Source organism: Engraulis encrasicolus, chromosome 4, assembly GCF_034702125.1.
Source record: "Engraulis encrasicolus isolate BLACKSEA-1 chromosome 4, IST_EnEncr_1.0, whole genome shotgun sequence".
In the NCBI taxonomy this organism is placed as follows: domain Eukaryota; kingdom Metazoa; phylum Chordata; class Actinopteri; order Clupeiformes; family Engraulidae; genus Engraulis; species Engraulis encrasicolus.
The window spans coordinates 49190134-49260133 of record NC_085860.1 but is presented as its reverse complement, the minus strand read 5'-3'; the positions used below and the strand labels follow the sequence as shown (position 1 = coordinate 49260133).

Genomic DNA, 70000 nt, shown 5'->3' with positions numbered 1-70000 from the left:
CCTCCTCTCCTCCCCTCCTCCCCTCTCCACTCCTCTCCTCTCCTCTCCCCTCCTCTCCTCGCCTCTCCTCTCCCATCTCTTCCCCTCCTCTCCTCTCCTCTCCCATCCTATCATCTCCTCTCCTCTCCTCCCCTCCCCTCTCCTCTCCTCCCCTCTCCTCTCCCATCACCCCTTCCCCCGTAAGCATTTTATTTTTCTCACTCTCTTACACTTGCCTCCTTTTTCTTTCCCCTCATTCTAGTTTCCTTGCTCTGTTTTTTCCATCTATCTCTCGCATGCATTCCCTCCCTCTTTCTCTCTCTCTCTCTCTCTCTCTCAGTCTCTCTCTCTCTCTCGCTCTCTCTCTCTCTCGCTCAGTCTCTCTGTCTCTCTCTCTTCTCTGTTCCTCCCTCCTCTCCCCTTCTCCCCCCCTCTGTGATAGACGGTTGTAATTTGATTTCTCTGCAGTAATCTCAGTGTGTGTGTGTGTGTGTGTGTGTGTGTGTGTGTGTGTGTGTGTGTGTGTGTGTGTGTGTGTGTTTTTCTGGGCAGAGGGTGTATGTGTGTGTGTGTATACGTGCTCTGTGTGTGTGTGTGTGTGTGTGTGTGTGTGTGTGTGTGTGTGTGTGTGTGTGTGTGTGTGTGTGTGTGTGTGTGTGTGTGTGTGTGTGTGTGTGTGTGTGTGTGCTAGCCTGTCAGGGGAGCATAAACAGTCAGTGGCTGGTGGTGATGAGGCTCCCGTCTCTGCAGTGTGTGTGTGTGTGTGTGTGTGTGTGTGTGTGTGTGTGTGTGTGTGTGTGTGTGTGTGTGTGTGTGTGTGTGTGTGTGTGTGTGTGTGAGTGTGAGTGTGAGCGTGAGTGTGCGAATGTGTTTGTGCTTTTCTGTGTGTGTGCATGTGTGTGTGTGTGTGTGTGTGTGTGTGTGTGTGTGTGTGTGTGTGTGTGTGTGTGTGTGTGTGCGGGTGATTAATGGGAGTCACTGGAGCGTTTCTCTGCACCACTGCTTCTGTGCTGTGCGTTTTAATCTGGCCACTATTACCTCGGCCTGTCGCTACCACGCCTACTCACAGACACACCTTAATGAGGGAGAGAATACAGAGAGAGAGAGAGAGAGAGAGAGAGAGAGAGAGAGAGAGAGAGAGAGAGAGAGAGAGAGAGAGAGAGAGAAAATGAGGAGATGAGCAAGTAAGAGAAAGAGAAAGAGGGAGATTAGGAATAAGGAGCAGAGAAAGAGAGAGAAATAGAGAGAGAGAGAGAGAGAGAGAGAGAGAGAGAGAGAGAGAGAGAGAGAGAGGAAAGGATATAGAAAAGGAGGAAGAGAACCACTACAGGGGGGTTGCGGTGCGGGAGGGGGATGAGCAGAAAGAAACAGAAGGAATATGTGAAGATGGAGAGATAGAGAGGAGGAGGAGGAGGAGGAGGAGGTGGAGGAAGGATGAGCAAAAAGGAAGATTAACCACCAGCAGAGAAATGGAGCACAGAGAGGGAGGTACAGGAGGAACAGAGGGACAGAGAGAAAGACAAAGAAAGCAAGAAACGGAGAGAACAAAATAAGGTGTGTAGAATGAATCAGCCACATATACATATACCTAAAGCAAGAAAGTGTGCCCCTAGAAAGATACAGAGGGAGAAATAAACAATAAAAAGAAAGGCACAAATAAAAACAAACAAACAAAGAAGAGAAATCCAGACATAATATAATGATATCTAGAGAATTTAAGTAATAAGGGAATAATAATGATACAAGTAATTTAATGAAGGAAGAATACAATAAGAGAAGGTTAATACATAAGAGACACCAAGGTTAACTGTCTGCCAATCAGGGCCAGATTAACAATGGAAGTGAGCCGAATCAGAGCCAGAAGTGAACCGTGTCTAGGCTTGATAGGATGCACAGTTACCATCCAGAAAAACATACAGGAAGCCAAAGAGAGCAGTATAGAGGTATGAACGCAGAGAGAGAGAGAGAGAGAGAGAGAGAGAGAGAGAGAGAGAGAGAGAGAGAGAGAGAGAGAGAGAGAGAGAGAGAGAGAGAGAGAATAGGAGGAGTAGGGGAGAAAATGAAAGGAGATGATATGAGGACGTGTGTATTATGACAGAGCAAGCGGAGACAGCTCCACTACCAAGGATTCAATACATCCTCTATCCTAGAGTTAGTCCAGAGATAAACCAGGTTGTTTTGAATACATTATGTACACAACAGGGACTCCAGACAGACATGCTGAGCCTTGTTTAAAGACCTGTGCTTGGGAAACAGTTCCAACACTGCCATCTGCAGGGCAACTATGGTACTTCATCACTAAAGACACAGCATTCAAATGTTATCCACACATCCAAACAAACAAAAAAATTAGAAAGGGGACATGAGAAAAGTAGGTAATGAGTTAGAACCCTGCTAGTCTGTACCATGTTTTCATATCAACCCATTCTCATAGTAGTACTTCTCCCCAATCAGTGTGTAGCAGTTTACAGCATTTTGTTTTCATAGGCTATTTGCGGTTAAGAATTACAAATACTGCTTCAGTTCAGGGTTTTTTCTGTTTTTGTCCAAGTGGATCTCTTCATGTCTTCAGTAGAGACAGTGAGGTTCATGAGTGGCATGCGTGGGGATTGTAGAGGAGAAAATGTGTGTACATAACAGGACTGCAGACACTGAAGACTGAAGGCATACAGACAGGCAGAGAGGGGAGATATCAGACAGACAGACCATGCTGACAGACAAACTAACCCACAGACATACAGGCGGACCGACTGACAGAGAAGCAGTTAGAGATATGGCCATGCAGGAGATCAACATACAGTATGAGTAGGTGTCATGTTTTGTCAGGGTCAACCACACCACACCGCTCTTCTTTGCCACACTTTGCTTGCATAACTCATCTGGGTAGTCGTGACACAGGCAGACAGACAGACAGGCTGGCAGGCAGACAGACAAATCGAAGTGCATAATGGTAGGGACCTACACTGGTAAAATCTTTCTTCGGATATCAGTAAACACACACCGTTTGAGGTGCGTACGGCAGACAATAGACTCAATTTGAAAAAGGATGGTCGTCGCACACTCGGAACTTCATGCAGTTACATTTATTAAGACCAACGTTTCGGCTTACGCGTAAGCCGAAACATTGGTCTTATTAAATGTAACTGCATGAAGTTCTGAGTGTGCGACGACCATCATTTTTCAACTAGGGACCTACACTGGAGCATAAGCAGACAGGCAGTCAGATAAATATTGTACTGGAAGACAAGCAAGCAAGCAGACCGGCAGATAGAGGAGTCTGGACAGAGAAGCAGACCAACAGACAGGGAAGACGTGAGACATGAGGCCATGTGTGTGGTCTCATGTGTGTGGTCAGGGTCAACTCTTCTTTGCTGTGCAGTGCTTGGGCTCCCCTGTATAGGTGTATTGTATAGGTTATCTAATGTATGTGTACTGTCTAGTATGTCTAACTGTCTATGTCCACAACTAAAGTCTATGTCTATGTCTGCATGGGAAAGTAAGACATGTATTTTCAATTCTTTGTCTGGCCAGCGCATGTAAAGAAATGGACAATAAAGCCGACTTGACTTTATTTGACTTGACTTGGGTGTCAGAGACTGACAGACAAGCAGACAGACAGACTGACAGACAAACAGAAGTTCATAGGTAGACAGCCACATAAGCAGGCAGGCAGATAGAGTAGGCTGGACAGAGAAGCAGAGATGCTCTACAGACAGACAGGTGGACCAAGAGACAGAGAAGCAGAAGGACATATGGCCATGCTGGAGAGTGAGGGGGTCATCCCTATGTTCCCCAGGTCCTATGCTCCCAGCTACTGGGGAATTTAGAACCCTTTTTACAAAAAAGGGTTCCAAGTAGACTGCTGCCGCATGGCAACCGTGGGTAGTTGTTAGGGTTACGGTTAGAGTTGGGGTTAGGGTTAGGCTGCCACTGTGTGCAAACTTGACATCAAATATGACAACCGTTCGTGCAAGAAATATGCATGCGCAAGCATCCTCCTGGGCCTTATCCCCTTGTCAGATACAATGCAAGGAACATAGGACCCTTTTTCAGAAAAAGGGTCCTAAGTTCTCCGGTACCATACAAAGACAAGGGATCATAGGTACGCTCGCAGAGTACCATGTGGGCAGGGCATCTCATGTGTGGTCAGGGTGAACCACAACTCTTGTCTTTGCTAGACACACTGCTTGGCCCTCCTCCGTAAGGTGTCCAAGACTGACAGAGAGACAGACAGACGGACAAGCAGACAGAAAGACAGACAGATATACCGACATACAGGCAAGCAGTGCGACATGACACACAGGCATCTTGTGACACGGCACACAGGCATCTTGTGTTGTGTTGTGTACTGTATGGTGACACACAGGCATCTTGTGTTGTGTTGTGTACTGTATGGTGACACACAGGCTTCTTGTGTTGTGTGTGTGCTGTATGTTCAGTTCAGGGTCAACCATCCGCCACTCTCTTCTCCGCCACGCAGCGCTTGCTCTCCTCCCCGCCAGGGTGTGGGGTGTGGGGGGGGTCATTTCAGCACTCTATGAAGCCTAAAGCCTCCATTTCCATGGAAACAGCACTCTCCACCCCAACCCCAAAGCCTCTGCCTCCTCCAGTCAACCAGCTAGCCACACCACACCACACCACCAGAATCCCCACACCACACTACCTCACACTACACCACCACACCATAACAACACTCACACCACACCACACCACCTCACACTACACCACCACAGCAACCCCACCACCTCACCCCACCATAACAACACTCACACCACACCACCAGCATCCCCACACCACACTACACCACAACATCCCCACACCACACCACACCACACCACACCACAACACCACCATCACCACAACACCCCTCACACCACACCAACACCCCTCACAACACCCCCCTCACACACACACACACACCACAACACCACCACATCAAACCAACATGACCATGTCCATCTCTGTTAATCCCTACCCTTTCACCCCTCCACCGAATCCCTACCCCTATCCTTCTATCCCTCCCCCTATCCTTCTTTCTGGCTCAATCGTTCTCTTTATTTAAACGACTGCCTACTGGAAATTGGAGATCAAAGCATTTAGCCTCTGAGGTGGGCCAGTCTCTCTCTCTCTCTCTCTCTCTCTCTCTCTCTCTCTCTCTCTCTCTCTCTCTCTCTCTCTCTCTCTCTCGCGTTCGCTCTCTTGCCTCTCTGTTCCCTTTATTGATCGGCTGCCTGGAAACCTGTTCTCCTGTCTAAACACTATTGATCCCTTCTTTTTCATCTCATCACCAAGGTCCCTCTGTACTGTTCAATTTTCATTTTCCAGCAATTTGTTCCTTTTTATTTTTGTCAATTCCTTTTGAAGGGAAGGACAAAAGCTTGATTCAGAGAGAGTCAACAGCAATCACAAAATAAGTGTCTCTTTGAGTGCTCTCCACGTCTGCCTCTACCATTTTCACATCCGCAATGCGTGTGTGTCACTGTGTGTTTGTGTGTGTGTGAGAGAGAGAGAGAGAGAGAGAGAGAGAGAGAGAGAGAGAGAGAGAGAGAGAGAGAGAGAGAGAGAGAGTGTGTGTGTGTGTGTGTGTGTGTGTGTGTGTGTGTGCGTGTGTGCGTGCGTGCGTGTGTGTGAAAGAGAGAGAAAGAAAGAGAGAGAAAAAAGAAACTGATTGCCCGAATTGCAGATTATTTCCTGCCCATTAACTTAGCTTTCACAAACACACACACACACACCCAGCATGGACACCCCCACATAACCACAAACAAACACACCCACCCACATGCAAACGTCCACACAAACACGTGTGCGTACCACACACACAGGACATTGTTTCCTCTCTCTGTTGATCATCGGACTACATCTCATTTATTTATTTATTTAATTATTTATTTATTTATTTGATTAATTATTTATTCATGTATTCATTCATTTGTGTAGATTCCATTATCCTTTAAAGCATGGCCAAGATGGTGCATTTGCATGTGAGTGTCATTAAGGCCCCAACCAACACGCGCCACCATCATCCCATCATAATGAACACAGCGCAGTCCTATGGACGATTAGCCTGGACACACACACACTCACACACACACACACACATACACACACACACACACACACACACACACACACACACACACATACACACACAAACAAAGGAAGACTGATCACCAGGAATGGACAACACGGCTCAGAGAAAACACTAGATTCTGTGCGAAGTGTTCCTTGTAGAGGGAGAATGTTGTGCGTTCTTGACTACAAACCATATCATGGTAGCCTGTTTGGTTTGCTAATTATTTATTCCAGCATGCTTTCTAGCTACACCGCTCATTATTGGCAATGACATTATAGTTTACTTTATTACTTTATGGTTTATTTTTTTTCTTCCATTATTACTAGGTCATTCTAACATATTCTACCGTTGACTGGGTTTGCATAAGTGTCATTAGGTTCTATCCAACAAGCGCAGCCATCAGCCCATCATTATGAACATGGCGTCATGGGTGATTAGGCACACACACACACACATACAAACACACACACTCACACACACACAGACACACACACACAAAGGAAGACTGATGAGCCGGGATGGACAACACAAAGATGCACTCTCAAAAAGCATCCTGCTCTCCGGTCAATGTACAAATATGATACAAATGTGTTGGATTCAATGGATGGATTTCATTATATCAATAAAAACAGTCAAATACCCCAAACTTAATCTTGTATTTCTTTCTTAAGATAGCCTAATGAAAATATACAGTATGTAGGCTATGGTAACATTAACGGTATGGTAACAAAGTTATGTTTGAATAATATTAATAATAATGATAATAATTATAATAATAATAATAATAATAATAATTCCCTAAAACAATGGCAATTAACATTATGGTAAAGCACCACCATCAATGGAAAGCTTTAGGAGCTTCGTCCTTGAAGGGATGCATGCTGCATGTATCAGGGTTCCCACTCTTTTTCAAAAATCATTTTCCAGGATATTTCCAGGACATTTCCAGGACTATTTTTGGATAATTCAGGACGGATGTTTCATCCGTCGGACCCACAATTTGGACCGATATAAACCGATACCGATGTTTTTCTTTTCTTTCTTTTTTAACAGAGATGACAAACAGAATTTTTGAATGTCCTCTTATTTCCAAAAACTTTTTAACTCCCTGTGACCGGATCCTTTTTCCAACAACAATCTCCCTGGAAAACCATCCATTGGCAGCAGAGGAGATGAAAAACAAATTAATTCGCATGAAGAAGAAGGAAACAAGGCTTCATTTACATGGATACACCTTGAGCGAGTACTGGCGCAACAAGCGCATCCCAGTAGGTTTGCGCATACAAAAAAAGCCAACCATTGGAAAAGGGTCCATTGACTTTGTTAAGAAATGGTGCGAAATCTTAAACAAATGCTCCATGGATTTGATGCTACTGGTTATTGAGGAGGTAACCAACAAAAAAGACATCATATCAAAAGACATAAAAGATCATGAGACACTAATGCAAGAGAAATTGGGAGATAATTTTCTACAAATTGATGATTCAATTAAACAAACCCTGAAAGACTATGAAGATGGATTGATGACTACAAAAATCAGAAAATACAAGAGAGATATAATGGATTATCAACATGGGAATGTCTACAAATTTCTACATGAAAGACCAGCTCCGCAACCCACTGAGAGTGCCCTCCAATCTGACTCTACCACAGCCGACAGTGACCACCGAAGTGACTCTGAATCTTCCACTGGCTACCCCCATCCAGGAGGATATTGGCAATCAAAAAACGGCCGAGGCCAAAGGGGAAAAAACAGAGGAAGACGAGGCGTGGGAAGAAACGCACCTTCCAGCTGGGACAGGCCCAACACCCGTCAGAAGAAGAAAGCCCAGTGATAAACCTCTCTGACAAGGTACTGACTACCCAACAACTCTCTGTATTATCTAAAGGATTAAGTTTCGTCCCCACATATGAAGCTGACACATTTGAAGTCAAAACAGAACTGTACCGCTTCTTCAGAAAGATTAAGTTAAGATATATGTTCAGGGACTCTACAACACAAGAATCAAGTGCACCAGTGTTCAAAAACAAAAGTAAATTCAATCCTCTTTGTCCAAACCCCTCTATTCAAACATTTTGCAGAATGGTTGAGGGTGAAATCTTGGAGAACTATAAACACAATGCCCATTACTCAAACATCAGCCCAGATGAAAAGTCAGCTATCACAGAACTCTCTAAGGACACTAACATAATAATTAAGGCCGCGGACAAGGGTGGAGCAATTGTTGTGCAAAATATGTCTGATTATAAAAAAGAGGCCTATCGCCAACTTGATGATGATGAATTCTACAGAAGACTAAGTGGCAATCCAACTAAAGACTTTCAGAGAAGAATCATAGATATTACAGATAATGCTTTGAGAATGCACTGGATATCTAAAAATGAACATTCCTTTCTGAACTGTAAACACCCTGTGACTCCTGTATTTTATATGTTACCTAAGATCCACAAAAGTTTGGTCAATCCTAAGGGAAGGCCTATCGTGGCTAGCAATGACTCACTTTTAGAGCCATTATCTAATTTTGTGGATCACTTCATCAAGCCTTATGTCTGTCAACTTCCATCATATGTCAAGGATTCTACTGATGTTATTAATAAGATCTCAGAGATCACAGATTTACCTGCTGACATACTGTTGGTTACCTTAGATGTGGAGAGCCTCTATACAAATATATCACATGACCGGGGACTAGATACCTTAGGCTTCTATCTCCAGGATCGTACAGATGTCCCACCTAGTCACTTTATTATTGAGTTGGCCTCCATGGTTCTGAAGCTAAACTACTTCTCATTTATAGGGGAATTCTTCTTACAGCTGAAAGGAACCTCTATGGGCTCCACTTTTGCTCCTGATTACGCTAACTTATATGTGGGGTATTTTGAACATAAGTTTGTCTTTAACCCAGATATGAACCCTTTTAGTCAAAAAATCCTTAAATGGTATCGTTTCCTGGATGATGTTTTCTGTTTGTTTCAAGGAACAAGTGAAGAACTGTTAGCATTTGGTACATATCTAAATGGTTGTAACTCTGACTTAAAATTTACTCTAGAATATGACCAATCACGTGTATCTTTCTTAGATATGTGGATTATACTAGATAAGGGGAGTCTAACTACTACCTTATATAAGAAAGAAACTGATCGCAACACTTTTCTCTTGGCCACCAGCGCACACCCAAGAGCTTTAAAAAATGGACTACCTAAAAGCCAATTTTATAGGTTAAGAAGACTCTGCCACTCTGACAATGACTTCATTGAGAAGGCAGTAGAAATGAAGCAGCGGTTCCTAAAACGGGGCTATACAGCTCAATGTGTGGATACTGCATATCAGAATGCTCTTTCCAAGTCCAGAGTTGACCTTCTGAAAAAAAGTTTAAAAAAAGACAAAAAAATTTCAGTTACCTGTATTACCACCTTCACTCCCCAGGCCCACATTATCAAAAAAACTGTTGAGAAACACTGGCATATTCTAACCACAGATCCGGCCCTGTCTGAACTTTTCCAGGACCCTCCTCTCTTTGTTCACAAAAGAGGACCAAACCTTCTAACTAACATCTAACATCTTACCCCCTCCAAAACAAACACTGTTGACTCCAATCAAGGACGGGAATTATCCCTGTGGAAATTGTGCTCAATGTCATAGTTCAGTGAAAACAAACACTTTTAAGCATCCTAGAACAGGTAAAAGGTTTGGAATTAGGGGAATAATCACATGCAACACAAACAATGTTGTCTACATGTTAACATGCCATGTGACAAAATTGTACATTGGTAAAACCACCCGTCCTCCTGAAACAAAGAATAAGTGAACATAAGAGCTCCATCAGGAGAAAAGATGAAAACTATCCTGTAGCTTGTCATTTTAATGATTTGTCACACCCTCTTTCTTCCCTTAGATTTCAAGGTATAGAGCAAGTAACTCTACACAGAGGAGGTGACATCGACAGGAAATTATGCCAAAGAGAACTTTTTTGGATATATACTTTAAATGCATTGCAACCATCAGGTTTAAACGAGGATTTTGACATGAGTGTGTTTATATAATTAAGAAATATGGATTTAATTTTGAACTGTTTGTGCTCTGCTTTATGATGGTTAATGCCTGATGTCTGCAAAGCATGGACTTGTTCTTGTTTTCTCTGTTTATGTTTCATGTTTGTCTTTCACTACATTTCCCAGAATGCTTCACTGACTCAGAGTGCTGCACCACAGGTGCCAATAATGATGTATATTAACCACAAGCACTGTTTGTATGCACTCTGCCTGATGAAGGTCTAAGGACCGAAAGCTTGCAAGTCAAGTAAAGCTTCTTTGCACAAAAATAGACCTGAAGTGTGCGGATTGTCTTCTTCTTATACTGAAACTCCCTGTGATAAAAACTGGAAGACAAACAATGAAAGTCACCATCAAGACCAATCTATTAGAACCGTAACATATAAAAAACATTGGCGTTAACATCAGCCCAGTTTTACCCATCGGACCGATGTCCGATGTGTTGAGAAATGTCAAATATCGGCCGATACCGATACATCTGGCCGATACATCGTGCATCCCTAGTTGGAATGAGTTGTAATGAATGAGTACAGTGTGTTAGGGAAGAGGGTACGTCCAAAGAGCATAGTATGGCATGGCCGCAAGGGGAGTCACTTTCTTCTTCTGCAGTTAGTACTAAGGAGACTAGTGATCATAGGAGGGATTACATTAAACACTGACAACTGGATCTCCTCTCTTGACCAATTTTGCAAAGTTCAGATTTTATCCATTATGGCGTTGCACCCACTGACCATGAGCACAGTGTCTTTAAGCAATGTCCTCGGACTACACCTAACCCAATGCATTTTCCATTGAGTGATACTTCATATCCAATGTACGTCATTTGCTTAGTACTGGCGGCAAGGTAAAATGCAAAGCCACTACCGCCAGGGCTGGAGTGTGGAACAGGTTACAGGACAATCACCAAGGGCGATGAGACTCACTACAGAGAAGAAGTAGACCTGCTGGCCAGATGGTGCAAAGACAACAACCTCCTGCTGAATGTCAACAAGACCAAGGAGATTGTTGTCAACTTCCAAAGGGTCCAAAAACAACTGCCACCACTGACCATCGACGGCGATGCTGTGGAGAGAGTGAGCAGCACCAAGTTCCTTGGAGTGCACATCAGCGACGACCTCTCTTGGACCACCAACACTACATCACTGGCGAAGAAGGCCCATCAGCGTCTCTACTTCCTGCGCAAACTAAAGAAGGCAAGTGCTACACCCTCCATCATGACAACATTCTACAGAGGAACCATAGAGAGCGTCGTGTCCAACTGCATCACAGTGTGGGGAGGAAGCTGCACGGAGAAAAACAGGAAGACACTCCAGCGTGTTGTGAACACAGCGAAGAAGATCATTGGAGTACCACTCCCCTCCCTGCAGGACATTTACACCACACGCCTCACCCGGAAAGCACTGATGATCATCAAAGACACAAGCCACCCTGCACACAAACTGTTCAGCCTCCTGCCCTCTGGAAAGAGGTACAGGCGCCTCCGTTCCCGTACCACCCGGCTGGCGAGCAGCACAATGCACCAAGCGATCAAGATGCTGAACACTCAACCCACTCTCCCTCCACTGTCAGCCTCTAGCCAGCAAGGCCACTGACAACCCCCCCCCCCCACTGTCAGCCTCTAGCCAGCAAGGCCACTGACAACCCCCCCCCCCCCATCCCCCACCACCATATCTGCGACTGAACATTCCACCTGCACTACTATACTTGTGACTGAACTTTCAACCTGCACTAACTCAAAACATGCACACACACACACACACACACACACACACACACACACACACACACACACACACACACAAGCACACTGCACTTTCTGCACTAAACCCAACATACACACACTGACACACACACACACACACACACACACACACACACACACACACACACACACAGACACACGAACACACACACAAGACGCACACCGCACCTTCTACCTGCACTAAACACATACACACACACACACACACACACACACACACACACACACACACACACACACACACACACACACACACACACACACACACTGCTGCTGGTGTACTTGACAGACCTTTTTATATTTATTTTCTTCAAAATGCTACTATTACCATGTCAGAACGCTATAAAGGACTTTTTTTAGGAAAAGCACAAAAACACAACAAATACCTCTTAATGTATGTCCTCTACAAGTCTTCTGTTGTCCAGTCTTGCACTTTAAATGTCTGTATGAGCACTGTCTATGTCCATACTGTCTTAAGTCCATGTATAAGTACTGTCTATGTCTATACTGTCTATGTCCTTACCTTAATTAGTCTATGTCTGTATGGGAAAGCAAGAAATGTAATTTCAAATTCTTTGTATGACCAGTGCATGTAAAGAAATTGACAATAAAACCTACTTGACTTGACTTGACTTGACTTGATTTGTGTCAGCTGTAATTAAGGCTGAATGACAGCTGTAATTTAACCACAAACTGAACATTGACGACAGGACATCCTATTTTGACCGGGCCGGAACTAGCAGCAGCTCCTCGCACCCACAATGCAATTCAAATTGAGGAGTTTCCAGTGTCACAATTTTCATTGATCATGGCCTTGCATCCACTGCGCATGGTGTCCCCGGGCTACGCCCCCGTACTACACCGTGGCCAATGCAATTTCCTGCGAATAAGCGTTCTTATCCATTCTATGTTCTTTGTCCAAAGGTATTGACCTGGGTTGCGGTTGAAGATCATCAGCTGTCCCGCTAGTAGGAATTTGCTGGAGCTTGGCGACCACACCCCTATGTCAAATTTCGCAAGCCCAGCACGTGCAGCCTCTGTTCAATTGAAATGCTTTCTGATCCACAAAACGTTTATTCGGAATTAAATGAAAGTGCAATGTAAACTCACATTAATGTCACATTATCTCAGAAATGAATACCTTAATAGTCTCTCTCTTATCGCAAAATTGAGTGTACTTGGATTTAAATGCATTCTCCACAAGATTTGACTTTGACTTTTTTGATCACCAACCATTGTGGCCAATGGTTTCTGTCTTTCTGCAAGCCAGTTTTGTTGCCAGTTTCTTATTCTCTGGAATATTCTTGCATACAAACAATTGATGCGACTACTGTGACTTGTCACACCAAAGATCAAACTAGCTTTCAAATTGGCTAGTGAGACTGAAAGCTCTGATCTCCAAAAAAGATAGCAGTACAATTTTTTGTAAGGAAGTGCTAGCACTGCCTATTTGTAGGCCTATTATGACCGTAAGCAGGTTTTCGAGAGATATATAACGCCATGATATCAGCTAGCGACTTTTCAGCAAGCCAACTAGCGACTTCTAGCGACTTCTGGCAACACTGAGTCAAAGAATATGCCTGTGTATAAGTGCAATCAAAGATGGCAACCTGACCAAACTGTGTGTGTGTGTGTGGACAATAATGTATTCAATAGGTGGATATAAATTGAATCGTCATGTCTAGACTCGGAGAAGAGTAAAATTATACCACAAACAAAATCGGGAAAAAGTTGAAGGAAAAAAAATCCAGTACAAATATTTTTTTCCAGGACATTTGGTGAGTTTCCAGGACTTTCAAGGACTTGAAAACACATCTCTAAATTTCCAGGTTTTCCAGGACGTGTGGGAACCCTGATGTATGTACATGTAAGTAATAATGAATCTAAAGTGCAAGGCCAGCCCGAGGCATAAGCGAACTATGCGATGACTTTGGGCCCCCATGCCATCAAGGGCCCCCGTGAGAAGCAAAGTTCCAGTAAGAAATGAACTGTCCACCATTTTCCCTAATAATATATTTCTTTTTCATGTACCACTAACTACCACAATGGAAACAGGACCCGTTATAAGGGGTCACTTCAACGATGGTGGGCTGGGTACAACTTAATTCTTCATGTACAACTTTCAATTGTAAAAACCCTACAATAAATGCAGAATATAATGGAGAGTAATAGTTTTGAAGCAAAACTAAGATATTGTGATAAATTAGTTTCTGTTTGAGAAATGTTGCTCCAAGAAGTGCAAGGCGTAATAGGTACGTGATCTACAGACAACTTATGTCCTTACCAGAGTAGGTGGTGGAATAGGGGGCCCCCAGATTAAATTTTGCTTAGGGCCCCATAAAGGCTTGGGCCAGCCCTGCTAAAGTGAGTCCAGGTGCATAAGGTGTTCAGGTTTATGTAGGTTGGTCTTGATCAGTGGTCTCCAAATGACGACCTACGGGCAAGATCCGGCACGTCAAACATTTGGCCCACCATGAGGTTGGAAGAAATTACAATATGTGCTTTCTGTGGCCATACAATTAGTCGATTTGAAGCTGTGGCCCACAGCTTAATTTGCGCTACATTTGGGGGCAATTAATTGAAGAGCAGTGGCAGGTAGCCAGATAAACCAGCCTAAATAAAGTCAAGTAGGTTTTATTGTCAATTTCTTTACATGCACTGGTCATACAAAGAATTTGAAATTACATGTCTTGCTTTCCCATGCAGATATAGACTAATCTAGGTAAGGACAAAGACAGTATAGACATAGACAGTACTTATACATGGACATAAGACAGTATGGACATAGACAGTGCTCATACAGACATTTAAAGTGCAAGACTGGACAACAGAAGACTTGTAGAGAACATACATTAAGAGGAGGTAATTGTTGTGCTTTTCCTAAAAGTCCTTTATAGCGTTCTGACATAGTAATAGTAGCATTTTGAAGAAAAATAAATATTAATTAAAAGGTCTATCAAGTACACCAGCAGCAGTGTGTGTGTGTGTGTGTGTTTAGTGCAGGTAGAAGGTGCGGTGTGCGTCTGTGTGTTTGTCTGTGTGTTTGTCTGTGTGTGTGTGTGTGTGTGTGTGTGTGTGTGTGTGTGTGTGTGTGTGTGTGTGTGTGTGTGTGTGTGTGTGTGTGTGTGTGTGAGTTGTGTGTCAGTGTGTGTATGTTTGGGTTTAGTGCAGAAAGTGCAGTGTGCTTGTGTGTGTGTGTGTGTGTGTGTGTGTGTGTGTGTGTGTGTGCGCGCGCATGTTTTGAGTTAGTGCAGGTTGAAAGTTCAGTCACAAATATAGTAGTGCAGGTGGAATGTTCAGTCGCAGATATGGTGGTGGGGATGGGGGGGAGGGGGGTTGTCAGTGGCCTTGCTGGCTAGAGGCTGACAGTGGAGGGAGAGTGGGTTGAGTGTTCAGTATCTTGATTGTTTGGTGCAGAGGGCAGGAGGCTGAACAGTTTGTGTGCAGGGTGGCTTGTGTCTTTGATGATCATCAGTGCTTTCCGGGTGAGGCGTGTGGTGTAAATGTCCTGCAGGGAGGGGAGTGGTACTCCAATGATCTTCTTCGCTGTGTTCACAACACGCTGGAGTGTCTTCCTGTTTTTCTCCATGCAGCTTCCTCCCCACACTGTGATGCAGCTGGACACGACACTCTCTATGGTTCCTCTGTAGAATGTTGTCATGATGGAGGGTGTAGCACTTGCCTTCTTTAGTTTGCGCAAGAAGTAGAGACGCTGATGGGCCTTCTTCGCCAGTGATGTAGTGTTGGTGGTCAAAGAGAGGTCGTCGCTGATGTGCACTCCAAGGAACTTGGTGCTGCTCACTCTCTCCACAGCATCGCCGTCGATGGTCAGTGGTGGCAGTTGTTTTTGTACCCTCTGAAAGTTGACAACAATGTGAGACCAGAGTAATTTAGTCTGGCCCCGATGAACGATACCTCCGAAGATTGTTGATGAGAACAACCTGTTGTTTTTTCAAACCGTGCCGGCACTCTGACCAATCGGTGATCTTTGCCGTTGATGTGCTTTCCCAACCGTGTTGCGAGATTCGTCGTCACTCCCTCAAAACCCCGCCCGCTTTGATTCAAAACAAATCGCTGTGTTGTGATTGGTTTTGCCTGACTCAGGGCACAGCGTTCAAACGTTCTCAGATCCGAGGCCAGACCCACTCGCTAGCTGAAAAACTTTGGCATCCAGCGGGTGGCGCTGGTTTACCAGGCTAAGTGGCAGGGGCTAGCAGCCAATTCGCCTTTGGCTAAGCCCCGCCCTCTTTAGTTACAGTTGCTAGGTCGGACAGATAAACTTTCAATGCTGAGATATCAACGTGATTTATGCAGTGACTGCAAATCGCAGCAATTATTCACTCCTAATAAATAAAACACGCATTCATAGTATTGTGAATAGGCTATAAGTGTTTATTTTCTGAACGGTCATGCGATGCATCACAGCTATGGGCTCTTCTATGGGTATCGATAGGCATTGTAACCAGCACTATGGTAAGCTGAGCTCGCATATCTTTTGAGCCCTGACTCAAACTTGCTAGACGAAAACGAAATCACACAACGTGATGGCTGTGGCCATCTTCAAAGCTACCACGGCAATGTGTAACATTGACGTTTGGCGTTTATATCTTCAGTAGCTTAACAAAATAACGTCCATCAGCTGCTAGACAAAACACTCCAGCCGTGACCGATAGTTAACTTTGCTAGCGGTGTTTCTTCATTAATTAGGTCAGAAATCCAAAACCCTACTCTGAAACAGGTTCGTGGTTTGCTTACAACCTTACTGAAAAGTGACACGAATGAGATGGTGGCATGATCGGAGCACACAAAGTATGTTTTTGATCCGTGTGCTTTCAAGTCGAGTGTGAGGCTGCCGAGACCCTTCAAGGCAGACTATCCAGCTGCTAGTAATAGGCTAGTAGGGTTTTAGGTAAAGAGGAAAGGGATTAGTGGTCCTGTTACATCGCGAGGAAACTTGCACCTTTGTCACAAATACCCCAGGCACAATTTCCAATGATATTTTAATAATACGACTGTATCTCACTAACTACTTGAAAACATGCGATTTCAGCATTGAGTTCAATGGAGCGCTGTCAAAACTGTCCGAGGTTTGTCCGAGGTCGTTCTTTTGCTGCGCTGTGATTGGTCAAAAAGCACTTTAGGGCGGGCCTTAGCCAAAGGTGAATTGTGTGCCCTATGTAAAATCTGCTGCAATGGACTCCACCCCCAGCGATATACCGGTATGTAAATAAATCAGAATGTATGTGGGGCCCCTATACACGTGGGGCCCCATGTGTAAAGGGGGCCCACACACCGTCTGATTTATTTAGACTGGTGACTCAGACCCACATTACCCCCCTGAAAGACCCCCCTGACCAATGGTCTAGATCAGTGGTTCCCAACCTTTTTCTTCAAGGACCCACATTTTTATTATTGTAAGCTTTGGTGACCCAACCGCTCGAGCGCCTGCACAAGAGATAGTCACATGATACTCTGTTTCCTGCGAAAGCTCATTTTAGTTATCATTTTTTTCCTCAATTCTTCTTCGGTAAAATATAGAATAAATGTTTAATGTAGCACTTACATATGGTATTAAAATTAAACCCCTTAAAATTAAGAGGGCTTCGTGACCCCCTGTGGATCTTTGGCGACCCATAGGTTGGGTCCCGACCCATAGGCTGGGAACCACTGGTCTAGATCACTGTTTCCCAACCAGGGGTACTTATACCAATAGGGGTACGCGAGCATATCTCAGGGTGTATTTGAAAAAATGTAATGATAACAAATATATGGAGCGAAATCACATTGGGATAGAGGAGCAGATGTAGAGTAGAGTAGTAGGGTACTCATCATAGGACAAACTTGCTAAGGGGTACGCCGGACAAAAAAGGTTGGGAAACACTGGTCTAGATAAAGAAAAAAAATGCAAAGAAAAAAAAAACGAATAATATGTTTGATTTTGTGTTTTGTCACTCACACATTTAGCAACGCGCGCACGCACACACACACACAGGCGAGGGCATGGGCGTAATTTTAGGGGGGGATGGTGGGGACATGTCCATACCACTTTTGAGATAAACCTAGCTTGTCCCCATCACTTTTTCACAAATATAATGCAAAAACAGCATATCCGGACAATTTGCCATTAAAATGTCCCCACCACTTTTCGAGCCAAACCTACACCTTTGGGCGAGGGGGTGGGGGGGGGGGGGGGGTGGCAGACATTTTTTTTTTACATTTTGGATTGGGTACCTACTGTATGTCACGGCCGCACCTCATCTGCCTTCAAGTGGAATGACTTGAATATCTTGTGAGTGTGATCTCTTGTGAGTCTTTCTCGAAAACACCACATGCCAGATGAGTGGTTTAGTTTGCTCACACACACTGTTCGCTCCTGTGGACCTAGCTCGGGTATATGGCCACTATTTTGTTCATAAAATATTTATTTTAAATCTTAATTTGATGCCTTAACCTACAACATCAGATTCCCGGATGCAATCAGGCCTACCCAAAGCGATACAATGGGTGCATCCCAATATGTGACCTTGCCTCCTCCACTTGCCTCCTCCACTTGCTTCTCGTCATAATGACATCACTGACAACAGCATTATATTTCAATATCTTGCAAAAGCTCAATTGTAAAGTCTTTTTCTCATTTGCAATAGGGATGGTGAATGAAAAACAGTCCCTCAAAAGTTGTTGTGGCGAGGCTGACAGCTGGGAAACTTTATTGTTTTCTCCACGGAGGAGGGGCCAGGAGGCGGGACGAGGAGACAAGCACAAGTGGAGGAGGCAAGGACACATATTGGGATGCACACATAGCCTAGTGTAAATTTGCCTGCCAGTAGGAATTCGACTTAACAACTTTCTGTTTTTGTCTAAAAGCACGCGAACTAACAACTACACTATTGAGAGAGAAACTTCACCAGAAAGAGAATTAACAGTGTGGAGGTAGATTATGAGAGGGCCATCTAGTGGCGCGTCTTGGTTCCGCGTGGTCTCTACTGTTACCTAAATTGTAGGCGTGGCTATTGTGTAACCCATGAACAGCTGATTGAGTAACTATTCCTCGTGTTACATACATACTAGCTATCTGTCGTGTCAAACATGCCATGGATAGTGCTTAATGGGTGACTGCATGATTCCGCCATCGTTAAAAGAAAGTGATTATCTTTAGTGCTGAAAACTCAAAGCGAAAGGAAGCAAGATAGCCTACCCTTCATCGTCAACATGCCGAGTGAGAATGATCCAAAGCTCTCTCAAATTCGCCACTTGCTCAGAGAGTTGTTGACGGGCCAGGAGGACCCTGAGGGTTTCTTCTGTCTTTGTATCTCTATTTTGGGGGATTCTGAAACGCGAATGCAGTTTCGGGAGCTCATTTCTCCCGTGTCCTACAATTACCGACAACTTCATAGTCAGCTCATCACTCTGTACGAGGAGTACTTCTCAAAGGTAAAAACAATGACTGTCATTTGGTTGAAAGCAGTGATGTCTGCACTGTTGAGCCTGGTAAAGGAATGTTACATCACGAGAAATTCTGTTGTTCTAAAAGTGCTAAACGTGTGACTTTGCGCGTTTACGCACGGGGCAAATGTGAACATCCGAGATTTGTGTGTAGTTTCCCCTGTGTTCTGCAGCATCTCTGCTTGCTCAGTGAATATCTGCTTGCGTGTTGTACCTATACATTTGCAACAAGTCTATAACGTCAACCAAATGTTTTGGTGGCCCCTGGTTTTGGTATTCGACTGATAGCATAGGCCCCAGACTACTCTACTCTGCATTTGACTGTAATAGGAGAACCTGTTTTTCCAATCTATGCTGTTGTATTCTTATGTTGTCCCATCACTGACATGTCCTGTGATGTTGTTTTGTGTGTGATTGGTTATGGTGTAATTTTTCACTTCCCTCACTTGTGGCTTTTCCTCCCTCCTTTTCCAATGCTTTGTATGATTTATGAATACCTTTAACCCATTAAGACACAGTGTTATACATTTGCTGTTACCAGAATGACAATGACCACGTTGTAGTGCATTACGAAAGGCCCTGTGTTATGTCATAGTATTGTAGTGCTATGGTAGTTACCTTTTCATTGACTATTACAGCGTGCCACTGGAGGTGGGGGCTAACACTAAAACATGTATTGATGTGGTGTTCCCAGGAAGCAGATCAGGATCTGGAGTTGGCTCTGGCACTCTCCCTGGCAGACATCAGTCCCCAGAGGTCGTCCACCATCACCACCCAGCATGTGCCGCTGCCAGCGACAGTGCCAATCAGCTATGCCCAGCTGGCATCAGCCTCATTGTCAAAGAGGAAAATGCAGAGTGGCGTCACCAGTAACACTTTGGGGAAAACCACAAGTCCTCCTGATGCACCAAAGACTTCTAATGGCCTGAGAGAATCAGGCAAAAGCAACCCAGTTGCTGTAAAACACAGAGCTGAGGCATCCTTGCCACTGGCCAATGGCAGTGACAGTCAAGGGAAAGTGGACGACAGCAGCCAACCAGAGCAGTCCAGGAAGTCGAGACGACGTCAGCGGATGCGGCAGCAACAGCAACTCCTGAAAAGTCCCGCCGCCCCTCGCCCCGTCCTCCTGTGGTTCCGCAGAGACTTGCGTCTCCTTGACAACCCTGCCCTGATTGGCTGTCTGGAGATTGGGGCGCCGGTCATCCCCGTCTTCCTGTGGAATGCTCAAGAGGAGGAGGGCCCTGGCGTTACCGTGGCAGCAGGTGGGGCCTGTAAGTACTGGCTACATCAGGCCTTGACGCGTCTCAATCAAGCGCTGGAGCGAATCGGAAGCCACCTGGTTACCGTGAGGGCGGAGCCGTCCTCGTCAGAGTGTCTGCAGCGATTGGTGAAGGAGACCGGAGCGGGGACGGTGGTGGCGACGGCGCTGTATGAACCGTGGCTGAAGGAGAGGGATGAGGCCGTGTTCAAGACGCTAGAACTACAGGGCGTCAGCTGCCAGCTGCACCACTCCTACTGCCTACGAGACCCCTACACTGTCACCACACAGGGGGTGGGACTCAGAGGTAAAGATATGTGGCAGATACACACACACACACACTCACAGGCTACAACTGTGTTATAGTCTTGTAATATGCAGCAACCGTGTGTGGAACGTGTGTGTGTTTATCTTCCTATTAAGTACCACAACTTTGCCATATGTGCTCTGTGTGTGTGTGTGTGTGTGCCTGTGTGTGCCTGTGTGTGTCATCTTCGTATAACCTTTCCATGTGTCCGTTGTAGGAATCGGCTCCGTGACCCACTTCATGAGCTGTTGCCAGCAGAACCCCGTGGGTACGATCGGCACCCCTCTAGACGCACCCCACACCCTGCCCGTGCCCTCCGCCTGGCCCCCGGGGTGCCCCCTCCAACAGCTGGGACTGGCACGCATGCCCCGCCGGAGGGATGGCACCATGGTGAGAAGAGAAGAGTCTACATAAGTGTATCTTCTATCCCTCCAAGTAGAAAGTAGTCGGTAGACTAATTAAACAGCTATGCAACTGGACAGGTAGACACTTAACACATTGATGTTGGAAGGAATTGTTTATTTATTTATTTTTTTAATTTAATTTTTTTATTTATCTAGGTGGACTGGGCCGTGAACATTCGAAGAGACTGGGACTTCACAGAGGAAGGAGCCCACGCACGACTGGAGGCTTTCCTGCAGGATGGTGAGATTTCAACTAGGGAGGAGAGATTTCAGATTTCAGCATATACTGTATATGCTTGCATACCATATGTGCTTGTGTGCTTGCATACCTGAATGCTCGTGTGCTCATGATGTATATATGTATGCATGTTTGTGTGTGCGTGTGTGTGTGTGTGTGTGTGTTTTGTGCGTGTGTGTGTAGGTGTCCAGCGGTACGAGAAGGAGTCCGGGCGGGCGGACGCCCCCAACACCAGCTGCCTGTCCCCCTACCTGCACTGGGGCCAGATGAGCCCCCGCTGGGTGCTGTGGGATGCCCGCGGTGCCCGCTACCGATCGCCCAAGTTCCAGCGCAAACTGGCATGGAGGGACCTGGCGTACTGGCAGCTCACGCTCTTCCCAGACCTGCCGTGGGAGAGCCTGCGCCCACCGTATAAGGTCAGATGTGTGTGTGTGTGTTTGTGTGTGTGTGTGTGTGTGTGTGTGTGTGTGTGTGTGTGTGTGTGTGTGTGTGTGTGTGTGTGTGTGTGTGTGTGTGTGTGTGTGTGTTATGGTAGGACCTAGTATGCCTGCAATACAAGGTCAGATCTGTGTGTGTGCAGAGACCTGGGTTATTGGCAGCTCATTGTGCTCAGCATGGCTAAAGACCTGCCATGGGAAAGCCTATGACTCCCATACAATGAGAAGTACTGTATGTGGGGGGGTCAATATGTGAATATTTTTGTGTTTTGAGTTTGTTTGAGCATGAGTGTGTGTTTTTGTATGTTTGTGTCTATATCTGACACATTGTACCATCTAACTAACCAGCCTGTACGTGTGTCCTGACTCACTAACTAAGAAGTGTTTTTATTGCACGAACGCGTTTCCGCGTGTGCCTTCTTCAGTCTGCACACTGCACACTGCACTCAAAGATTAAATAATTAAGAGTGACCCCTGCTCCAAGTGGAAAATTGACTCTGACTCCTAACTAACCAATCAGTGTGTTCTGACCTCTGTGCAGGCGCTGCGCTGGAGCTCCAACCGTGCCCACCTGCGGGCGTGGCAGCGTGGCAAGACGGGGTACCCGCTGGTGGACGCCGCCATGAGGCAGCTGTGGCAGACGGGCTGGATGAACAACTACATGAGGCACGTGGTGGCCTCCTTCCTCATCGCATACCTGCACCTGCCCTGGCACGAGGGCTACCGCTGGTTCCAGGTCAGACTCCTAATTTAGTTCAAGTCAAATCAGCTTGGGTAGTCATGGGTAAGCGGTTAGGGTGTCAGACTTGTAGCCCAAAGGTTGACAGTTCGACTCCTGACCCACCAGGTTGGTAGGAGGGAGTAATTAACCAGTGCTATAACCCATTCTCCTCCATGACTGAGGTACCTTGAGCATGGTAGCCTACCGTCCCACCGCACTGCTCCCTTTCGGGCGTCATTGGGGGCTGCCCCCTTGCACGGGTGAGGCATGAATGCAATTTCGTTGTGTGCAGTGTTCACTTGTGTGCTGTGTCACAATGACAATGGGATTTGGAGTTTCCCAATTGGGCTTTCTTTCACTTCACTTCACTTTATTGTTGTTCTTCGTTCTGTCTTCGTGTGCACAGGTCGAAATTGAAATGGTGTGTCTCTGTATCCCATGCAAAGACGTAGACATAGTAGACAGCACCGACATTAACAGGATGGGGCCAATAACAGTGTAACAAGTAATAAAGTAATTAATAATTGTATATACATTTTTGTAGGCATGTTTTGTTTTTGTATACTTTTGTCTTTGTATATTGCTGTCCAATTCTGCATGCAACAACTTTTTCTTTTTTACACAGCACTCTAAAAAGGTCTCTTATTACCTATACGATGAATTTCATAATGCCTTATATGATATCTTACTGTAAATGTTGTTGAGGCCTGTTTGACAGAGTGGTATTTTATAATACAGGTATAGAGTCATATCTGGATATGTTAAATACGCAAGTGCAAGAGATGTTTGTTTGTATAGCGATGCCATAAGATTCTTCTGTGGGTTAGTCACTAAAGCAGCTACTGTGAACATTCCCTAGGACGCCAAGTTTGCCATGCCCTGATGAACACACTACTTTAGTTTTTACTTTAGTAAGGAGTGCCTCAAAAGTTCTTTTTTTCTTTTCCACCCCCTAGGACACGTTGGTGGATGCTGACGTTGCCATCGACGCCATGATGTGGCAGAATGGTGGCATGAGTGGTTTGGACCACTGGAACTTTGTCATGCACCCCGTGGACGCGGCCATGACCTGTGACCCCGATGGAACGTTTGTGCGGCGCTGGTGCCCGGAGCTGGCGACACTTCCTGACGAGCTCGTCCACAAGCCCTGGAAGAGCCCCGCCTCCATACTGCGCAGGGCAGGTGAGAGATACAGTGGCTACAGTAGCTATCTTTCTGCTACAGTATGGGTAGTTAGCTTGTTTGTTTGTCCTGCTAACCTGTACGTTATCTCAATAACTTGAGTTAACAGCTGTCCAGTTGCTACTGAATGCTTTTCTGTAGCTGTGGCCAGAAATTAACATAGTACATTGTAAGACGGTGATTGTTGTCGTCAGACTGGTATTATAGGTTTTTTTTAACTGTGGATGAGTTTGCGGAACTCATGCAAATAGAACAACCTCACACCAACTCAACAAAACTGTAAATCCATAGGAAAACCTAACATGGTTTGTTTAACTCTATACACAGTTGTAAAATGAAATGATTTTATACCAAATCATTAACACGCCCATCCCGATACTTCCACACATTGCAGCAACTAGACACAGAGAGTCACAATTAAAAACACACTTTGCCACCTGGTTTCTCTATTCAAAAAGTGTAAAACACTAAGTTTTATTCACAGTTATGCAAAATGTGTGTAGATTTTTTACATTTTGCAAAGTGTGCGTTATGAATTGCAAAGCAGTTTCTCTGCTGTTAGTTTGGCTAATTTGGTTATTGCTTTGTGCATGTGTGTGAGGAGTTCCACAAAAGCAGGCAAAGCTGAAAAAAATGTGGTTAAACAAACAGAATAAAACATGTGTGTAGTTCAAGGTGTGTAGTTGAGTGTGTGGAGTCAACTTACCATGTTAAGTTTTGCACACACATCTCAACTCAATATTTCACTTTTCACTTCAACTCAATTTTTCTCCTCCAACCCTACCCTTCCCTGCCCTAACCTTCTACCCACTGAAGGGCTTGTTTTTGGGCAGACCTACCCTTACCGCGTGGTCACTGATCTGGAGGAGCGTAGGACCCAGTCGCTGCGGGATGTAGCGGAGGTGAGACGGCGCTTCAGTGACTACGTGGACCAACGCTCTGGCTGCGACCTCGTACCCCTGCCCGACAGGTAACACACACACACGCACATTTACATAGTGTACACAATGCACAATCACACTCACCACTTACCACCACTACATCAACATACTGGTATCGGTGCAATTGTAAATGTCTTGATCGCACCCACCGGTATTTTAGAAGCTGAAAAGATGTAAGCTCACTTGTGTGTGTGTGTGTGTGTGTGTGTGTGTGTGTGTGTGTGTGTGTGTGCCTGTGTGTGTGTGTGTGTGTGTGTGTGTGTGTGTGTGTGTGTGTGTGTGTGTGTGTGTGTGTGTGTGTGTCAGGCTGGTGAAGGAGGCTTTGGGCTCGAGTGGCGAGGTCATGCGCAGCGGCTCCCACTTCCTCCTGCCCGTCATCACACGCATGGAGTTCAAGCACCAATCAGCCGACCCCGACGAGGAGCCGGAGGGACAGGGGCAGGGCAACTCGAACCCCAACCCCTACAACGCCGTGCTGAAGGGCTACGTGAGCCGCAAGCGTGACGAGACCATCGCCTTCCTGAACGAGCGGGACTTCACGGCCAGCGTCATGCACGAGAGCACGCAGCGCCGCGAGAGGGCCGAGCGGCACCACAGGCTACTGGAAGGCCTCCCCGCGCCCCCCTCCTCCGACACCCGTGGCCGAGGGCGCCCCCGACGCACCCAAACCAAAGACTCCTACTCCATAGTGCCAGGAGGAGTGGCACTGCCCCAGCGATGATGTGTGTAGCCATGACCAGTGGGTACGATAATCATCGTATTCGTACGATGTATGATCAATACAAGGTGTGGGACAGTACTGCCCAGAGGCACAGATCTCCAAAGTACATACAGTACCGGTATATAGGCACTTGGTGTGATGTATCTCAGCTCTGGTATTTGGTGTTGTAGAGATCAGTGGGGTTGTGCAGCTCAAATGCACTTGCAGTATATAGACAGACATGCAATCATACACACTAATATTGCAGAGTGAACCTATAGGAAAGTAACAATGTTTTATGTGCTTGGGAGTGAAACAATGCAAAAGTATTTTCTTTTTTTTTGCGTTTGGTTGGTGTATGATAATTTCCCTCCAATAACAATACTTTTTAGGTTTTGGTACGCTTCTTTGCAATTTTCCATCAGGGAACATGGGTCATGGCCTAACTGTCAGAGATGTGGTAATGTGAATCCAAAGATTTCACAGCAGGTCCAAATAACACCTTTGCCAGCAAGAAGAATGTCTGCCCCTGCCCCTTTATCCAGTTGAAGTGCCCTTGAGCTACAGACCATGTTGGAACTGACTTGGACAACAGCCTATTGTTAATGTCTTCTTAAAAAACAAAATATCTTGTGAGACACCGTTCTCAGGTGCCCAGGGAGTTCACGATCAAATTGTGGATATGATGAAATAGTGAATAGTGAGTGAAAAGTCATTGGAAATGGTTGTCAACTAATGAATGGAAATGTGGTGCCTACGTTTTCTACCTCGGTACACTTCTGAAATACTTGAATGTTTTTTTCTAGCCTGTGAGATATTCTGTGTTTATTGGAGTCATGTTATTATGGTAATTTCCTGGAAAAGAATAATTATGGGATAAATGTGCTTGTGGCAACAGAAAGGAACGGTCAGAGCACATGTTTGTGCATTTATCCTTAAATGAATTATGTGGTATATTAGTGGTGTGGATCGGCACTGCCCTCACGATTCGGGAGGAAGTAGATTCGATTAGATTCGATTCTATTAGATCCAATCTGATCCGATTCAATTCTGCAATGGATTGCAATGCATTACATTTCTACTGAACGCAAAGCAAATGTTTAATCAGCCATGATGAGGCAATACAAGTAGTCAGATACTGAGCAACAATTTATTGGCTGTTTTCTGTATCAGTTTTTATCAGTCTTGCAATGTTTTGAGGTGCTTTCATTTAATTTAACATTCATTTCCTCCCGAAATATCCATGGAAGTAATTGAAACTTTAAAAAATAGCCCCGCATCGATTCGGATCGCTGAATCGATCATTGTTGACACCACTATTGTATATATACCAACCTGTGTAGCCTTCGTTTTTTAGCAGCTGTAACCCAACAACCAGTGGAATCTTGTCCCCAGCAGCCAGGCGTGGCTGAGGTGTCTTTAACCACTTGTCTAACCCCACATATTGGGCTCGTTAATGATAGAGCAGGAGGCGGCAGTTTGCGCAGTGCACATGCAGCTGCAGTCACGCTGCGCATACTATCGAGTTATCACGAACTCACGTTTACATGTTTTTAATTCTGAATTAATAATTCAGAATGAAATAGTTATTTGATCTTTCCTTTAATTCCAAACATGACGTTTTCAGAGCGGAATTCAGCTTAATTCAGAATTAAATGGAGTTAATTCAGAATTAAATTTGTCTCATGTAAACGTAGCAAGTGTCATCTTACTTAATAATGGAGCTGTATTTTGCAGTTCCTTTTTTGTGTAAGTTCAAATTTAAAATGTAAAGCATACTTACTTACACTCTCCATACTTCACACACACTGTACAGTAGTGTCAGAACAAAATGTAACTTAGTTGGACATTACGTTGTGACCATAAAATGTAACGGAATTCAAAATGAAGCATTTGCAACTTCATATTTTGTATTTCATTAGAGCTACCCATATGCTGCCCATCAAGTGGTCATGTACTGTCAGAGTAAAATGTTTACACCATCCAATCAGTTTGGATGTCTTTGTTGACAACTACAGAATATTTTCTAAAATATAATGTATATTTGCAGCTGCATTGTAAAACATGTTATGCCTTCTTGAGTGTTAATGTTTCTGTGAGAAGTGGATCTTGCTGTGCCCTTCTGTTTGAGACAAATAATATTAAAACTCCATTTTCTACCAATGATGCCCCAAGTCTGAGTGATTTCATCCCAGTACACACGCACAGATGCACACATTCAGTTTATCAGTCTTTAATTCAGTTAGTACCTATCTACAAATACATTACAGCAGTTCAGTCTGAGTGACATCAGATGCCCCTCCCACCACCCATTACACTTGGGAGGGTAACAGGGAAACACCCCTTCTTGGGGTGCGCATCACTTCTCCACTCCTGTCCTTTTCTCTGTCCCTGGACGTAAAACAAGTCGACTATGAGGCCAGTGCACAGAGGAAAGGACACAAGTTTGGAGAGAACATTTGTACCCAGTGTCTACAGTTCAGGCCAGGCCCTCAACAACAGTGAAAAAAGTGTCAAGTTCCCTGACACACAAGGGGAGTTTCTTTGCAAACAATCCCAGTCATGTCTGTATCCAGGGTGGATGATCAAAGGCGAAATAATAAATGTGCGTGCAGTCCGTGAGCAGCTTGGTGTGGGATTGATTGTATGTGCAGAATATCTTTCTTGCCTGAAGGCATGTGGTTTGGAGTTGCAACCTGGAGTGTTTTTGTCACCTGGCAAAGGGAGTTACTGGCACACAGTCAGTCTCCAGTTAGGGTCAAGGGTCAAGAGAGCATGCTCCACATGATAAGAGCAACAACGGAACCTCTGCTACCACTTAGGGTCTCAAGTATGTTAGTCCATCAGGTTGTAGACACACACACAAACAAACAAACCTGAGACATCATTCAACACGCTCCAATATCAATATCTACAAACATTCTAGTCCTCAATTGATTTGATGTATCTCTCATAGGCAGCTTCATCCATGAGGGCCTTCAGCTCGTCAGGCTTAGCAATGGTCATCTTCATCAGCCACCCTGAATCAAAACAGACACAGACAGACATGCACAACATGAACACACATACCGATAAAACTAGCCTGGTTCACACCAGACGGTGTATGTGTAGCTTCGGCGCCCCCTGGCGGAGCAGAGCTTCACACACTACCGTCTGGTACACAGCCATAGAGCACGCTCCGTCTCCAACCAGAAAATAGGCTGAGAATTTATTGCTTCTGCACGGCCTCCTCACCAACAAATTCCTTCAAAAACCTTCCTGTTAATCTTTAAAGAGTCAATATAGTCTCTTATCTGTCTTGAGACTCCTCAATGTGAGTTACCGCTTATATTTAAGCAATAAATGCTCCGTCTATTTTCTGGCTGGAGACGGAGTGTGCTCTATTGCAGTTTACCAGACGGTAGTGTGTGTAGCTCTGCTCCGCCAGGTGGTGCCGAAGCTACACACACACCGTCTGGTGTGAACCAGGCTACGATAAAACAGCCACACATACGAAAGAATGTATGACAAATGCATACACAACAAAAACAGGAGGGTTGTAGTTCTTTAGCACTTTGAATCGTTTTGTAGCTATGGCAGTGCAAATTTTGCCTCCAAGCTAGCAGTTAACATTGAGTCCTATGAGACCAGTTAGCCGCCAGCTGCTCTCATAGGACTCAATGTTAACTGCTAGCATGAAGGTAAAATCTGCACTGCCATACCCAGAGAATGGTTGAAAGTACAGGAGAACGGTAAAACCCTATTATTTAACTCAAGGGGAGGTGTCAAATAAGCTTATTTCCAAAAATGGGACAGTATCACTTTAAGTAACACAAAAGATGGATTTGCACAGGATGAGTAGTAACTGTGGCCCAGCCCTTTCCGAAATATGAGCTATTCTAATGGGGCCAACTTTTGTTTACATTTTTTTAAAATGAGTATAGACCTACTCCAAATATTTTCCCAAAAGGTATCGCTGTTTGCTAGCTGTCTGCTGATGTTGCATAACCTTTTGGATGTTTTTGGGAATTAATACAAATGTTTTTTTGAAATGTAAACAAAAGTTTCCCCCATTAGAATAACTCATATCTCGGAAAGGGCTGAGCCAAAAAATGCCGCGTCACCGGGTACTGACAAGTCAAGGGTAGCATGAGCAATACAACAGCACATTGAAATTGGCTCACTGGTGGTAACAGTGGCTAGTGGTTTTCCAGAGTCAGGATCCACCCAGCCTTCCTACTAGCCACAGTTTTGTTAGCATTTTCATAGAAATATTTTCTTTACTGTGATACATCTAAGCTCAGAAAATGAAGGGATAGTGAATATGATCAGTGCAATGAACATAGTTTGTTAAATCAAAGAGAAAGGGGCGCACTTTGCATCAAACAGTTTCCTTTATTCATGTGTGCAGACGCGTTTCGCAGTGTGCCTCCCTCAGTGTGCAACAGTGTCTGTGCACAAAAATAAAGAACAGTTTGATGCCAGGTGCACCCCTTTCTCTTTGATTCTAAGTATTTTATTTGGTCATAAACCCTCAAAATTTAATCAAGAAACCTCAGTGAAGCCTGCTACCTGCCATACTTGACAAAGTGTGTTAAATTAAACTACCTACAGTATATAGGACCAAAATGGGATCTGAATGAGGGGCAAAAACAGGATATGCAACTCAGACACAGCATACCCAGAATAAGTCACCTACCAAAGTGGCTAGTGACATGAAAATGATTACTTGCCATAACTAAGTTTTACCCATTTTTGGCCGGTTCGTGAGTGCCAACGACCTTTTGTTAGCTGCAGATTCAGGACATTTCAGTATCCTCCTGCTACTTGATTTAACAGCTGCTTTTGACACAGTCTGCCACAACGTCCTTCTCACAAGGCTGGAAACCCTATTGGGCATCACTGGTACTGCACTCTCATGGTTCAGGTCCTACCTAACTGGAAGAGAGCAGTTTGTCTCTATTGGTGATTTCCGGTCTCCAAATTCACTCCTCACACATGGTGTTCCACAAGGCTCAGTTTTAGGCCCCCTACTCTTCATCATTTATATTCTTCCCCTTGGTAACATTCTCCGAAGACATGGCCTAAATTTTCACTGTTATGCAGATGACACCCAAATCTATATACACACTAAACCCTCCCATCCACTCCCCCTCGCTAACTTAACAACCTGCCTCAACGAAATTAGTAACTGGATGACCCAAAATTTTCTTAAACTTAATCAAAACAAAACCGAAGCCATCATCATCGCCACCCCATCTTTACTTAAAAAGATAAACCTTTCTCAGTTCTCTATCCCTGACTATTTTACCTCCACTTCCTCTGAAGTAAAAAATCTGGGCGTCATCATCGACTCTCCTTTGAATCCCATATTAAACACCTCACCAAAACTGTGTTTTTCCACCATAGACCGATCTCCAGACTCCGCCCTTCTCTTACCCCTACCTCTGCTGAGACCCTCATTCACGCTTTCGTAACCTCCAGATTAGATTATTGCAATGCCCTACTCACTGGTCTCCCTACTAAATTGATTAACCGTCTTCAATACATTCAAAACTCAGCAGCTAGATTACTTACTAGGGCCGTCAAAACTAATCGATGCGGCAAAGGATCGCGATCCAGGGCATTGACGATTCAGCATCGATTCGGCCACTAGCCGGATCGATCCTGTGTATTAATACATTTTTAAAAAATCATACCCGCACCTCCCATTTTGCCTCTCCTTCCTCCCTGTCTTTTCTTCCAATTTCGGTTGCGCGTGCATCACTACAGCCAAAGGGTTGGTGCTGCCCACTCTCTCTCTCTCTTTCTCTCTCTCCTAGGGTGACCAGCTGTCCGGACTTCGGCCGGACAACCCCGCCCCTTAACTTTCTAACCTAGCGTCCTTGCGCGCACCCATTGCTTCGACTTGCCGAATCCCCGCCTCCGTGGAGAAAACAGTGAAGTTGGCTTTCTAAACTGTGGCCGGAAATCAGGGAACAGCGCTGCCATCTTACCTCAGACTAACTCAGCTGCCAACAACAGTTTTACTTGTAAAACAATATTTTTGGGGGGAAGGATTTTCGCATTTCATTACCTCACTCCGATAAAGGAGTCATCAGTAGGCCTACCACTAACTTAATATTGTATCAGAGACGGCAGGTTACGATAGACAAATCCTTCCGTTGTTGTCTGTGTAGGCTATTTCATATTTTTTTAAAAAATGTATTTTAGTCATGCATTCGCAGGCCTAATAGCCAACAATTAATTTGATTTACTTTACTCAAAGTTGGTCAGAAGTCTGTTTATCAGCGGTGTTTTAAGGGAGGCAAACCGCTTCTGTCAACCTTTTTTTCAATGACCATATTCATAGACTGTGCCCTACATCGCATGACATGCACCTATGATTGATTATGCAAAAAAAGCTTCTGGAATCTTTGTCTTGGAGCACTTTAGTGTTCCCACCAATGTCAAAATCAAAGTTTCGCCCTTGGTGCCCATTTCAATGATGGGTGACATGCTAAATTTCCCCCGTTGTGAACGAATGGGATAACACGGCTTGGTTTCATTTTTCGAGTCGATCACACATGTAATAATTTGCAGGCGTTTTACTGCCATCTGGTTACTTTTCTTATAGCATCCATCTTAGGTCGAGAAACTGGCACCAAATATTTGCAAATTAAGATACCAACCTCCGAGACACTGATAACACAAAATAGCCTAGACCCATGCGTTTACAAAAAATATATAGGCCTATTGTCCTTGATTTCCCTCGGGATTAATAAATGATAGCCTAAAACAGGTGATGCTGTTCATCACACGGTTCAGTTAAAACTCCCCGCGCTCGTGTTTGCATTAGAACTAGAGCTAAAATGCCACTTACGCCCCTCTGGCTCTAAGCCCTCGAAATGTAACCTCTAGCGCAGCTTTGCCGGTAGGAGGGGGGCGAGACTGGCTGAAGTCAGGTCAGGTGTCTATACTGGTCGCGACGTGAAGGCATGCGGCAGTCAAATATTTGTTTGCATGGATCTACGTTGATTAAATCAAACAAGCTTCGTTGATATAACAGAACTTCTGGTAAGACAATAATGGGTTAAGCGCTAAGGTAGGCTTTGAGGTTTTTTTTGTATTATGCGTTGTTCCCCCATGAATCCTTTTTAACGCATTGGTGCGCAACCAACTTTATCAAATTGCATTGAACTAACAAGCTCGTGAAATGCTTATCTGGTGGTTAGCCCTGCGCAGTGGCTATTCAGCAGATAGGCTACATATTCTGGGCCAGTGTGTATATCGCCTACAGTAGGTTGCCGATTTCAGGAAATAGTCAAGTAGGGCCCAAGTTATTTGACAACTGTTCAGTTCCTCCCTCCTGCCCCGACCCCTAAACATTTTACTGCTCCCGAAAAATTGCCCCTTTCGTGGCATGCAGCATCTAAAGTTTGACAATCCTTCATCACATTAATTGAATAGCCAATATGCACGCAGTGATCCCCGGCCGTTTCCACACGGCAGTTTCACCCTTGCCAAAGCGGAACCATAGCCTATCGACGAGAAGGCTGGCTGTTTAAAAATGAATCTGTTTCGGACAAGGATGGGGCCGCGCGTCTTGGTCGTGACAGTTGTCTTGGATATGGAGGAGGTATAGAATGTGTTAGTAATCTATGGGAGGAGGGCATTGAGGTCGATTTGGATAAGGTGGTTGACAAACGAATTACTGTTGGCTGCGGTTGCGCCCACACAGTCGCCTCTTTCTTTTTCTTTAATTGCACATTACAATAATATTAATGCTTGAGCTCAGCCCTAGTGGGGTGCGAATGTTGTGAACAATAACAGACAATTAGGCTAGACGTTTGTAACATCAAGCATAGCGTATGGGTAGAGGACCTCGACATAACCCCGTCACAAACTTGTGCTCCGTCCCTGCGCATCGCAATGCATCGTTGAATCGGATCGGATCGAATCGAATCGCTCCGGATCGTAATTGGATTGAATCGTGAGATCATTGACGATCCACACCACTATTACTTACACACACCAGACCCTGGCATCACATTACCCCTATCCTCTATCAATTACACTGGCTTCCTATCCATTCACGTATCCATTTCAAAATTCTCCTCCTCGTATACAAGGCCCAGCACAACCTTGCACCCTCCTACATCACAAGTCTCCTCACCCCATACAATCCCACCCGCACACTACGCTCCACTGACTCACTCCTCCTTACAGTTCCCTCCACACACCTGCGCACCATGGGCGACAGGGCATTTAGTGCTGTTGGCCCCAAACTCTGGAATGCTCTCCCACTCTCACTTCGACAGTGTTCTACACGGTCCACTTTCAAAACTCAGCTGAAGACACACCTTTTCACTTCTGCTTTTAAATTTTACTGACAGGCACTTCCACTTCATTTTCAGTTTATTTTCTATTTTACAGATTTAATCTTTTTTTCCCTCATTTTTATTTTATTTTCAATTTTCATTCTACTTCTTTTTGTTATTTTAAAAGATTTATTTTTATTGTATTTTTTTTTTCCTTTATCTTATTTTTGCATTTTAATTACTCTCATTACCCTCCTCTTGTTAATTCACTGTAGCTTTATTATACTTTCCCTACTGTTATGTATGTTTTTTTATTGTAAAGTGTCCTTGGATATTTTGAAAGGCGCTCAAAATAAAATGTATTATTATTATTATTATTATTATTATTATTAATAGTAATAATATCAAGCACTGCTGTGGACTTCTGGTAATGTGTAATAATTCTGGACAAAGCCACAGTTCTTTGTCCTGAGCAAGTGCGCCATGTCCGTAATTTGTCAGGTAATATTTATTTTTATTGAGAGGACAGAAACTTTGTAAACGTAAATAGCTTGCAAGACGCTGACACGACGATATGGTGAAATGAATTAATATAAAACGGAGCCACAGAGGTAATGCGGTAGATTGCAATTACCAGAGGTCCACAGGTAATACTTCTGTATATAATACGGTGTATAATATAATATAATAATACTATAATTCTGTATAATACTATGTGAATAGGGGAAAAGACCACACAACAGACGATATGGGTTTACCATCTTTGTAGCAGGACTTGTTGACAAGGCCGGGGTTGTCAGCCAACGTGTCGTTGACTTCCACCACCTCTCCCGTCAGCGGAGAGTAGAGCTCACTGGCGGCCTTCACACTCTCCAGAGCGCCAAACTCATCTACAGGCACAACACAGGAAAACAGGTCAAGCTCAAGTGTCATTAAAAACTTTGGGCAGTCATGGGTAAGCGGTTAGGGCGTCAGACTTGTAGCCCAAAGGTTGCCGGTCCGACTCCCAAACCATCACGTTGGTGGGGGGAGTAATTAACCAGTGCTCTCCCACATCCTCCTCCATGACTGAGGTACCCTGAGCATGGTACCGTCCCACCACACTGCTCCCTTGGGGCGCCATTGGGGGCTGCCCCCTTGTACGGGTGACGCATAAAATGCTATTTCGTTGTGTGCAGCGAACACTTGTGTGTTGTGGAGTGCTGTGTCACAATGACAATGGCAGTTGGAGTTTCCCAATCGGGCTTTCACTTAGGAACACTGTGGGACAGCACTGATGGCACTGGCACGGATTCCATTCAGATTCACAAACAACAGGAATAGAATACCATTGAAAAGTATTAAAGTAGATAATTAAAGTAAGACAATTAAAGTAAAAATACTTCCTCCATTCACCATGAGCCACTCATTCATAAAGCAGTCTCTCTCGAGGAGATAGTTGCACACTCAACAATGGGCATCAAAGGGAGTCAAGTCAAACAAAACTCGTGTCTCTCTCACACACTCACACTTCAAGACACACAGGGTGCATGTCAAATTATTTCCTCCTGTCCTTTTCTGTGGCCTCAAGATGTTGAAAAGGATAGGAACCCCCCCCCATAAGTTGCTCAGTGTTTGTTGACAGCACGGAAACTTTACCGAGCAACACAGAGGCAAGGGGCCAGAAGTAGCCAAGAGAGGTAGTAGTTTGATTTCCACCCAAGGCTCTAAATTAACTTTTATTCATCACCAGCCAAAATGGCAAGTAGATATTAATCTTACTAGCCAAACACACACTCACTAATGGGTCAAAGTGGCTAGTACGTCGGTCAGCTCTACCACCAGAATTTTCACCAGAATTTGGCCGATTGGCTGGTGTTTATTTAGAGCCCTGCTTGCACCCACACTCACTTTAAAAGCAGTGTTTGTAGGTTACTGTTGCCCAAGGGGTTTACCTGATTGTGACAGCTGTGTTCCGACATCTGGCAGGCCACAGTAAACCACGTCTCCAAGTGCTTCCTGGTTATCAAGAGAAAACATAGTGAGAAGGTTTCCATTCTTTTTACAAACCCATTACTGGACCTGATCAAATGTGGCAAGGACGATAGCCTTGTCCTAAGGATTAGGATTAAGGTAAAGTAACTTTATTGATACCTAAAGGCAGATTTGTTTGCAAGTACAAAAAATCAGAGGCTTACAACACCACCACACAGTACAGTGACAATGACACAAGACAACAACAACAGACAGGAACAGTGCAGGCTATTCAGTATTCTTTATGCCGCATTCCCCAGTGGAAGGAGCTTCCCAATATGCAACCAGAAGGCAGCTACCTCCCACTTGAAAGTGTTCCAACCAGCAAGTCAAATTTAAACTATTTCTATCACTGTACACGGTCATTGCGGTGTTGACGTCACGATTTCTAAGTCGGGGTACTTCGATTTGACCCTAGCTTGCGACTTGAAGATTCCGTTTCAACAGGCGTTCCAATGCTATTCAGCATGCAGAAGGTCAGAAATATCCCATCTCCCACCCTCGGGGAATGCAGCATTAGAGATCCGAAGAACAGGGTTCCTACAGTGATGGGCCATCCACTGACCTGAGCAAAATTGCTGATGCCCACAGTTCCGACATCCCCGTCTACTCGCACCCATTCGTGCTTGTCCGTGTATTTAAGTGCTGGGGAAACAATAACAAACAAACATGCGACAATGGTCAGGTGCATTCAACACTGCAATGTCGCAGTCCCCTGCGGTAGGAGCTTCCCAATGCAACCAGGAGGCAGCTACCTCCCACTTGAAAGCGTTCCAAACAGCAAGTCTTACCCAAAGTTTAAGTAATGTCAGTTCATTATAATTAGGTCAAATTGAACCATATTTAGAGTTGCCAGTTGTACAACCATTCATTTGTCTATCAGCAAATGTTTCTTCTGGTGGTTTGGCTTTCACGGGATGACATTAGTGTGTTGGAACTTGCACTAGAAAACAGAAATAGACAGTGGACAATGTTAAACGCAGCTCACCTTCTGACTTAAATTCAACTTTAAAATAGCGCCTCCATCATACATCACTTTACGTGGGTTAGCTCGTGACATTCAGCTAGACCTAGCTTGCTAACATCATTGTAAAGTTGTTGATGGTTATGCAGCCGTCCCACTGACACTCAATCAAAGTTTATGCACAAATTGTGAACGAGTTTCGCATTTAAAGCACATACGACGGTAGACAGACTGGCCATGGTCACAGAAAACCGCCACAAAGCAAAGGAGAGATTTACACGGCATCCTAGGAAACTTAAACAGCTAACAAGTAACAGTGGAGCATCCGCGTCCTAAATTAGCCGGAGAGGGAGAAGGGCGATGATTTCACCATGCCTAATGAGCCAACCCTTTACCTGCACAAAGTCGCGGGGAAGTAGAAAGGGGTCGTTGCTGATATGCCTGCGATACGATACGAGAATGCGAAAAGACACTTGATTTTGACAGCCCTGGAAGCACAGAAGACAACTGTGCAAAGACACACCGCATCGCCAAGCGTGCCGCCATCTTTCCCGGCTACGTCTTAAAAAGTTGACGATGACGCACTTGTCTTTGATGTCACGTGGTAATCTCGACGTTTTGCATGACGTCAATGCGCGTTTTGCGTGGCGCCATTGCACCATAGAGCACGAGGTGCCGTTTTCAGCAAATGAGCATGTCCCAAAGGAAGCGCCGCCTTATTGTGTCGGTACCTTGATATTTTACATAGATGTTACCGCCGCCTACAGGATAATATGCGCAATGCCTTGCCACCAATTGATGGCAACAATATGCCGACTAAAGATGGCGGCGATTTACCTTTAGCCATTCATTCCAGTACAAAGACGTGATCAACGCGACATCATGTGTTTATTTCTATGGCAATAGCGCCTCTTCCTCCCCGGCTTTTTAGCTGTTCAGAGAGAGCACCACGTTGCTTTCGAAGAGTTGTTTTTTATCAGTCAAAACCGTTATTGATAACGTTACTTGGAGGAATTCAGACGACGGTTCGTGAGGTCCCAGTTCGGACAAAGGACTCTGATCTGTCTTGTACTGAAGGGAGGCAGGCAGAATGTCGGAAAAACCGACTCGAATCGCAATCGTCAACCATGACAAGTGCAAGCCAAAGAAATGTCGACAGGAGTGCAAGAAAAGTTGCCCAGTTGTTCGAATGGGTAAGCTATGCATAGAAGTGACCAGCCAGTCTAAAATTGTGTGGATTTCGGAATCCCTCTGCATTGGATGTGGCATTTGCATCAAGAAATGTCCATTTGGGGCCTTGTCTATCGTTAACCTGCCAAGCAATCTGGAGAAAGAAACCACTCACAGATACTGTGCCAACTCCTTCAAATTGCATCGGTTGCCTATCCCCCGACCAGGCGAAGTCTTGGGGCTGGTAGGCACCAACGGTATCGGGAAGTCAACTGCGCTCAAGATTCTGGCTGGGAAACAGAAGCCTAACCTGGGAAAATTTGACGCACCACCAGATTGGCAAGAAATCCTGACATATTTCAGAGGATCTGAGCTTCAGAATTACTTCACCAAGATCCTGGAGGATGACCTGAAGGCTATCGTGAAACCCCAATACGTGGACCAGATTCCGAAGACCGTCAAGGGGAGCGTTGGCTCTATTCTAAGCAGAAAGGATGACACCAAAACAGAAACCTCAGTCTGTAAGATGCTCGATCTGACCCATCTGAGGGAACGGAACGTGGAGGATCTGTCTGGAGGGGAGCTTCAGCGCTTTGCTTGTGCTGTGGTGTGCATCCAGGCTGCAGATATTTTCATGTTTGACGAGCCTTCCAGTTACCTTGACGTGAAACAGCGTTTGAACGCCGCCATCACCATCCGCTCCCTCATCACTCCCGACAGGTACATCATCGTGGTGGAGCACGACCTGAGTGTGCTGGACTACCTGTCCGACTTCATCTGCTGTCTCTACGGCGTGCCCAGTGCGTACGGAGTGGTGACCATGCCTTTCAGCGTCAGGGAAGGCATCAACATCTTCCTGGATGGCTACGTTCCCACCGAGAACCTTCGCTTCCGAGAGACGTCGCTGGTCTTCAAAGTGGCCGAGACCGCCACTGAGGAGGAGATCAAGAAGATGTGCCGCTACCAGTACCCCAACATGAAGAAGACCATGGGGGACTTCGAGCTGGCCATCGTGGAGGGGGAGTTCACCGACTCTGAGATCATGGTCATGTTGGGAGAGAATGGTGAGTGTGGATTCTCTGTGTACTGTTATCAATCACATTGTATTTTTGGATTATAATAAGGCACAGGTGCACCATCATTGACTCTCAATATCAACATGTATTTTCCTACATAAGACCGACTTACTGCATAGACTATATTCAAGGGTGAATGACGTTTTATGGGATCAGATGTCAGGGGAACAACCACCACAGCTCATGCCTATAAATATAATGATTATGTTCGGTACCGGTAATCCACTAAAATAATCAAAAATCATTTAATCCATAGGCCTATAATAATGGCATCAGCTGTGGTTTCACCACCCTTGCGTGTGCTACTACTAAAACGTTTACCCACTGATACAAAGCCACACTGTACATGACATGCACACAGACTTCAACAATAGACAGTAGAGCCTTGGTCTCCAAACTAAGGCCCGTGGGCCAAATCCGGCCCGTGCATGGCAAACATTTGGCCCGCCATGAGGTCAGAACAAATGAAAACATAAATGTGTGTGATTTTCTATCAGTAAAACCGCATGGTCATATCTCTCCAAAGCATTCACAGAGAGTTAGATCTTATGCCAACAGTCTCATAACAAAAACATTGACAAGAGGGAAAAATGGTAAAGCAAAAATCTGTTCTCCAGGCATCTAACTTGTGTTTCATTGGGTTGGGGCGTTGGTTCGGCCCGCAGCCTCACCTGATCTACATATTTTGGCCCTTGGAGAAAAATAATTGGAGACCACTGCAGTACTTCAGGGGTCAGGAACCTATGGCTCTAGAGCCACATGTGGCTCTTTTAGGAACTGTATATGGCTCTTACTTAACCATACTTTGAAATATGGAATCGTCCAGTATTTATAAATAGAAGTACGGGTTCCATATTGAGTTGAAACAGGACAAGGGGGGTTAAAAGGTGTTAAAATGCAGGAAAATACATCTAAGAAATACACAAACTGTCAAAATGAAGTTGACAGTTGGCAACCCTATACTTACCTGTTATTAAAAATAAAAGCAATAACTTGACAGTACACTCTAAAATTGCTGGGCTTAATTGAAATGTGTTTTTAAAATGGTATGGCTCTCATAAAAATGTATTTTTTAAAAATGCTGTCTATGGCTCTCTCCATGAAAAAGGTTCCTGACCCCTGCAGTAGATAGATAGACATCAGGCATTTAAAATGGTTGACAGGTGTTGTTTGTGAGGCAGTGACTGACTGTTGTGTTGTTGTTGGTTTGTTTGTTTTTTTTCAGGCACTGGCAAGACCACATTTATCCGAATGCTTGCTGGAGGACTGAAACCAGATGGTGGAGGCGAGGTGCCCATCTTGAACGTCAGTTACAAACCCCAGAAGATCAGCCCCAAATTCAAAGGAAGCGTGCGCGCACTCATGCACGACAAGATCAGGGACGCCTACATGCATCCGCAGTTCGTCACAGACGTCATGAAGCCAATGCAGATCGAGTGCATCATCGACCAGGATGTCCAAAACCTGTCCGGAGGAGAGCTGCAGAGAGTGGCGCTGGCTCTGTGCTTGGGCAAGCCTGCAGACGTCTATCTGATCGACGAGCCGTCCGCTTACCTGGACTCCGAGCAGCGTCTCATGGCTGCCAGGGTCATCAAAAGATTCATCCTCCACGCCAAGAAAACAGCTTTCGTCGTGGAGCACGACTTCATCATGGCCACCTACCTCGCCGACCGAGTCATCGTTTTCGATGGAATTCCATCGAGAAACACCGTCGCAAACACACCACAGACCCTCCTGGCTGGCATGAACAAGTTCCTGTCGCTGCTGGAGATCACCTTCCGTCGAGACCCCAACAACTTCCGACCAAGGATCAACAAACTGAATTCCATCAAGGATACAGAGCAGAAGAGGTCTGGAAACTACTTTTTCCTGGATGACTAGCTGCATTACATTCCCTTTCCGTATCAATCTGACCATTAAGGTGCCATTCTACCCATCCCTCTACAGCACCACGAAGCAAACCATAGCCTATACCAGTGGTTCTTAACTGGAGTAGTCTTGGGACTCACAATTTTCCACAGACATTACATTGAGACCCCGTATTTTGTTACGCTGACGGGAAACTGGCCACTTTATTCTAGTTATCAAAAAATATTATATAATTTGCTGGCATACATACAGTATGTTTTGTATCAGCAATTGTATTTTATGCTGAAATACAACATATACAACATATCTGTCAACTAGTGGAAAGTGATATTAGCAATGTGTCACCCTCATGACAGTCTTTTTTTTTTCATTACTGCATCTTGTCTCAATTTGGAGACTGTCCATAAAAGAGGAAATTAATACATCTTTACACCACTTCCACGACCTTCCCAGGACCCCTCTGCGACCCACTTTTGGGTCCCTCCTGACCCACCAGTTGAGAAACACTGTCTTATGCTATGCTGTTCAAAGAAGAGAGGACACCTTCACCTGCTGCTCAGCTGTGTGCCCAAGAAGGGGCCACAGACCATGGACCTGATGCTACTTAAGCCTTTACTTTTCTGTGCTCAGGCAATGCTTTTTTCCCCCCATGTAGAGGTGTACTTTAATGTTTCACAATTGAACAGTAAAAGTTCTGAACGCTAAGAATGCTTCTGATTGTTTGTTTCCTTCACACACACATACACTTGTGGAGATTGTCCACAATATAAGTAATGGTAACAGGAGTGGTGTGTTTATTTATTCAGAACAGTCTGATTGTTGGACTGCATTTTCAATGAGAAAAAACAAATAAAAAAATATATAGGCCTAAATCTGCCTTCTATATTGAGCCAGAGATGCCATCTGATTGAGCTTAATATTACGGTGGAATTTAGCGAGATATGAAGTCTTCAGAGGCTTGGCTGGACAGTTGTATAAAGTAAAAGTACTCTTACAGATATAATTACAACACTAGTGGTATGATATTACATGGTTTCAACTTTGTAATATCATACCTCTATAGTGTTGTAATTACATCTGTAAGAGTAATTCTACCTCTACTTTTTACAACTCTGCTTGGATGTGTGTCTCTTACACGGTGTTGATTAGTGTGACTGGCATAGTAAAACAAAAAACAGTAGCTTCTTGTGTTTAGTCTTGTTATGGCTATGCTTTGTCCATCTTTTGCCTCCATGACATCAGAGGTTCCACATTCTGTGCAAGAGGTGATATCAGGTTCAGCCAATGCCATTTCATGAGGAGCACCAGCAACATGACATTTGTTCTGTTGTCTTTTTCATTTATGGCTGTTGCTTTTTTTAAAGAAGGTAACCCTCATGTGATTTGTTTGTAAAACTTCACTCATGTCTACTGGTGTACTATCAGTTTAGCTCTCCTGTATACCTATTTTTAGCAAACCGTGTGAACTGGCCCGGTGCTCAGGGACATCAAAATCTCTAACCTCCACTGGGTGACCAAGTAATATTAGCACTTCTTTTGTAAAGATGTCTAAAATAGATTGAATCCCTATTACGGGAAGACAAGTTTATATCAGCATTGTTGATCATATAGGTCTATATAACAGAATGCAGGGCTTACTCCTGTAGTCTGAATAGAACAGAACAGAATACAATGGACTACAATGATATTAAAAGCAACTCCTTATAGGTGCAATGAAGAAAAAACAAATATTTAAAAAGCTATGAAACCAGTGCACAGACCGATAGGTAATACAGATAATACAGTGAACATAGGCCTATAGATTCCAGAGTGATGAGCAGCATACACGGTGGGTATGTATCAATTACAGATACTAGGCCTATGTCTGTGTGGTGCAAAACGCAATAGTGTCAAAATCCGCAATTGGAGGCAGTGTTAGTGTTCAAACAGTAGTATGGACATGAAATGCCAGCAAGAGGGCAAGAGGTTAAAAAAAATGGAAACTGGGGTCTTTAATGCCCATGTCCTGCTGACACTTTGGGAGTTGCAGGTGGCTGTCTTGTGTGCTAGTTGTTTCACAGACAGTAGCACTTGATTTCTTCCTCTTTGTGCTCAGAGGCATAATACCCCCCCCCCCCCCCCTCTCTCTCTCTCTCTGCCCATTCTTACCACAGAGCCCGCATATGCAACAGGTTGGCGCCACCCTGTGTCTGCATTTAATATAACTCACAACTAAAGTTTCAGTTTCCACGAAGTGAAATTACATCAGCAAAAACATCATCAGGCATGGTAGGCTACTAGCCTGGTCCTGACCATCCCATAATACTACCATTTCATTTCGTATATGTATTACAGTATTACAGTATTACAGTAGTGGAGCCAATCCTTTGGCGGAAGTACATAGGATGGCTCGCGAGGCTAGTAGGCTACCACACTGCCCACTCTACTCGAAACGTGTGCGCACTTCGTACCTCTCAAACAGGTTCCGCTTGTATTTGTCATGATCCTCTGAGGCAGAGAGAGCGCGCGCCTATTCGAAGCCTGAGGAGCGAGAAGCACGGTAAGCGTTTATGCGTCACGCTTGGAAAATGTTTGGCACTAGCATCAACATACAACAGAATTGTGTAGGCCTACTGTAGTATGAAGAGTTATATAGCCTGTCCTTGGGGTTGTAAATAAAAAAGTTGGCAAGTATTAATTTGTATCCCAATTATAGCACCGGAATGTTTGAATGACATCATCTGTTTAGTTAGACCTATTCAAAAGGTGCACAGGGCCGGACACAGTGACAGCATAAGCTCACTTTCATGGGCATTTTGCTTTTGTATTTAGAATGCCATCAGTGTCCTTTAGAAGCTTTTAATCCCTTGGGGATGTTTACTTTGTCAAGCATTTTTTTTCTAGTTTTAAGTAAGTCAATCTTAATAGGCATACATTCGTGTAGGCCTATGTACAAATCCCCTATGACTAGTAGGCCTACATTTGACTTTACATTTTAGGCTATTTAGAGTTTTGCCAGTGGTGGAGGGCCTTGGGTTTACTTAGTCAAAAGTAGGCCTACTAGTTAATATGTGATTTTTTAAAACTCAAGATTGACTCGATGTTTTTACTTGAAACTAGAAAATTAAGGTTGTTAAGATTTCTTTTCTTTGCAATGAATCCAATTGGGAGGAGGAGGGAAATCCCCCTGCAGGCAGGATTAAAAAAAAACACTTAGGCTATGTGTGCACTACTAATAGCTAGCCTATACAACATGACATGATATATTATTGTGTTGCCATATTTGTTGTTTAACATAAGATTTTCACATGTCCATGTGTGTAGGTGTCATCACAATAGGTGTCATCGCCATAAACCACAACTGACACTAATTGACACGTTTACAATAACCATGGCTAAGTTAGCCAGTTGGGGAACTTTTTGCCTGTACAAATCTGTCTGACCTTGACCATTAAAAATCTCTCAAATTAGTCCAAGAATGGCCAATAATACACAAGCTTGAAAGCACGGAAGGAAAAACTCTTTTTCTTTAGCATCAATGTATAAAACACCTTTAAATGTGGATGGCATACATTCTGTATACATCTTAAATATGCTGACTTTATTGTTGCATTTTATTTGAATGAGGGAGCTGTTTTGGAAAGATTAGTTAAACTCTCTCTCTCTCCTTCTCCGTCTGACACAGGCATGCGTGAGTCCCCAATGTGCTGTCCTCATCTTTTGCCAAGGCTCTTCTTGCCGTCAAAATGAGTCTCTCTGGGCCATCAGGCATCCATGGCGATAAACCCAGCAGGTGAACCTCATGTACAGCAGAGCGAAAATGAGAGCTTGGGTATAGAACAGCACTGCAGAGATGGGAGGAGATCACTTGACAAATGAAGAGACAGTATCTGACCTCTCACTAACTATCCATATTCACTCACTGAGTTCTTGGTTTTCTCTGAGAGCATTTTTAAGAACATGTACTGTACACATATGTCTACACTGGTATCTCATTCTTGGGTATTCTTGGGACATATGTATCCTGTATTTGCACCTTTTGTCATATTTAGGCTTTAGGCTCACAAAAGATCATTCAGATTCTATTTGGCTGATATACATGTAGTTTCATTTAACACACTATGTCCATAGCACTGATGGTCTTGTTTTATCACTTCATTTTCTGAGCTTAGATGTATCATGGTAAAGAAAATACATCTAAAAATACTGACAATCGAACTGTGGCTTGTAGAAAGGCTGAATGGCTAGTGACTCTAGTAAACCACTAGCCACTGTGGCCGGTGAGCAAAAAGTTAATGTAAAGCCCTGATGTGTATATGTGTATGTGGTACAAACATGTTTGTGTTTCTGTGTTTCTGTCGTTAACTGAATTTGTAGGAATTTACAAATTATTATTATTATTATTATTATTATTATTATTATTATTATTTAGACATTTCCAGAAATATGCAGCAAGAAGCCTATTGTTTTGTTTATATTCAACAAATGCACACTCCTTGCAGTAAGTGTCTGTGTTTCTGTCGTTAACTGAATTTGTAGGAATCAGGAGAGATCTGGTTCCCCCGTGCACAGCTGTGTCTCTGATAGTAGTGATCGGTCCATGGATAAACCCGTCAACTTTAAGGAGCATGTTGTGGTACCTCAAGATGATTTGAGCCTGGCTAAACTCACAGCACTGCAGAGGTGAGAAGAGATCACTTACAATAGAGTTGACATATGAGAGGCTCAGTAACAACCCTAGTCTTACTAACTAGCTGTATTCACTGATTCAGTTCTTGCCTTTTTTAAGAGCAGCGCACGTGCACACGCACACACATAGGGAAAGAGAGAGCGAGAGAGTTATACATGTGTCTGTCTTCATGCCTTCAATGCACATTTTCTAAAAACGAAAGCCGTGGCAGTACTTCAGCACCACGGCCAGCGATCTCACCCCATACGCCGCGTAATCCAACTATCTCAGCTTCTTGAGTGCAGTGGTCCGCGCGTGCGGACCCCGTGAAGCACTTGTGATGATCGGTTCACTGCGTGGACAGCCATTCTGCTGCGAGAGCCGCACTATCACAGGAAGTCCGTTCTCCAGTGAGAATGATTAATCCAAATTTCAGATAGTGAAGTGAACTAATGAATCTGTATTTGTAGATATGAGGAGAGATCTTGTTCTCCTGTGCACAGCTGTGTCTGATAAGAGTGCTTGCTCCATGGATAAACCCATCAACTTCAGGACAAATGCTTTTGCACATCAAGATGATCAACAGACATCAATTTGTACACACACTATGTAAGAAAAGAACTAAGCATCGCAGCATTAATTTTTGCATTATCTTGCATTTGACTCAAGAAATTCAAATAGTGTTCCCATATTTAGGCCTTTGTACAAATTTCCAGAAATATGCAGCAAGAAGCCTATTGTTTTGTTTATATTCAACAAATGCACACTCCTTGCAGTAAGTGTCTGTGTTTCGTTAACTGAATTTGTAGGAATCAGGAGAGATCTTGTTCCCCTGTGCACAGCTGTGACTCTGATAGTAGTGATCGCTCCATGGATAAACCAGTCAACTTTAAGGAGCATGTTGTGGTACCTCAAGATGATTTGGGCCTGGCTAAACTCACAGCACCGCAGAGGTGAGAAGAGATCACTTGCGATACAGTTGACATATTAGAGTCTAAATAACAACCCTTTTACTAACTCGCAGTATTTACTGATACAGTTCTTGCTATTCTCAAGAGCACAGACACAGACAGACACGTACACGCACACACACACACACACACACACACACACACACACACACACACACACACACACACACACACACACACACACACACACAGAGTTACAAGTGTGTCTAGAAGTCGATGGCACTCAGGCTACTGTCTTCCTTTCTTAATCTGTATTTGTAGATATGAGGAGAGATCTTGTTCTCCTGTGCACAGCTGTGTCTGATAAGAGTGCTTGCTCCATGGATAAACCCATCAACTTCAGGACAAATGCTTTTGCACATCAAGATGATCAACAGACATCAATGTGCACAAACAAGTACATGTAAGAAAAGAACAAAGCATTTCAGCATTATTTTTTGCATTATCTTGCATTGGACTCAAGAAGTTAAACTCCAGTTTTCCCATATTTAGGCCTACTGACAAATTTGACTATATGTGCGCTTAGTAGAATTTTTTTTGTTATATTCAACAAATGCACACTCCTTGCAGTAAGTTTCTGTGTTTCTGTCGTTAACTGAATTTGTAGGAATCAGGAGAGATCTGGTTCCCCCGTGCACAGCTGTGACTCTGATAGTAGTGATCGCTCCATGGATAAACCAGTCAACTTTAAGGAGCATGTTGTGGTACCTCAAGATGATTTGGGCCTGGCTAAACTCACAGCACCGCAGAGGTGAGAAGAGATCACTTGCGATACAGTTGACATATTAGAGTCTAAATAACAACCCTTTTACTAACTCGCAGTATTTACTGATACAGTTCTTAGTTTTCTCAAGAGCAGCACATGTGCACACACACACACACGCACAGAGAGAGAGAGCCTTATAAATGTCTTCCTGCCTTAACCATTTTCTGCATATGCCAACTGAATACATCAAATTTAAACTTTCAACTTTGTCCCTAAAGGACAATTGATATATTATAATGAATATAAATCTGTTCAACTATTGAATTTGTCTTCTTTTCCTATTTATTGTATTACAGTTGTCCAAAGGCTTCCAAGCTGTTAGAGTTTAGTGAGCATCTAAAGTCCTCCCTGAGGAAGAAGTTTGAGTGTGTGTACGAGGGAAACATTGTTGAGGGAAAGCCCACACTGTTCAGCGACATCTACACAGAGCTCTACATTGCACAGGACACCACCAGCGACATCGTGAACACACACCATGAGATCAGGCACATCGAGATGGCATCAAAGAGGCCTGCGGATGCAGATAGACTGGTGCACTGCAATGACATCTTTAAGCTGGAAGCCGACAAGCCTGTCAGAACGGTGCTGACAAGAGGAGTCGCCGGCATCGGCAAAACCATCACTGTGCAGAAGTTCATCCTGGACTGGGCTGAGGGAAAGGTGAATCAAGACATCCACATGATACTCCCACTGTCCTTCAGAGAGCTTAACCTGCTGATGGATACAACACACAGCTTGCTCAGCCTCCTCCAGCACTTCATCCCACTGACAGAAGTACTTATTTCAGAGCTGCAAGAGTTCCTTCAAACCAACCCATGCAAAATCGTCTTCATTTTTGATGGCTTTGATGAGTGTCGTCTTCCACTGAGCTTCAACACAAAAACTGCAGTGCATGATGTCACTGTAAGATGTCCAGTGGATGTCCTTCTGACCAGCCTCCTGATGGGCACTTTGCTGCCATCTGCTAGCGTCTGGGTGACCTCTCGCCCGAGCGCTGCCCACCAGATCCCCTCGGACTATGTGGACCTGCTTACAGAGATCCACGGGTTCAGCAACAGCCAGAAGGAGCTTTATTTCCAGAAGAAAGTTCCGGAGTCTGACCTGTGTGAGAAGATTGTGAGGCACGTGAAGTCCTCGCGGAGCCTCCACATCATGTGTCACATTCCAGTGTTTTGCTGGATCGCTGCCATTGTATTACGCCAGATACTCTCTTGTGCGGCGGAAGGAGATATTCCCAAGTCACTCACTGAGATGTACACACACTTCCTCATCACTATCACACGGACCAAACGTGAGAAGTACGCAGAGGGACCAGGCTGTAATGACTGTGACGGGACAATTATTGTCAAACTAGCCAAACTGGCTTTTCAACAGCTCGACAAGGGCAACCTCATCTTCTACGAGAAGGACCTGGCGCAATGCGACATTAGTCCAGAGGAGGCGCTGGCGTACTCGGGAGTGTGCACGCAGATCTTCAGAGAGGAGCCCGGACTGAACCATGGGAGGCTCTACAGCTTCGTGCACCTGAGCATACAGGAGTTCCTCGCTGCGTTGTTCCTGCAAGTCTCCTTCATGCAGCAAGACTCCAAGAAAGACATCGCCACTCATCCGTGTGCCAGGTACCTTTGCAACGCCCAGAGTCTGGCTGACATCCACAGGCGTGCGGTGGACGAGGCGCTGCAGAGCAAGAGCGGACACCTGGACCTGTTCCTGCGCTTCCTTCTGGGCCTCTCCCTGGACTCTGCACAGGTACTCCTGCAATGCCTGCTTCCCCAGGTGGTGACCCTGAGCAGTTGCAGCAGGCGAGACGAGACGTCGGAGTACATCAAGCAGAAGATCAGGCAGAGCCCCAGCACGGACAAGGCCATCAACCTCTTCCACTGTCTCAGCGAGCTTAAAGAGCTCTCCCTGATGCGAGAGATACACACCTACCTGGGCTCGGGCTGTGTTACTAGGGTGCGTCTGTCACCAGCGCAATTGTCTGCACTGGCCTTTGTGCTGCTGACCTCAGAGAAGGACGAGGAGGTTGAGGTGTTGGATTTGAAGAAGTACTGCAGGTCTGACCAGGCTTTGCTCTACCTGCTGCCTTGTGTGAAGGCGTGCAGGGAGGCCAGGTGATTGGATCCAACTTTCTTTGTTGTCTTTTAAGTTCGCAATACACATGCTTTTTGTATGCCATAGTGTTCAAACAGGTCAGTTTGATGTAGTCAAGGTTGGAATTTCAAAAAAGAAGAAAAAAATGTCAGACTACACTCATGTAAGTTTGTAAAATTCGTGAAGTTGTAAGTAACCCTTGTGTTGTAATTCTTGCCTTCAGGCTAGATAAATGCAATCTGACTGAGCGGAGCTGCACCGTGCTGGCCTCAGTGCTGTGTTCACCATCCTCTTGCCTCAGGATCCTGGACCTGAGTGCCAACAAACTGTATGATTCAGGAGTGGAGCAGCTCTGTGCCGGCCTTAAGGAGCCTCGTTGTATGCTGCGCACATTAAGGTGAGGTGGGATGCATCAGAAAAATTACTGAGTCCTATAGACCCTGCTGTGTAGGCCTTAATTGAAATATCAGTGGGGAGACATATGGCTGCATATAGAAATGAATGTGTAATGAATGTGAATATAGATATAAATGTGTAATATATGTTGTTCAGCCCTTTTACTGGGTGGAACTATCAAAACCTGGCCCTCTGTGACTTTTAATTGCGCCCCTCATATAGAATGTGTATGTGTGTGTGGAAAATGTATACTCTCTCTACAGTATGTGTCTGTGCGTTAATAATGAAATTTTGTCATGAAATTTCACGGTGCTCCTAAATCTTTAACTGTGTTCCTAATTTGTTTCATCTAGGAGCTCATATGCTCCTAGTGAAAAAGCTTAGCGTAACCATCTCACTTGAGTGCGATTGAGCACACATTTCACTTGATGGAGGAACTGTATACTATAGAATATATAAATTAAATACAATAAGATACATAATGAATGTAAATCTTGCGTGCCCACAAATCTGTTGGTGTGTATGTGTGTGGGTGTGCATGGCAAATTGTGCAGGTTGGCAGACTGTGAGTTGAGGGAGAATGCATTTGGGTCAGTGGCCTCTGCCCTGAAGGCCAACCCATGTCACCTGAGGAGACTGGACCTGGGCAGGAGCATCCCTGGGGATGAGGGAGTTCAGCTGCTCTGCTCTGCCTTAGAGGAGCCCGAGTGTACTCTGGAAGTACTAAAGTAAGCATAGGCAAAAACAAATGAGCTCCACTGCATATCCCTTTGAGAGTAAGCACACTGTCATGCAGAGGAAGAGTTGGAGTCATTTTTTTATTATTAGTTCATTCAATTTGATTAAAAGAACAGGCAAGGTTCAGAGTCCAAGGGAAAGTACTGGAAGTCGTATAATGTAGTATAATACCATGTAAGAAGGCCAGGGGCAGAGCAGGGGAGCAGATAAACTGAGGTAATCACAAGTCACTACAACAAAAATGGCAAACAGAAAGGGAACCTCCGGAGCCTCCACAAAAGGTGAATTGCAGACCTAACCCCCGTCTGTGACTAAAGCCTCTATGCTGAAGCCAGCTACTGTATATTTGCAATAGAGATTGCCAACGTGACGTCATTGCCCCAACAGAATTGACCTTTAGGTCTGTTTTTTCCGACGAGGATTGGCGGATCAAGGCCACTCTCTAACAAGCGCTAGAATTTGATTTGCCAAAGATTGGGGCAAAAGGTGTTTCCGACTCATTTGTCACGTGTCTTGGCAATCTCAATTCCCATCAGCATTCGGTGCCGATACATGTCATGAAGTTTGGTTTGTGTGTGCATGAAGCTAATATTAGCGCTGCTTATTCAATGAACAAAATTGAAGTTCTACAATACCCATGTTAAAGTAGTAAAGAAGTAATATTCAAGCTTACTTTATTACATCTCACATTAATCATTTTACATAAATAGTTGTTATATACAGATATAGTATATAAGCTTAACCACAGTGTAAGATAATATAATAGCTTATTTAATATATACTGTATGTAATGTACATTATAGTGGTATAATATGCTGTTGTCTGCAGACTGTCCAGGTGTGCGATCACAGAAGAGAGCTGTGAGTATTTGGCATCTGTTCTGAAATCCGCCTCCTCCCAGCTGAGGGAGCTTGACCTGAGTGAGAACGAGCCCTCACAGAAGGGGATAGAGATGATCTGTGATGCACTGCCACACAGCAAAGTCCAGTCATTAAAGTGAGCTGCATTTCAGTGTCATTTAAACTTGTATGGTTTTTGCTTTGAATGTGTTGGATGTTTCATAGTCAATAGCAGTTGTGATTCAGTAACAAGTTCCATACACTGCATCATTGTACATATTCTACGTGTTGTGTATTGCAGGCTGAATGATGACTTTTTTAATACCTTAAAGGGACACTCCACCCATTTTGCATTAGGCTTTCCATTGATAGACACCCAGTCATACTTTTGAATGGTCTTTCAAAAATCTCTCAATTCCCCCTGAGATTGGAGAAATCCACATTCATCTCTTAACACTTCCTCTGTCAATGATGTAAAAATGGTCATTTTGCATCATCGACATAGGAAGTGTAAAAGAGGTGGATTTCTGTTGAGACTACAAGCCTTTTTCCCACCTTTTCAACCCCGGCCATAGGGGGTTGGACCTAATGCTCTAACAGACCTATCACAGATCAGTGTCCCAGTGCTTTTGAAATCACTGGCATTGAGGCTCCAGTAAGCAGTGTTGCCAGATTGGGCTGTTTCCCACCCAATTGGGCTGCTTGGGATGGCCGTCTGCGGGTAAAAATGGCATTTTACAGGAAAACTCGCCCAATCTTTCCCATCGATATCAATAGAATTGGGCGGGATTTAGTGCTTCCAGGCGGGTTTTGAGCATTTTTTGGGCTGGAAATTATCAGCCTCATCTGGCAACACTGCCAGTAAGTCACTGGCATAGCTGGAAAGGAGAAGCTGGAGCACACTGCAGCTTAGTTTTCAAGACTTTATTTTGTCGACCAAAACCAACGACCAACGTTTCGGTGTTGCTACACCTTCTTCAGAGTCAAATGATAGCAAGAGAGAGACACACATTTCAGGACTTGACATTCACAGGTGATCCCACTTGGTTTGGCTAAATTGGTCTCATCTCATTGCAGGTAATTGACCCCACCCCCCAACACCAGGACAAGATTGCAGACAATTAGACAGAGAGGCTTTGTGGAAAGGCATTTTGGATTCATACTCTAAATTCAGTGGAGCCTCAGGGCATAAATGAGGAACACAATATGTCTTGCTCTCTGTAACAAATTGTTCCAGCATCGCGGCTGTGGTCTTCTAATAATTGTAGCTGTGGTTTTATTGTCAATGTTCTTTGTGTATTGTTTTTTTCACTTTTTTATTTTGATTTGGGAAGTTGGCAAGCTGTCTAATGACCTGCAAGCTGAGGGAGGGATGATGCATAGAGTCCCAAATAACTGGGTGTGGCCTGTGGAACTTGAGCATTGCAGTGCATTATGGGGATTGTTGTCACAAATCCACAAGCACTAAAAAGTCATTTTCTGCCTTTTCTTGGCCAAGAAGGCACCAAATTAGAAATGTATGTTACTATTCTACTATACATATGACCCACTTTCAGTAACATATTCATGTCTCCACCGGTGGAATGCCCCTTTAAGCATGCCTAATGAATTACTTTTTTAATGAGTGGCTTTTTTGTTTTGTCTTTCAGGCTGAGTAAATGTGATTTGCCAGAAGGAAGCTGTGATGCATTGGCTGGGGTCTTGCGCTCAGAGACGAGTAGTCTCTCAACACTGAACCTCAACTTCAACCCTTTAGAGGATTCAGGCTTAAACACAATCTGCTCTTCACTTCAGTCTCCACAATGCAAACTGCGTGTGCTGAGGTGAGGGACTGTTCATTATTTATTTTCGGGGCCTTCGGAAGATTTTCACCCTCAGTTGTCAAATTTTGCATGACGAGCTTCAAAACTTTGACGACCTATTCAATCACCATTCAAATAGAGTCCAGTAATGCAAATAGGCAGTGACATGCACATTGCTGTTCTTAGATGTTCTGAACCACATTGAAGCACAATTCGGTGCTACTTGAATAGTGACTGTGTGTCCAGTCCCCTAAACTCTTGAGTCTCTGTGCTCTGTAGCCTCTCACATTGTGACATCACCGCGGAGGGTATCTCGGCCCTGGCCGCTGCGCTGAGGTCAAACCCAGCCCACCTGAGAGAGCTCGACCTCAGCGGTAATAACCTTGGAGACGAGGGTGTCCAAGTCCTCTGCACTTCCCTGCAGGAAGAGGACAGCAAGATGGTCAAACTCAAGTAAGTGAGACTGACACAGTGAGGTTCCATGCAAGTGTAACAAATGGCTTTTTTAAGCCATATTCATGAAAGTGTTTTCTAAAGGTATTTGTGTGTGAGTGGGAGTGTTAGGTATTTTAAGTTACTTTATTATACATCTGTGGTTACAACATGGCTTACATTATGTAAAAAAGTACTGCACATATTGCAGGGGGGCAGATGACAATACTAAGGCATGTGAGAGACAGACTGGATGGACAGATGGAGGCAGGGAGGTAGGGAGGAGAGGGATGAAAAGATACATTATTAACTAAATATAGGGACAGGATGGATGGGTGTCTGTGACAATAGACAGATAGACAGACGGATGGACAGACCGACAGACAAGCTGATGACCTCTGCATTAATACTTTGTTCCTCAGCTTGTGCCAATGTGATCTGACAGCGTGGAGCTGCTCATATGTGGAGGTGGTATTCAGTGTGGACTCCTCCTGTCTGAAAGAGCTGGACATGAGTCGTAACCGGCTTGGTGACTCAGGAGCCAAGACTCTCGCTGCTGCTCTGGCCAGTCCCCACTGCACTCTGGAAAGGTTAAGGTGAATATCCTCAGCACAGCAATCAAACTGGGATTATGTTATTGTAATCATATTGTTTATTTTTATACATATGTAGCCTGTATTTGTTGCTGTCACATATATTAACCATTCACTGGTTCAGGTAATCATACTCCACATAGAAATCATACTGTGATAATATTTTTTAAGCAAGCATGTTTTTTACATTTACAGTACATGAGTGATTCTACGATTCGCCTACACTTTTGGCAAAAGCAAAATGTCAATTATCAGTATTTTTTTCAACTAAATGACCTAGATGTTTACATAGTGTATATATTTAAGTTTCCAAACAAACAAATTGCCAAGCTTAATCTTAAATCATTTGATAAATATTCTAATGAAAGCGAACATTTGCTTAATTATTTTGTCAACAGTGTTATGGACAAATACTATGTCATTTCAAACATAAATAAAAATACTACAGAGTTGAAACAATACACGTTTGAAAGTGCTTATGTCCCTTAGCAATAATGTTGTCATTAATCTTTGCAACTGATATAGAAAATGTGATTGTTGAGCTTCATAAGTAGGATTTTATGATTCGCTGTGATACAGACTGACACATTTTTCATTATAAATCCCTGTAACGTCTGATTTGAATTTAGTCACCCTCCTTACACAAGACTTCCTTCTCAAGAGATAATCCCTAGTGTCTGTTCATAGGATTTTTCCAACACATGAGGGATCAATAGCTCAAAAACACTTTCAAAACAGTCAACCGTGTTACTCAACTGTGTTACGGTCAACAGTGCAGGGGAACAAGTCGGCACTTTTTTAGGAGAAAAAACAGAGCAGACAAACCCATCTCCCTAGAACACAAATTATTTTGTTTGTTTGTCTGTCAATATGGAGATAAATTGGCAAAAACATACTCCTCCTCAACTGTCATCAGTGTTGCCAGATTGGGCTGGTTCCCACCCAATTGGGCTGCTTAGGATGGCCGTGTGCGGGTAAAAATGGCATTTATCAGAAAAACCTGCCCACTTTTTGCCATAGAAATCAATAGAATTGGGCGGGATTTTGTGCTTCTAGGCAGATTTTGAACATTTTTTGGGCTGGAAATCATCAGCCTCATCTGGCAACCCTGACTGTCATAGCTAATTGTAACACCATTGACGGTAACACGGTTGACATTTCAGCCATTTTAATGGTGTTGTGCTAACTGAGGACCTCAGAAGTTCCACCACAACACCTTAATCAATTCATGTATCTGTATGCTTTATCTGTGTTTTTCTACATGTGATTTCTAATTCGGATTCTTATGAATATGTTGATAACACAGTTGACAAGCAATTTTCCCGCTATGAGAACATGAAAAAGAATGGATTAAATTATGGAAGGATGGAGCTCAAAACTTACCAAAAAGTCTTCCCATATCCTGCCAAAGAGGTTATGACATCACGTGATGTTATTCGTATGGCCTAAGACCAAACCATTACTGATTTATGGAGGGGTTTTCAGACCGAGACACGGTTAACACAGTTTTCGTGGACACACACAAAATGGCAAATTTCATGTATAATGGAAAGCACAGTGGTCTTTCTGACAGTTTTGTCATGTTGTGATGATTACTGTGAATCAACATTTGCAATCGTCTTGGGCAAAACAAGTTTCTTTACATGCTAATATGAAGACTGAATCTGACATTTGGAAAACAGGACTGCATGAAAACGCCCAAAACCAGTATTAAATATTCATTCTTGCTGAGGGAAATAATGCCATGTCTACACTTTCTGTATCATATGAAAGATAAATGTTTTCTAATGTCCAAATAATCATTGGATGCAGTTAATAGTTAGTGGAATTGCCAAATAAAATCCGTCGAATCGTAGAATCACTCACATGTGTACCATACAGTGTGCATTACAGTTTCAATTGGATTATTCTTTTTAAGTGTTTCAAGGAAGCATATTAAGGGTTTTATGATTTATTAACATTTAGTTGGAGTTGCCATACAGACTAGTGGTATGTTGCAGTATATCAGTAATATGCAATGTTGGATGTTAAACCATGTTTGTGCTGCCCCAGACTGTCTGACTGTGAGATTGGAGAGGAGGGTGGTGTAGCACTGGCCCTGGCTCTGGGGTCTTCCAGCACACGCCTGAAGCACCTGGACCTGAGTAAAAACCGCGAGCTGGGAAACGATGTCTTACAGGCTCTCTGTCCTGTCCTGACAGAACCAAACTGCAAACTGCAGACCCTGATGTGAGCTAACAACAGATCGACGTCCGTTGTGTGTTTTACCACGTAGATGATGTTATAGTTAATTGTAGGTTTTTATTAGCAAATGTATCATTGGTTATTTCTCAGCAGATATTAGTTTACTGAGTTAGTATTAAGTATTGTTGCTGATTGAAATTTTGAGAAGTTTCAAATTCTAATTGAATGAATTAAATATGTCACAGTTTTTAAAAATTAATTTAAAATTGATAGTGAAAATTGAACGAAGAAGTCATTCGATGTTGTGATGATGTGATCCTTTTTCAGGCTTTCCGAATGTGGCATTACAGGAAAGGCATGTGCACAATTGGCAGAAGTGTGGCAGTCTGGAAAGTGCCCCCTGAAGATGTTGGACCTGACAGGGAATAAACTGGGGCACGAGGAATCCTGTCTCCTCACAAACTCTGGCTCAACACTCCACACGCCACACATCAAGTATTTATTAGTCAACGCCGTTTTGTTTATCAAATCAGCCAGTGTATCAAAGTGGTTTTCATTTTTAATCATTTACATTTTAGTTTATTACATCAATAATTTCAGGTACAATTTATTTCACATACAGGTACCAAACTATCATTCTGTTTAATTGTATTTGCGAGCACAACCCAAAATGATTCCCATGTTATCCTGTGGGGTTTTTCCATTGTGTTTCTTCTTCTCCAGGTTGTCTGAGAAAAAAACCCGGTTTAAGCACCTGGAGAGGCTGTCAGTAGCTCTGGGTGAGGGGCAGCTGAGGGAGCTGGATCTGAGTCACTGCGAGCTGGACGATGAAGGCCTCCAACTAATCACTAACGCTATGGGGAAGCCCCAATGCCAGCTGCAGTTCCTGAGGTGAGCGAGATTCTGTCTGGGGCTGTTACCCTGACGTCATATATGGTCTACTGTTATGAAGTCTAGCTAAGTGTCTCTCTCTCTCTCTCTCTCTCTCTCTCTCTCTCTCTCTCTCTCTCTCTCTCTCTCTCTCTCTCTCTCTCTCATATCTGTGTGTGTGTTCAGGTTGTACAATAATAACATCAGAAGTGAGGGCTGTGCTGCTCTGGCCAGTGCCCTGGGAGAGAACCCTGGTCCCCTGAGGGAGTTGGATCTGAGTGGGAATGGTCCACTAGACGAAGGGCTGCTAACACTCACCTCAGCCATCATTGACCAGAACTGCCACATACACACCCTCAAGTGAGTACACACACACACACGGGTGCGCGCGCGCACGCACACACCCACACACCCACACACACACACACACACACACACACACACACACACACACACACACACACACACAGAACATCCCAAAAACACTTGGCATTTGCACTTGTTCTTTGTACATATTTACTGTGTTGTATGCCATGATTTCGTCCTTGATTGTAAGTAGTTCTGGATAAAAACCTCACGTGCCTAATGTAATGTAAAGAACATTTCATGGCCCCCAAACTGTCATGTACAAAGTATACACAGACTAAAATTGAAACTAAAATGGAACCAAACATGTGTGGGTGTTTATCTGTCTTTTTCTCTCCTACGTACGTCATGAGGTTGAGTGAGTGTAACCTGACGGAGAGCTGCTGTGTGGCCCTGGCACGTGTACTGACGAGCCCCCACCTGAAGGAGCTGGACCTCAGCTGCAATGACCTGCGTGACTCTGGATTGAAGAGCCTGTGTATGGAGCTGCAACTTCCCACCTGCATGTTGGAGGTCTTGAGGTGCGTGTGTGTCTGTGTGTGTGTGTGCACCTTTACAGTATATGCACATGATGTTGTGTGTGTGTGTGTGTGTGTGTGTGTGTGTGTGTGTGTGTGTGTGTGTGTGTGTGTGTGTGTGTGTGTGTGTGTGTGTAAGGGTAACTGTGTCCAAATGTGTTCATCGCTAACCAGGGTAGCCTGCTGAACACCAGGCAGACAGATGCTTTAGTAATCCAGTCAAAGCCAGACATCCCAGGTTCATCATATCTGATTATGTGCTCATGTGTGACAATAAAAGTATCCTGGCCCGGGCTGCCTTTCCAAGAACTCTTCGGTAGTATTTAAGCCCAAGGAGTACTGAAGTATGAGGTGTCCCTTTGGCAATATGTTAGAAATATATTAGAAAATAAAAGTTTATACACACACTATTTTACTTCACACGTGCACTTCGCACAAGCATTTTATTTGTATGTGCAAGAAAAAATATTGTATATTGGCCTATACAATTATTGTATTGTATTGTATTATATTGTATTGTAAACTTTTAGTGATATGATATGTTGCCAAGGGGGCACCTCAAGGACTACTTAGGCTTAAGTACTACTGAAATGTTTTGGGGAAACGACGAGTCCTGATGTAATTGATCAAATAAAATGTCTTCTCCAATGCCCCCCTCCACACCCTCCCCAGCTTGGCTGAGTGTAAGATCACAGAGGTGGGCTGCTGTTTCCTGGCCGCTGCCCTGAGCTCCAACCCTGGTCATCTACGGCAGCTGGACCTCACTCGCAATGCTCCCGGCAAGCAGGGGAGGGCGCTGCTGCAGGCTCTGCAAAAGGATCCACTCTGTGCAGTAGACATACTGAGGTGGGTGACACAATGCTGAGTATACTGTATTGGCTGTAGAATCGAAGTGAAGCTACCCAGCATACTTAATTGAACAGAAGATTGGGAGTGTTGTGCAGATGTGGGCAAGGCCGGATTAAGATGCCCTGGGGCCCCTTGGCTACAGGTTGCTGTGGGCAATCTCAGAAGGCAAATTCTGTGACAAATTTACATAGACAGTGTCATAATTACGAGCTAGGAATTGAGTGTAACATGTCTTCCAACTGTACTGAACACCACAGATACAATTTCCAATGTCGCATTTTGTCACAATTCTGTCATCTGCCAACCAGGGCCCCCCTGGCAGGTTGGGGCCCCTAGGCTGCAGTCATATCTAGCCTGTGCATTAATCCGGCCCTGCACTTGGGTTTGGTTAGGGTCGTAAGATTGCTCAGTGTTATTGCCAGATGTATGGCTGTATGGGTGTTTCTGCCTATAGTACTGCACCCCAACTAGCCCTGATGTGAGCCCTGTGAGTGTGTACCCTGACCCTACCCAAAGCATGCAAAACCCCAATAGGCCCATACAGTATACAGTACACTATTGTCTCTATTCCACTGCCGGTTTTCTGGTAGGCCTACAGCCCGACAAAGCGTGACTCAGCCTCCACTTTCTGCTTTTCGAATAGGCACAACACAGCTCAATTGTAAAGCGAAAAGAGGCGGCCGAATCGCACTGTGTCGAGCTGTAGGCCTACCAGAAACAAAAGAGGCATAAGTCTAATGGCACTTGCGTTGTAAATGCAGTGCTAATCAAACAAATGTGTTGTATTGTGTTTTTGTTTCCTGTGGCAGCTTGTAGGAGATGGAGACGAGAAGGGAAAATGAGGATTCTGGACCAAGAAAAACATAGAGCTGTCGCACGAAACACGCCTCATTTCACATTCTTAACATTTAATCTGTTGCTCCTAGACTGTCCAATTTTCTGAAATGTCCTACTCTGTCTTTATTTAAAATGTTACAAATTCTGTGGATTGCATCTTTATCTGTCCGTTCATGCATGGTCCTCCTGACAGACTGTGTATTTTTGTTACCTGTACTTGTGGATCTACTGCAATGTTGATAAATATTCCACTATTAGAATACAAATTATCTATATGTATATATACTGTATATAGTATGTGTCTGTTGGTCATTAGCCTTAAGATGAAATAATATTGGGTTATTTCATTTGAAGGTTTAGCAGGTTTTGAGATGACTCCATTTGAGCAATCAATACATTTGGATGAATAAATTGTAAGGACAAAAGGTAAACCAGGGTCAAAAGAGCTTCACTCATTTAAAGCAAACAAAGACTTCGGCCCTGGACTCTGAATTAAACTCCAAAAAGTATAGTTAAAAATGTCATTTGTCATGCCCTGAAGAAGGCTCAACTGCCGCTACTCGAGGGCAATTTTAAAGTCCTTAATGGACATGTCATAATAATAAAGACATATTTAACTATACTTTTTGGAGTGCCTTGGTGAAGAAAAGTTTTTTCTCTTTTCAAGCAACTTTTTAGCCAAAATCTCGGAAAGGCCTGTTGAAGTGACATGAGGACAGATCATTGAGGGGAGGCCAGGCCAAAATCATCCACAGCCCACCGGGGTAATTCCCAGTATGCCCTGTAGCCAATCCAGCCATGTATGGAGGTAGAACAGAAAGCACATAATTAATAATCTTGCTACACACTGCAACTGCTTGTGTCTAACCACAAACATAAAAATGTCTGATCTCTTACGTACTGAAAGTTTATGTGAGCACATGCAGATACTGAGTATACGAGTTGGCTTCCTCTAATAGCTTCAAATAGATCTTGCTTCGTTTGCTTAGCACACTTACCGGTTTGCTGTGAGATTTACTTGTTATGAACACAAGGCCTATTATAATCATCGATCGATTGTGTGAAAATAGCATGTTTTTTGCCAGTGATGTATAAGTAGCCTACTGGACTGGAGGAGAGGAGTAGAAGAACAAATACTATATCAAAAATCTGACTTGAGCAGAAGTAGAAGTGGTCTTCTAATACCAGTACAAAAGTAATCAAAATGTCATGTACTTAAAGTGATACTGAGTAGCAGTTTCTTAATCACTGTTGCTTTCAGTACTACAGAAGTATTTCTAACACATCTACTTGCACTTCTTAAAGTGATACTGTACCATTTTTGGATATAAGCTTATTTTACACCTCCCCTTGACTTAAATAATATGGTTTGACCGTTGTTCTGTACTTTCAACCGTTCTCTGGTATGGCAGTGCAAGTTTTACCTCCAAGCTAGCAGTTAACATTGAGTCTTGTGAGACCAGTTAGTTGCCAGCTGGAATCAATGTTAACTGCTAGCTTGGAGGTAAAATTAAAAGTACAAGTAGAATCGTTTTAAACATTACTAAGTTATCAAAGTTATCAAACAACAGCCCAGATGCATCATTCTCATAAAGACAAGGGGCTCTCACATAAACAGGTTAACCACGGCCACAGACTTTGCATAAACTATTTCAGTATATAAAAAATGTATTGAAGTAAAATTATTAAATTAATCGTAAATACAGTATATAGTGAAGCAAACATGGAAGTAAGGGGAAAAAAATAATACTCCAATAAAGCACAGGTACTGGATTTTAATACTTAAGTTGAGTACTTTTATTTTAACTTTGTTACTATGCAACTCTGGTTTTGCTCTTACAATAATTGTGTGTGGCTGCAGCTGAGTTAGATGCATGACTGAGTTAGTGTTTTTCTAGTTGTTCACTATTTGTACAAACAGCCTCATGAAGGTATAGCTCAGATGAGTTTCTTTTTTAGATCCATCTGCACACTGATGTGGAGGGAGAGCAGGAAGTAGGCCTACACAATTAGTGTTCTCCTTTTGACTTGTACTTCACCACAAATGCGTTTCGTATGTTAACCAAATACGTTTCTTCAATGCGAAGTGTTTCTTTTTTCAGCAAAGTGTCTGAGAAACAAAGCATCACAAAGAATTACTGGCCTTATTTGGAATGATTATACAGGTATTACCTTGCATAACGTGTGCACCATTTACAAAGTTCATCGTGAAATGTTCACAATGTTACATAATTTAAATAATAAGACACTATAATCTTTGTAGCTGGACTCTGCAGAAACACAAGAATGGGGGTGGGGGGTGTATATGCTGATTTCTCTATAAAATATATTACATATAGGCCTAGATTATATTGCATGCCTAATCTGTTTGAATCTGAGTAAGGCATTACTAATGCTAAAAAATCTAAATCTTTGTATCTCTGTAATTTATTTTGTATTTTAAATTGTAATCATCAATCACTCACACATTCAAAATTACAACACTGAGAGAAGTCGAAGTTTCATGCATATTTCCTCCTTCATGACACGTTTGACATGCAAAATAATGAATGAAGTGATGAAGTGCCCAATTTAGTGGCTTTGACTTCCTCTTGAGAGGTTTGCTGACACGTTCACACTACACCTACGTATATGTATAAAGGACCATCTTACCTACCCACACCAGAGCACCTTCACGCTTCATAGAGACCAAACACACACAGAGACAAACATGTCTGATGACATTTATGAAAACACAGATTTTGAGAACACCACAACACCATCTAGTAGCACAGCTGAAAACATTTGTATGACTAAGGCTCCTGAAGGATGTCAGCAGCGGACTCAGAATGGAAAAACCCAAGATAACTCAGGAGGACACCGTAAGGCAATTGTTTTCAATCTGAGGATTTTTATGTTTACTGTTAACTCCTACTCTATGTCACGCTATTGTTCAAAAACACTCGCACAAATGTTCTCCTCAGGTCGCTGCAAATTTGCTTTGGTGCTGGTCTGTGTTCTTCTTTTTGGTGTTACCATCGGACTTTGCATCACAATTTTGAAAACAAAAGACTTACAGCTCATGATGCAGCTCCAATACAACAGCAGCACAGCAGAGAAAGTGCAGGTATGGACTCAAAACATCAATTCGTCAAGAGGAGACACATTTTATTATGTTTATATGTAACATTCTGTGACATGCAGCTGGTGGAATGCAATTTCCTTGTGGATGCATCTACCACGCATTGCAGAGGTCTATTCTATTAATATAGAATAGGGCAGAATCCTGACATGATGTTTAGTTTAGTTTAGTTTGTGAGTGTGTGTTTGTGTGTGTGTGTACTCGTTATTTCCTCTTTATTTAAAAAAAAAAAAAACCTAACCCCTCTTTGTAATTGCACTTGTTGTTCTGTATATCTCCTGTGCACTTTGTATTTGCTTGTGATGTTGGCTTGATTATGTCCTCTTCTGAAAGTCGCTTTGGTTATAAAGCGTCTGCCAAATGCAATGTAATGTAATGTAATGTAATGATCTATATCTCACACTGTTTTATTCCAATCTACAATTCCAGTTGGAGACCAGGATGGATGAACTACAGAGGCGTCTTTGTGAACTAGGTGAGATCAGATTTCATTAACAGATTTGTTCTGTTGAAAGGTATATATAGGTTATATTCACTTACCATGTGTGGGCAAGTTGGTCTTGCAGAGGTGCAAAGCAACCAACTTTGTCTCAGTAACAGGTATAGTGTACTTACTGTGTACTTGGTTACTGTGTAACTATTAGACCTTTTGAGAATTTGTGGCTTTCACATCACTGCATTTTCTATAAATTAAATGGTGTCCGTTATACTATATGTGGCACTTTTACTCATCAGAGGTCAAGCAGACTCACTGCATGGGGTTGCAGGGGAACTGCATTGCACTAAGACCACATAATGGCGCAGCTGTGGCCTATTGGTTAGGGAGATGGTCTTCAGATCAGAGGGTTGCTGGTTCAAATTCCATCCTTACCTCTCCCTAAATCTCCATCCATGGCTGAAGTGCTCTTGAGCAAGGCACCTAACCTCACATTGCTCCAGGAACTGTAACCCTTACCCTGTGTATAACTGTCAGTCACTTTGGATATGAGACAGCTAGTGGAATGTAATTGTAATGCAATTCTCCTTCAATACATTTTCTATAGCCTACATATTGTACAATTGTGGCAGACTCATCAAATGTCCTGCTGTGCAATTCAGTGGCAGGCTTCAAGCTTCTGCATTAAAATATAGTCTGAGCTTGTTGATGAAAGTGAAAAGTGAAAGCCCATTGGGAAACTCCAACTCCCATTGTCATTGTGACACAGCACTCCACAGCACACAAGTGAACACTGCACACTGCACACAACGAAATTGCATTTATGCCTCACCCGTGCAAGGGGGCAGCCCTCAGTGGCGCCCCATGGGGAGCAGTGCGGTGGGACGGTACCATGCTCAGGGTACCTCAGTCATGGAGGAGGATGGGGGAGAGCACTGGTTGATTACTCCCCCCACCAACCTGGCAGGTCGGGAGTCGAACCGGCAACCTCTGGGATGCAAGTCTGACGCCCTAACCGCTCACCCATGACTGTTGATCACCAACCTGTTACACGACTCCTCAGCTGTCAGGCATTAGGGAAGCATCAGTTCTGACAATCATTCTATTGGATCTTGTACTAGCATACTGCATGCAGTGGTATTTAAAAAAAAACATCATCTTATTCTCTTAGCACATGGAGTCTGCGTTTGTTGTATGGAATGCTGTGTAAAAAAGACATGATTTGTTTGTATAACCTTTCCCACCATTCTCATCCTCAGAACCACATGACATAAAAACCATTACACAACATGCAGGTACATGTGTTAATATCTAAATATATCTTCACCAATATTATATATTTCCCCCCAGTAAAACAGAAAGACGGTGAAATACAGGTTGAATCAGGCTTAAAATAATATGAAGATGCCAATGCAATTCAAACACCAATTTTCATGGAATACTTTTGTGTGTATTACTGTATACCTACATTTTAATTTGATTTGATATGTCTAGGAGCGACGTTGTAAAAGTGTGACTGAAAAAAAGCTTAAATATACTGAATGTGGACCTTCATTTTTACCTTGCGCAATAGTGGATGTGACCCTGGATCCGGACACAGCCCAGCCCTATCTCATCCTGTCTGCTGACGGAAAACAAGTGAAGCGTGGAGACACACAACATAATCTCTCAGACACTCCAAAGAGGTTTAATGAGGTTGTCAGTGTGTTGGGAAGAGAGGGGTTCTCCTCTGGTAAATTCTACTATGAGGTTCAGGTTAAGGGTAAGAGTAGGTGGACTATAGGAGTGGCCAGGGAATCCATTAACAGGAAGGGGAAAATAAACCTGGGCCCTAAATATGGATACTGGACAATATGGCTGAGAGATGGGATTTACGAGGCTCAAAATAATCCCTCTGTCCCCCTCTCCCTAAAAGGGAAGCTCCAAAGGGTGGGGGTGTTTGTGGACTCTTACGCAGGTCTGGTCTCATTTTATGATGCAGATCGCTGGTATAATATCTACTCATTTGCCAATGTCCCCTTTACTGAGAAAATCTATCCATACTTCAGCCCTAGTACGAATGATGGAGGTAAAAATTCAGCCCCTCTCGTAATCTCCCCAGTCCATATCTGCCCAATCAACTAAACAGGGGTGCATTTCTCAAAAGCGTAGTAGCTATCTATGGTAGCTACTTTCTTGGTTGCAGTGCAATTTCCCATTGGCAACTACCCAAGTTGCAAACTGCTAACAACTACGGTTTCGAGAAATGCACCCCAGAACTGTATAACTTTATGGACAATTAAGTAAATGGTCAAGGAAATGTCACACAAGTTTGGATGGGAGTTGTTTTTTGCGTTCTGCTTTGTAGTCATATTGGAATGTGTTGTTTTTGTATAATAGGGTAAAACCGTAAAACTTGGGTGCAGGACAGATTTTATAAGAAGATACTGTTTTTGCCTACATGAGTACGATAGGCCTATGTGATACAGCCTGGTGACCTATAGCCTACCGTAAGGCTATGCTCTATTTCAGGTCTATTCAATTAGAAGTCACTGAGGGCCAGTTTTTCAAATTCCCCCCATTGAAGGGGCCGAACGTAGAATCTGTAAAATTATTTTATGTGTATATGATAACCGTGAGCAGCACGTCGTCTGAGGTTGGGGTGCGAAACAAGCGGATAGCTTTACAGAGAAAATAGATATTAGCTTTTCTATTTCGTAGTACCCTTAGGATGGTCTATTTATGACACTGTTTTAGATAAGATTTCACTCTCATGTGAATGCATAGTAGAGACCACAGACTTATACACGTCAGTGGTAGAGACATACCCCCAACCTGAAGTGTTAGTGATCGCAAATTATACACAGCCACAGATGGCACACATATTTGTTTTCATTTTGTTCTGACCTTATGGGGGGCCAGAACCTTGCCATCCAAGGGTCGCATTTGGCCCCAGGGCCGCCATTTGAATAGCCCTGCTCTATGTGAACGTTACTTTATAGGTAATTGTTACACAAATAATTGTACAGCTCCAGCAACAAGTAGTTGTACCCACTGAGATGTACAGTGGTACTTTCATATTTTACGAGACGAGATAATGTCAAGGAAATGAGACAATCTTGTATACAATTGCAATGAACAGACAGACACCATAAGTAAGATTTTACGCTTTGGCCAAAGGGAGAGCTCTGTTTCTTAGCAAACCGATCTTGACTCACACTGAGTTAAGCAAAAGCAAGAGGTTTTTTTCTCACAATTGACATCATAAGTGACAGTTGCCAAACATAGCTTTTCCTATTTCTAACATTTGCTGTCTAGGATGAGAGCACTTCTTCAGTTCAGTATTTCAGTATCATCTTTCAGCTCAGTGTTCTAAAAGGTCTCGCTCTGAACTATTGAACCTTCTACAGGACTCCAAAATATATTTTTTACTGATATTAATAACCATTATTAAAACAGAATTTATAATTATTCTTACAGATAAGAAATCCCATGTGTTGCACAGCTAGGCTTTAATTACAGTATATCACGAAAGTGAATACACCCCTCACAGTTTTGCAGATTTTTGAGTATATCTTTTCATAGGAAAGCATTACAGAAATCTAACTTTGACACAATGATTAGTGACCTTTTAACAACATATTTAACCGCTTAAATTTCTTGTTCACTCAGAAAAAAACAAAATACAGCCATTAATGTTTGAACATGTACTCACAAAAGTGAGTACACCCCAGATTAAAATCCGGTAGAGAAGGGGCTATGTTGGCTCGAATCGTCTTGAAATGAAACGAAATGAAAAGGGATGACAAGGGAGGTCATCAGTGTGCGTTTCAACCTTTCTTTGCATTGAACTTTTAAATTTTGAGTCTGCATCTGGCTTAAATAGATTGGCGTGAGATTTGAATGCAATCCTATGGAGAATATCATGATCTGCTTCAGTAGTCACAGTGCATGTTGACATGCATGTTTCTTTTAGGTGTGTTTCAGATTGCCAATGTTGACAGCATTTATGCATCCCCAAACCATGTCAGTCCCACTACCATGCTTGGCTTATGAGAGGATACACCTTTTTTGTAAAACTCACTTGTTTACCACCAGACATGCTTGACACCATCTAAAGCAAATTTGTTTATCTTGGTCTCTTCAGATCACACAACATGGTTCCAGTGATCCATATCCTTGGTCTGTTCATCTTTCTTGAGACCAAGATAAACAAATTTGCTTTAGATGGTGTCAAGCATGTGTGGTGGTAAAAAAGTGAGTTTTACAAAAAAGGTGTATCCTCTCATAAGCCAAGCATGGTAGTGGGACTGACATGGTTTGGGGATGCATGAATGCTGTCAACATTGTCAATCTGAAATACACCTAAAAGAAACATGCATGTCAACATGCACTGTGACTACTGAAGCAGATCATGATATTCTCCATAGGATTGCATTCAAATCTCACACCAATCTATTTAAGCCAGATGCAGACTCGAAATTTAAAAGTTCAATGCAAAGAAAGGTTGAAACGCACACTGATGACCTCCCTTGTCATCCCTTTTCATTTCGTTTCATTTCGAGACGATTCGAGCCAACATAGCCCCTTGTCTACCGGATTTTAATCTGGGGTGTACTCACTTTTGTGAGTACATGTTCAAACATTAATGGCTGTATTTTGTTTTTTTCTGAGTGAACAAGACATTTAAGCGGTTAAATATGTTGTTAAAAGGTCACTAATCATTGTGTCAAAGTTAGATTTCTGTAATGCTTTCCTATGAAAAGATATACTCAAAAATCTGCAAAACTGTGAGGGGTGTATTCACTTTCGTGATATACTGTATATTTTTGCCTCTGCCTTTTAGTTATATGATTGTGAAAAGGCATGCCGTTTGAAATGTAAAATATCTGCTTGTGTCAGTGTCATATGTACTGCAACAATTGAATATTAAATAAATAAAGATATTAGCAACTTTGGTGGAAATACTTGTGTCATACTTGATATGTATTTCACTGATTCTTGAGAATATGGCAAAAACATATATTCATTTTGAAAGTAAAAAGTTGTTCAAATACAAAACACAGAGGTATATTATCATAGACGAAGGTCTTGGCTGGCAGCAATATATTGGTCTAGCTCCACATGTATTACATTTTTCATAAAATAAGATCTTAATTGGTGATGTCATAGTAGGCTACTGTACACTTATGTCAGAGATATTCTCTCTAATCTCTCTGCTTACGTAGCATAGTTGCAGTACCCACTCTGGCCACAGTCTTATACTTTCTCCAAAAAAACTGCAGAGACTGATCAAAAGTGGAGGAATACACCAGATTTTATTTCTAAAACACAAATATTGGTCTGAAAATATACACACACACTGGAAAATACTTTTGTAATAAGAATTCATCAACATCATGATACAGAAATCATTTGGCTTAATAAGTTATTTTACAAAAACAATGAACAAGTATACAACACTGAGAAAGACCGTACAATAGAAAGAAAAAACAATGTGACGTGTGTGTGTGTGTGTGTGTGTGTGTGTGTGTGTGTGTGTGTGTGTGTGTGTGTGTGTGTGTGTGTGTGTGTGTGTGTATGTGTGTGTGTGTGTGTGTGTGTGTGTGTCAGGGTCAGGGTTCCCCCAGGTCATTGTTGTTACAGTAATCTGGTGGCATAATTTTGGGTCCCCCGAAAAGATAGATAAATGTATTGCCAATGTTAGTTCTAAAGTTGCATTACAAAAATGTATAAGTTATATTTTGGGGTGAGGGCTTCATATCATATTTTAATAAGAAACAAAACTTCATAGCCTTTAGAATCATAATGCTAGCATGTCTCTGATACCAGCCAACTCCTCACCCACCTTCAGTTAAAATTAGAGACTGACCGATATGGGTTTTTCTAAGGCCGATGCCGATACAGATATTTAGCGGTCGGAGTCAGCCGATGCCCAATGTGACCTGCTGATTTTTTGGGCCAATTTTTAGGGTCGATATACTGTCATATTATCCTTAATTGGCATGCTAAAAATGCTTTTTTAATGAAAAAAATACTAATTGTTCAAATTTCACTTTCACTTATATTTTAGAGTGAAACATCACGCTGGCTGTCACCAGCATAGATCATTCCAAGTAGATAGCTGCCCGCAGATGTGCCTGACTTATAATCAGCGTAGTCAAATCAGAAAATCGGTTGATGCCGATATATTTAAAAATAGCAAAAATCGATCGATTAATCGGCCAGTCTCTAATGGTATGAGCCTGTCTAACCTCTCACCCACCTTCAGTAAAAATGGTATGTGCCTGTTTATATTTACAAATAAGTGTTGGTAGGAGGGTCCACATAACAAGTATTCATGGGAGGCTACACTGCCACAACCAAGAAGTGCTTGGAAGTATTCAAGGGTTGCAAACACATTTTTCACTTCCAGCTGAGTATCTCAGTCAAAGTGTCCACAAAAACACAACGCTTCATATTTGTGTGTGTGTGTGTGTCTGTGTGTGCGACTGTGCGTGTTTGTGCGTGTGTGTATGTGTGTGCGACTGTGCGTGTTTGTGCGTGTGTGTATGTGTGTGTAGGTACATGCACATGTACGGCTACGATGTGTGTTTGTGTGTACACTTCATGATGGTGCATTGTGTGATTGCTTCTTTGCTGTTGTCTTTGGCCCCTTCTGTACTGCAAGTCCTGGTGTGTCTGTCTGTCTG

General features: G+C 43.5%; 6 protein-coding genes across 6 annotated transcripts in view; 4 read left to right on the top strand and 2 right to left on the bottom strand.

Moving 5' to 3' along the window:
* The first annotated feature begins 18916 nt into the window (after positions 1–18916).
* On the top strand, positions 18917–26665 carry si:ch1073-390k14.1 (deoxyribodipyrimidine photo-lyase). Its single transcript, XM_063197635.1, has 9 exons — positions 18917–19298; positions 20005–20875; positions 21093–21265; positions 21436–21520; positions 21701–21933; positions 22496–22690; positions 23632–23857; positions 24674–24827; positions 25105–26665. The coding sequence occupies exons 1-9, from the start codon at positions 19077–19079 to the stop codon at positions 25517–25519; spliced, it is 2574 nt and encodes an 857-aa protein (XP_063053705.1). The 5' UTR covers positions 18917–19076; the 3' UTR covers positions 25520–26665.
* A 1050-nt stretch (positions 26666–27715) lies between these two features.
* On the bottom strand, positions 27716–37321 carry gcsha (glycine cleavage system protein H (aminomethyl carrier), a). Its single transcript, XM_063197640.1, has 5 exons — positions 37150–37321; positions 36356–36435; positions 35712–35775; positions 34536–34667; positions 27716–28518 (listed from the first exon to the last, which is right to left on the bottom strand). Exons 1-5 carry the CDS (start codon positions 37298–37300, stop codon positions 28421–28423), a joined length of 525 nt encoding a protein of 174 aa, XP_063053710.1. The 5' UTR covers positions 37301–37321; the 3' UTR covers positions 27716–28420.
* A 324-nt stretch (positions 37322–37645) lies between these two features.
* On the top strand, positions 37646–41577 carry LOC134447917 (ATP-binding cassette sub-family E member 1-like). The gene is made up of 2 exons (XM_063197636.1): positions 37646–38988; positions 40226–41577. Exons 1-2 carry the CDS (start codon positions 37845–37847, stop codon positions 40879–40881), a joined length of 1800 nt encoding a protein of 599 aa, XP_063053706.1. The 5' UTR covers positions 37646–37844; the 3' UTR covers positions 40882–41577.
* Positions 41578–43300: 1723 nt separating this feature from the next.
* Positions 43301–60057, top strand: LOC134447915 (NACHT, LRR and PYD domains-containing protein 12-like). The gene is made up of 19 exons (XM_063197634.1): positions 43301–43408; positions 44534–44641; positions 45388–45531; positions 46327–46470; positions 47096–47239; positions 47551–49368; positions 49572–49745; positions 50299–50472; positions 51311–51478; positions 52971–53144; positions 53403–53576; positions 53978–54151; positions 56201–56377; positions 56660–56827; positions 57056–57223; positions 57389–57562; positions 57922–58089; positions 58759–58932; positions 59745–60057. The coding sequence occupies exons 2-19, from the start codon at positions 44595–44597 to the stop codon at positions 59749–59751; spliced, it is 4371 nt and encodes a 1456-aa protein (XP_063053704.1). The 5' UTR covers positions 43301–43408; positions 44534–44594; the 3' UTR covers positions 59752–60057.
* A 2543-nt stretch (positions 60058–62600) lies between these two features.
* On the top strand, positions 62601–65453 carry LOC134448111 (zinc-binding protein A33-like). The gene is made up of 3 exons (XM_063197868.1): positions 62601–62633; positions 63323–63368; positions 64903–65453. The coding sequence occupies exons 1-3, from the start codon at positions 62601–62603 to the stop codon at positions 65451–65453; spliced, it is 630 nt and encodes a 209-aa protein (XP_063053938.1).
* Positions 65454–69866: 4413 nt separating this feature from the next.
* ptprq (protein tyrosine phosphatase receptor type Q) overlaps positions 69867–70000 on the bottom strand; it is a 95241-nt gene continuing 95107 nt past the window's right edge. The window contains exon 65 of the mRNA XM_063197867.1: positions 69867–70000. This exon is cut by the window's right edge and continues 224 nt beyond it. The gene's annotated coding sequence lies outside the window, so the exon portion shown is untranslated.

What these genes read in the sequence shown, in the direction of transcription:
- si:ch1073-390k14.1 (XM_063197635.1), top strand. Translation starts at nt 19,077, where the DNA reads ATGCCGAGTGAGAATGATCCAAAGCTCTCTCAAATTCGCCACTTGCTC. An exon ending in ACAGGGGGTGGGACTCAGAG is followed by an intron (nt 20,876 to 21,092) that starts GTAAAGATATGT and finishes TGTCCGTTGTAG; the next exon opens with GAATCGGCTCCGTGACCCAC. An exon ending in CTCGTACCCCTGCCCGACAG is followed by an intron (nt 24,828 to 25,104) that starts GTAACACACACA and finishes TGTGTGTGTCAG; the next exon opens with GCTGGTGAAGGAGGCTTTGG.
- gcsha (XM_063197640.1), bottom strand. Translation starts at nt 37,300, where the DNA reads ATGGCGGCACGCTTGGCGATGCGGTGTGTCTTTGCACAGTTGTCTTCT. An exon ending in GCATCAGCAATTTTGCTCAG is followed by an intron (nt 35,776 to 36,355) that starts GTCAGTGGATGG and finishes CTTGATAACCAG; the next exon opens with GAAGCACTTGGAGACGTGGT. An exon ending in AACACAGCTGTCACAATCAG is followed by an intron (nt 34,668 to 35,711) that starts GTAAACCCCTTG and finishes TTGTGCCTGTAG; the next exon opens with ATGAGTTTGGCGCTCTGGAG.
- LOC134447917 (XM_063197636.1), top strand. Translation starts at nt 37,845, where the DNA reads ATGTCGGAAAAACCGACTCGAATCGCAATCGTCAACCATGACAAGTGC. An exon ending in GGTCATGTTGGGAGAGAATG is followed by an intron (nt 38,989 to 40,225) that starts GTGAGTGTGGAT and finishes GTTTTTTTTCAG; the next exon opens with GCACTGGCAAGACCACATTT.
- LOC134447915 (XM_063197634.1), top strand. Translation starts at nt 44,595, where the DNA reads ATGAGTCTCTCTGGGCCATCAGGCATCCATGGCGATAAACCCAGCAG. An exon ending in TGTATGCTGCGCACATTAAG is followed by an intron (nt 49,746 to 50,298) that starts GTGAGGTGGGAT and finishes CAAATTGTGCAG; the next exon opens with GTTGGCAGACTGTGAGTTGA. An exon ending in TGCACTCTGGAAAGGTTAAG is followed by an intron (nt 54,152 to 56,200) that starts GTGAATATCCTC and finishes GTGCTGCCCCAG; the next exon opens with ACTGTCTGACTGTGAGATTG.
- LOC134448111 (XM_063197868.1), top strand. Translation starts at nt 62,601, where the DNA reads ATGGAAAAACCCAAGATAACTCAGGAGGACACC. An exon ending in AGATAACTCAGGAGGACACC is followed by an intron (nt 62,634 to 63,322) that starts GTAAGGCAATTG and finishes CTACAATTCCAG; the next exon opens with TTGGAGACCAGGATGGATGA. An exon ending in GAGGCGTCTTTGTGAACTAG is followed by an intron (nt 63,369 to 64,902) that starts GTGAGATCAGAT and finishes CTTGCGCAATAG; the next exon opens with TGGATGTGACCCTGGATCCG.